The sequence below is a fragment of the Metopolophium dirhodum genome, unplaced genomic scaffold, assembly GCF_019925205.1.
Source record: "Metopolophium dirhodum isolate CAU unplaced genomic scaffold, ASM1992520v1 scaffold5, whole genome shotgun sequence".
In the NCBI taxonomy this organism is placed as follows: Eukaryota; Metazoa; Arthropoda; class Insecta; order Hemiptera; family Aphididae; genus Metopolophium; species Metopolophium dirhodum.
This window is the reverse complement of record NW_026869939.1, coordinates 1,701-73,789: the sequence shown is the minus strand read 5'-3', so window position 1 is coordinate 73,789 and position 72,089 is coordinate 1,701. Positions and strand designations below refer to the sequence as shown.

The 72,089-nt window shown below is 30.8% G+C and overlaps 1 protein-coding gene, 2 long non-coding RNA genes and 1 pseudogene across 3 annotated transcripts; all 4 read right to left on the bottom strand.

Moving 5' to 3' along the window:
• Positions 1 to 13,695: 13,695 nt before the first annotated feature.
• Positions 13,696 to 15,407, bottom strand: LOC132953494 (uncharacterized). The gene is made up of 2 exons (XM_061025893.1): positions 15,242 to 15,407; positions 13,696 to 15,139 (listed from the first exon to the last, which is right to left on the bottom strand). The coding sequence occupies exons 1-2, from the start codon at positions 15,323 to 15,325 to the stop codon at positions 13,820 to 13,822; spliced, it is 1,404 nt and encodes a 467-aa protein (XP_060881876.1). The 5' UTR covers positions 15,326 to 15,407; the 3' UTR covers positions 13,696 to 13,819.
• A 20,170-nt stretch (positions 15,408 to 35,577) lies between these two features.
• LOC132953490 (uncharacterized) lies at positions 35,578 to 36,846 on the bottom strand (annotated as a pseudogene).
• Positions 36,847 to 40,227: 3,381 nt separating this feature from the next.
• LOC132953491 (uncharacterized) lies at positions 40,228 to 41,706 on the bottom strand. Its single transcript, XR_009665665.1, has 3 exons — positions 41,634 to 41,706; positions 40,662 to 40,766; positions 40,228 to 40,587 (listed from the first exon to the last, which is right to left on the bottom strand). It is a non-coding gene; the product is annotated as an uncharacterized LOC132953491 (long non-coding RNA).
• Positions 41,707 to 67,524: 25,818 nt separating this feature from the next.
• Positions 67,525 to 70,968, bottom strand: LOC132953493 (uncharacterized). Its single transcript, XR_009665666.1, has 4 exons — positions 70,884 to 70,968; positions 69,349 to 70,539; positions 68,054 to 68,783; positions 67,525 to 67,976 (listed from the first exon to the last, which is right to left on the bottom strand). It is a non-coding gene; the product is annotated as an uncharacterized LOC132953493 (long non-coding RNA).
• Positions 70,969 to 72,089: the final 1,121 nt, after the last annotated feature.

Here is a 72,089-nt window from a genome sequence, read left to right as displayed (position 1 = left end):
CTCATTCAACACATATAATATTATTAATTATTCATTCAATAATATTTCATTAATAATATTACGGAAGCCGAAGATTGTTCGACAGTATCATAATATTATGTGACCGGCAGCTACAATATATCGACTCTAATATTATAGTTGTTGAACGGATCTAACTCGATCGATCGTGATACGTCCCGGGACCGAATTTTCTTTTACGTTTACACGCACAGTGACGCGTGGAATTGCTGTCCTCGGTGATCTGTGCGTCGGATACGTAGTTCCGAGTTCGTCTTGTTCTATGAGTGCAGTATGCACCGTTCTCAACATTGACAAAGGGTCGCCACCGGACAGAGGCTTCAACAGTACATCCGACTAGCTACTAGCCTATCCGGTAAATCGTGCATTGTTTCTTCGGATGGATTGAATGTTCGATTGCGTGTTCGAATGTGGTTGATGTTCAACACATTTACAATACGTGGCGGTAGAACAGTCGAGCTGTATAAATTAACACAATAAACACATTAATACTAACATACATAATATTGTAACAGATTATATCCGTTTACTCCTACGTATATCAAATAATGAACATAGATAGTTAACAGAGAGATATAATGAATAATAGAAATTGTAAGGAATAAGAAATAATGATATTATGTATTTGTATACCAAGAATGATATATCAATTCCCGAATACCTAAATACACGCCTAAGATGATGAAGGGGGTCAATTGCCTGCAATAGCGTTATTGTAAACCGACAATCACGTTATTTCGTGAGTAATATTTAAGAGGACCACATCATATTATATGCGAATCGTCAGTCACATATAAGTTAATGAAAAATGAGCATATTTATATATATAACGTACATACATATATCATATATGTATATACATGTATATAAATATATTTATGTACACAACACATAAATAGAAACAGGAACATAGTATCTAAATAAATGATTGACAACCATGGACACAGTAATAGGACTTTTGCCCAACTAAGTGTTCAGGATATAGATAACACTCTTTATGCAATACGGATAAGCCGATAAGCAAGGGGGAAGGTAGGAGAGTAGGAGACCCTTATAAAAGCAGACCTAAAACGGCCTGTATTCAGACGTGTTCACCCATTGTTATCACAAGTATCTTCACGTCTCTCAGCACCTAATTTGTATTATTTGAACTTATAATAATTACACCAGAGTAAATCTTAATAAATGTCTTATCAATTCAACGAGTTATATTTTATTCAATCCAACATATAGATAATAAAGATATGGATAGGCCACGGCTATGTTAAATATATTTGAGACCGCGTTCCCGGAGGGGAAGGCAATTCAGGCTCCTTTATCCATAGCTGGATACTTTATTTGTTCCCCTCGAAGACCGCTGATAAGACCATTATGTCCTATCCAAATCTTTATTATCTATGATCCAACAAGAAGAAATCCTCAACATAACGGTCTTGCTACCTGCAACCCGGTAAACCACACAATCAACCCGATTGTCAGTTTACCACAATATATAAATATGTATGTACATAGAACTGTATACACATAATAATAAATTGTGCAATATCAAATATCTTACACCAAAAAGACGTTGATTGTTATTAAATTGATTTACAAACATGTCTGTAATTGTTTTATTGTGCAGAATCATTTTTGGCCCAGACATGTGTAATAGAATGCCATTTTCTCGATACGATTATTAAAAAAAAAAACACTGTCGAAATTTATATTATAAATATACTAATTTTATTCGACTAAACATTTAAAAAGTATTTATCGTCGTCAAAAATAAACAATATAATCACCAGCTTCCTATTATAATAATAATAATATTTATAGCCAGCACAGTATTAATATGTTTATTTAGATAATAGCCAACACAGTATAATATTTACAATTTTATATACGACATAGAGCTCATACATCATAATAATAATAATAATAATAGTTACACATTATGTGTATACTTATTAACAATTTAAAAAACAAAATAGTATACCAATACATCTTTATATGAACATTAGGGTGGCCCTTATTTATGAACTTTCAAATTATTAATTTCTCACCCGCCCAATTTTTTCATTACCATACGAAAGGTATTTGGGTTAAATTTGGTGATGTTTTAAACCCCCTAGTGTAGTTTTAGGGTTATTCTGATTTAATTAATTATATATCGCATTTAGCATAACATTGTATAGAACCTAAATTGTAGATTCAGGTGTTTTCCATAAAAAACGTTTCGACAAAATTTCTCGTAAATCTATTATTTTCTGTGGAAATTAGAATAAAATAAAATTTTTTACCTTTTTCTGAAAAAAATCGAAAATTTCAATATATTTTCTATATGATTGCTTTTACGATAACATACTTACAAATCTTCAATGATGAAATAAAATAAAATAAATTAAAACTAATGTACTTAAGCTAGATTTACAACTATTGAACAGAATCTAGGGTTTGCCGATGCATCACAACGCGGCTACGCAGCAATAGTTTTTTTGCGGATAACTGACAACTTGGGTCACTCCCATGTTTATTTTATTACTTGCAAAACCAAGATAGCGCCATTGAAGACATTACAAACGGATACCACTCTGACAATTCCAAGGCTCGAGCTGTGTGCGGCTCTACTTTTGGCCAAACTTTTGTCTCACCATTATGGATCATTAAAAAACATAATTCCCATTGACAAAATTAGAGCGTGGATAGACTCTATAGTTGTTTTAGCATGGCTCACGCGAGAGCAGAAGCAATTTAAAATCTTCGTGACCAACCGCGTGGCCAAGATACACGCGCTGGTGCCCAATTGTGAGTGGGCTCACGTGAGCACGGTTGAAAATCTGGCCGACCCGGCCTCCAGAGGTATGTTTCCTAGGGAATTGTTGTCGTGTTTCAAACACCTATCAAGACCGGACTTTCTGCGTCAGGATGCCGCCCGATGGCCAGTGGTATCAGCTACACAGGTCACGGCTTCATTGAAAAACTTACCGGAACTCAAAAATTCGGAAAAATGTATAATGCACATTCACCAAGAAGAGGTTAACCCGCCGATATTGGATAATGTCTGGTCGAGCTGCTGTACGTCGAACAGTTTACTCATGCGTTCCATGTTCAAAATATCGGGCCAGCACTCCTAAACCTTTTATGGCAGACTTTCCTGCCTCCTGAGTCACCGCAAATTGGACATTTTATAACGTGGGTATGGACTATGGAGGTCTATTCATCGTGAAGGAGAGCCACCGGCGTGGATAATTGTGTGTAACGTCGTGAGTGCGAACGGGTGACTCGGTTATTATTATAAATTGTCAATATAACTGTTTGAAGTACGCGGGTACTTAAAGCAGTAACGGGCAAGGCGGTAGTAAGCCATATTGTATCCAGCAGTGATCGCGCGCGGGTGCGACCAGGATATTTCGCCTAGCGCCAACAGCCAGCAACGTGGATCGCGGGGTCAGAACGGGCAAGCAGGCGTCATGGAGGTTTGGTCATAAAGACAGTCGAGCCACAGAATATATGAAATTTCATTTAGATTGAAAAAAAAAATTAATTTGTAATACTTAAGCTCGGTAAACTTAAAGCGTTGTACGGGTGCGTAAAACACCGAAAATCGTGAACTTCGTAAGGCTATACCATAAAAACCAATGATTTGCAGATAGTGGAGTTTTGGACAAGTACCTACATAGGTAACTTTTAATAATTCATATTGTAAATTAATTAGGTACCAAAAAAATATAACTTCTCAAACACTAGTGTTTAAAAGCCACTATAATAGCCAGTAGGTACCTACTTAATAATAATATATTGATAAATTTGAATAAAACAAATGTAGTACAAATCGCTTTAAGTCTTAACCTAGTTAATTGTATATTATTTTAGTCACACACACACACCTTTGATACACTTTGACAAAATAATGTTTTAAGTTATACTTGTAGTCACTAGTCGGGTTATATAATGTAGCAATGCAGCTAGTATAATACCTATGTCCTATATACAATATTATGCACTAGTGTGTCTGAAATTCTGCAGAACACTATTCTGATGCCACTGGCCAGATACTGACGTAGGTACTGTTGTACTACTGTACTAAGTCGGAGCCATAAATATGCCTCTATCTATATTCTATGCATAAAAGACCAGCTACGACTTTCTAGGCGATCATGAACAAGTCGCACACTGTTGTACCGATTTAAATAACATAATGATAATAATATAATAAAATTAAGAATATTATTTCATTATTTCATTTATGATGTTTTATTATTAATATATTCAAAATATAATTTAAACAATTCATATTTATTATCATAATGATAATATATCCAGATTATTATTTCATTATTTTATTAATGATGACTTATTATTAATATATTCAAAATATTATTTAAACAATTCATATTCCATAACATAATGATAATATATCCAGAATATTATTTCATTATTTTATTAATGATGACTTATTATTAATATATTCAAAATATTATTTAAACAATTCATATTTAATAACATAATGATAATATATCCAGAATATTATTTCATTATTTCATTAATGATATCATATAATTAGTATTTTCATAATATTATTTTACCAAATAATTACTTGATTTTGTTTTAATATTTTTTCTAAAATATTATTTTTTTAACGAAGATATGATATTAATAAAATATTATCATTACGAAAATGCTATATGGGCTGTGTCTATTGGCACTGGCGGGAGAATGTATTAGAATGTCTATAAACTTGCGGACCAGTTTGTATAGTTAAATTTGGCATGCGAACTATAATTGAAATAGAAAACCAGAATAGGTGCATTGCAGATCACAAAGATTTCTGTAAAAGAACATACGGTTTATAAATATACCGTATAGGTATACTGAGCACTTATATAATAATATAATATAAGTTCTTTGGATTTATCATAGTAAATAATATATTTTATAATATCTATGGCATAATATATTTTATAATATCTATGGCAATCGTCAATTGTCGAAATTCGTAGGCGATGGTTAACAATTCTAATAGTTTCAGAAATACTATTGTATTATAAATATAATATATTGTATATTTTGATTTCAGTGAACAAAAAAATAATAGGCCACAAATATAAACGGACAGATCGTTAAACCGGAAAAGTTGTAACACAAACTCGCAAATTTCGTATGATCAGGTTAATTTCATAAAATATTTCGATACTTTCAAGTTTCAGCTCATCGGAGTGAGATGATTAGATAAAGATGGATGAAGATAGCTGTTTCTTCGGTGATGGCAGCACTCTAGCTACGTTTCACCGGAAGAGTAGATGTTTACGAGTAAGTTTGTTTTCATATTATTACCTACTATTTTACATTTACTTTTTAGACTTAAATTAAATATTTATTGCCACGGACAATCTGTTAACTAGGTGACGTAGAAGCATTTATAAGTTTAATCCCAATAGCGCAATGTATAAAATACGCGAGACCGTCTTCGTTTCACCACGCCAAGTTTAATACGCACCTTTTTGCATGTTATACTATACGCCGGGTATCACTTTAGGTTTGCGCGAAGTATTTAAAACAATATAATGTTATTAATCTTTATATTTTATATTTTTATATACATAAATACATTATACACCTCATATATTTTATTAGCATACTTACACCTTTTTTAGTGTAGTTTATACCCTAGATGGCTATAGATATAGGTATTAAATGTCTTGCAATTATATATTTTACTATAATTATTAATTTCATTATAATATAATATAACAATACACTCTAAATTAAATTAGTTGTTATCAAGACAGACAGTCTTAAAACAAACTCTTTTCTGGACGTTTTCAAAACGTATTATGCTTAAAAAAAATTGCACAGTTGTAGTAGCAGTCACTTGCTAGATCAACCCGTGTGACATCAAATAGGAATTATTCTTGTTTTTTTAAATAGTTTTTTCGAAAATTATATGTAACATGTACAGCTCATACAATTATGAATTTATAGTTAATGGAAATGCGGATGTTTATACTTCTTAGATATTTTTTTAGTTAATAATCCCGTAAATAATTTGATTAAACAATCATGTACCTACTCATCACTAGTATCAATTTTATAATATTACGTGTAAAATCACCAACACAAGGTGCAGACTGCATTTAAAAATTAAAAATATAAAATAAAATATAAAATAATGTTGTAGTAGAAGCTGGAAACTGTAGTTTATTTTAATTTATAATCCAATTAATCTAACCGAGAATGTAACTATTAAATTCATCATTGAATGATTATTCAGAGATCACTTTGGGATAAATGTAAATTAAATTAAAAATAATTAAAAAACATTTTGTGAAAGGAACAAGATTACTGCTAATATTTAAGTCTTAATTATTATTAACAAATAAATACAAATAATAGATTTTTTAATAGCTTTTTACTATTAACATTCAGTGTAAATATAGTTTCTGATCGACTTACCTATATGTAATAAACCTATATGTTATAAAAAAAATTATTCGTATCAAATAATCCTAACAATTTAATGCAAGGATTCTCATAAATTGATCTTACAGCAACCTTAAAACACCAAAAATACATTTGTACATCATTTACAAAATTTTAGTTTCCTATTATGGTGTAGGTATTAATACAAACAATAAATTGCTATTCGAAAACACAATTTCGTATACCTATTATTATTTACTAAATACCTACAATTAAATTAAACTAATAATAAACATATGATTACATACTGAGTGCCTATAATATAATATTATATATGAAAATTGAATCTTTACTACGAATACTTATCGTTTACACAGACCACAAGAAAAAATAATTAAAAATATTAAAAAAAAAACACACATCATTGTAAAATGAATACAGTCATCGATCCGCTCAGAATCTAAAATTATAGACTTGGAGTTTTAGAAATATAGTTGGTATTATAGTATTTGATGAATTTACTGTATACGTTTATGGCTTTATGTTAACTCTAAAATCCAGTGATCACATTTTTATTTAATAATTCATAAAATACAATATGCTCTTATAAAAATATTCTTGTGCTTCTGATATCTATTCACCACCTTAATCAATAATTAAATTGATGAACGAAAATAATAATTTAAATAATACCTATATCATTTTCCTATATCATCAAATTCAAAATTATAAACTATTTTGGTTTATTGTCATATCAAATTTCAATGAACAAATTGTTCCTTAACACGGAACTCTTTGATATAAAAAGTTGCATTATATTATATCCGTGGATTCATCATATTGACGTACCTAGTATAATATCTATCATTTATTTATTTAATCTATGGCAAATCTCAAAGTCGTCGCAGAAGACACAGTCGATTAAAAATTCTAAAATTTCAATAAGCAAAGAAGATATGAGCAAAAAACTTACTGCGTTTCGTATAATTTTATTTTTCATAAATCACAATATTCTAAGTTCTGGCTGTATTCTGAAGCGTTTTCTCATGGGCGTCGCAGTTCACACACGTCACGGATTCCGCCGAAGGAGTCGATAATTAAAGTAAGTTTGTTTTTATATTCTTTTGGGGCTTAAATTTACTTTTAAGACTTAAAACAAATATTTAATGTCACGAAAATCGTGCTATCCAAGTGTTGTAGGCGCAAATTTTAGTTCCGGGCTAGAAATGTATAAAATACGCAAGATATAAACGCCGTCGTCGTTTTTCCAGTCCCTGTTTGTAGAATAATTATAATTAATAGGTGCATACCTCTATACAGGGTACTTAATATGAATATATAAATATTTTAGTTTAATTTATAGAAATATATGTTATGACTTATAACTGATAATAGTCATAAGATACAATTTTAATTAATAAATGGTAATTTTTTTCCAAATACAACGTTATAAGGTATAGGTAACTATTAATTTAGTGTCAGAAACTTAACTTCCATTGTTCACCCAATATCTATATTCTATATCATAGGGATTAGGGATGTATAACGATGTACACATAAAAGTATATTCACGGAATGGTCAACTGCCTATCCTGACGTGTGCTCACTTATGAATAATATACCTACTCATATACTCGTGTAGGTATATAAATATACCTATATAAATAGTGTAATACTACATACATGAATGTGTTACCTATTATGTCCCTAAAAGTTCAACAGTTTTATTATATTTATTTATTTTTTAAATATAGGTAGGTGCATTACAAGACTCTAATTAAAATCACATTTTTTTTTTATTTTTTTGAACACAATGTTTTAAAAATTATTAATTAATATATAATTTATTGGTATAGTACTAAATAAATCAATGAAATAAAACAAACACAACTACTATAATTATTAGTAATAATAATATATCCACGTATAAATTATTAAAATACAAAACGAACAAACGAAAAACGATTCTGAGCAAAGATATCGTTGACTAATAAATAATATTGAGATTAAAGTAATTTATTTTTTCGGTAGAAAATCGGTATAAACATGAATTTTAAATATTTTTTTATTTTCATACCATGACGCGTGTGTAAAAAATTGTTTATATTAGTGTTTAGGATGTTAGATTTCGGTCCACCCCCTCACTCTTCCGCATCAATACATCAGAAATTATTATTTATAATATTTAAATATAAACTGCATTTTCTGAATTTTCTAAAACATTGCTTTCCAAGCAAAGAATTTGTTTCATATATTATCAACGAATTGAAAAATGAAATTAGAACATTTATATGGGATAAAGTCAATTTTATAAAAATGTATTAGAAAAAAATTAAATACAATTAAATAAAGGTAATTTGTATTTCTATTTTTTTACGTACCCATTATGTTTGAAAACAACACTTGCCAATATGGAATTACTGTCGAATTTTTTTATTTTAAAATATTAAATAGCATCTATTTGACTGATGTGCTATAATGAAACTCAAAATATAACGAATACACTACCTATACACGTCTTATCTAAATTCTATTTTATATTCGTTTAAATTGGACTTTTAATTTTTCTGGCTATTTTATTAAGCTTTGTAATATTAGTGCATTAAATCGTATTTTTAAGGCATTTTTCTTATTTTTAATGCATTTAAATCCACGTCCTATTTATAACTTAACGTTATTTTGTATATACCAATCGATTAGTGTACACAATAAAAAATATAATATTATTGATGGGTTAATAGGTTGATAACTATTATGTAGGTCGGTACAGTTTTGTACGTTCAATGTATCGTTCTTAATTCAAAAAGTAGCTAAATGAGTCAAATGATTTTGTCAAGGGGTGGGGGGGAGAATATAGCTGATTTTTTAACATGCACTATTTCAAGGGCTCTTAACCTTAGGGGCGCACCACTCTAGGGGGGGGGGGGGTGAAATGTTTAAAAAAAGACATGAATTTATTTAGTTATTTTGTTGTTTAGGTAATACATATTAATTAATAGGTATTTCTTAAATTTTTTTTTATTATTTTATTTGAAACATTATTTTTAAATATTGGGATCAATAAAACTATTTTTATATAATTACTATTTTATATCAATTAGAATTTGTTTATAAACCAAGTAATAAATAAATGGTTACCAAGTAAAAAAACCGTTATCTATATTATAATACAACATTTAATAATACAAACTCTGTGTAATAAAAATTAATATTAGGTATTTATTGGTAGGTTTATATAATATCTGTAGACTGTAACGCATAGGTCATTAGAATATTGTAGAACATTTTACTGCATAAGATGCGTGTTATTTCAGAAATGGTATTCGTCAGTGAACATTTTCAAACTGGGAATAATATATCATAAGCAGATTGAAATGTGTGAACGTTTCAGTGTTTCGAAGACTAAGTTTCGTAGCAGATTTTGATTCCGTCACGGGGTATGTATTTTCTTATTTCTCAGTAGGTTTTTTTTTATTATAGTTAATTGATCAGGGGATGTATTGCCCGAAAATTTTCAATATTTGTATTGTAACTATACTGGTATAACACTATTCGGGCTATCAATAAAGTCGTGTTCAAAATTAGAAAATTGGTGTGATATGATATTTTTTTAAGCAATTCTTTTGAGTAGGGAATTCGCTCAATGATATTTAAATATTTTCACCGATAATCAAGTACGATGACTTGTAGGTAACAAGAGACTGAGTGAATAGGAATTAGGAAGTGTGTGATATGGCGAAGATAAGGAAATGGGTCAATAGGATTTCAGAATGTTTGGTGTATGAAAGGGAAAGATGAAAATGAAATGTAAGTTTAGGGTAGGTAAGTGGAGTGAGAGTAGCAGATATGAGAATAATAAGTAAGCTGTTAAGATACAAAAGTGGATAGAATAAGAAATTAATTAATTAAGGGTAGTGTAGGGTAGTGTACATATTGTAGTGAAAACAAGAGAGAATAGGTTTAGGTGGTTCGGTCACTGTATGATAAGAGATAGTGAGAGTGGCTATAGAAGTTAATTTAACGGAGAAAATATGATGGGCGAGAAGACTGAAGAAGAGATGGATAGACAGAATACCGATCATATGGAGGTGTGGAATGAGAGTGGCTGAACCTGTATATAGCTTTGAGAGACGGGGGAAGAAAAAGTGTAAAGGTATAATAGTTATGTTAACAATGCCGAATACGTAGGAAAAGATCTTGAATTGCAAAGGCCCTATTGACTCTTTGGCTTCAACTAACCATAGGTTTACCTAACTAACCTTCGTATGACTCATTAGGACACTTTGAATAAAAAAATCCTGGGTTGCAGGTTGCCGAACTTAAGTGTTTGATTATCAAGTTGATCCTTTGATTGTTGACACCTTAATCCATGCTATGGATGAAGCCCATAGATAATAAAGATAACATGGATAGTCCACGCCTATGTTAAATACATTTGAGGCCGCGTTCCCGGACGGGAAGGCAATTGAGGCTCCTTTAATTTGATAGTCGATATAAAGAAGCCCCAATTTATTGTTCCCCTCGAAGACCGCAGATAAGACCATTATGTCTTATCCATATCTTTATTATCTATGATGGAGCCATACCCAGCTCACTCGTGTAAACTTGTCGCCGGTTGGGATGTCAGCGCACTATTTGTTTTCCATCTTTGACCCACGTGTAGCATACCAAATGTACGATTAAGAAAACACTAAAATGATTGGGTCAGAGAGAGAAATAAATAGTGCGCTAAAAATCTGACATCCTCTTAGTGTCATCAAGTTGAAGAAGCAGTTGATTGTTGACAATTTGACATTTAAAATTAACTGTGGTAGGTATTATGATTGGAAGTAAAAGTAATTAGCAGGGCTTTGAATTTAATGCAATGAAAAAGTGTTAAATATTTGCCTGCATGTATGCACTAAAAACATGCAAATATATGCACTGAAATATTCAAAAATATGCACTGAAATATTCAAAAATATGCACTTAAAATTCAAAATAATACTGAATGAAAACGTTTTTATTAAAATTTTTTTAAATATAATAAATTATAATTCAAATTGGTTTACAAAAAAAATTCTTTATTTACACACTTGGTAGGTAGGTATGTGGGTAGGTAACGGATGAACCGAAAAAATAAAAAATTTTAAGAAAATAAGCATAAATACGAAGAAATCATGAAAACATGCAATTATATTAACTAACCAAAAAAAAAAACGCATATTGGTAACAGTGTTGTAATAATAGGGATCTCCCAAAAAAAATACGAACTAATAGTTCAAACAAATCATAAAAGCCAACTGTAATAAATATTAATTCATGAAAAAGTATATTAAAAAGCATTATTATTGTGTGGAGGCAACCTGAATTAAAGCAGCCGTGCAGTTCGACGGCGTATGTGTGATTGTCAGGTATTGCCCGCTCACGAATTATGTTTGCGTATGGTAATTGTCGTGCGATTGTAGTGGACTGTAAAAGGAAAATGGAAAATGGGTGACGGAAAATGAAAGTGAGAAATAACAATGTCGTTGAATTTCTGTATAAAAATTATCAAATAAATATGACGTATATTAACCGTTGCTACAGGGGAAAAACGCTTAAATACTATGTTAGTAGTAATTGGGGGCCGACCACAAGCGATCGCCAATACAACGGGACAAAAATGACAAATAATAAACTTATAAAAAATAATAATTCAATGCTCGAGTGACAAAATAGTACGAGCGTAAACAATAATAATAATAAAAAAAAGTGGAATAATAAAATTTGATAGCGTAGACGGTACGACCTGACACGGAGTAACTACTCACTGGACAATCTGCGTCGGTGGTGAACAGCTGATCCGCGTTCGGTGGTCGACGCGTGCGTGCGTAGGCTGTCGTCGGACAACGACCAATAATGACTGCGCGTGCGGGTAACAACGGCGGTTACGACACTACGCGTGCGGGCGCCGGGGCGCGTGCGAATATTTTGACTTTAAACAAACTGAAGCGAGGACGAAATGGATACGACGTGGTTTGACAATATCCTATACCCAAAATGATACGCGGTCATGGCGAGGGCGCGACGCGGGAAAGTGCGAGGTGCTCGGACGACTTAGTAGGTACACGTACCAGTCGGAACGACCAACCGCGTGGCGCGAGGGGCTACGGGCGGCTGAGTAATGCTTAACGAAGCTTAATGGTTTAGCGAGGTGCTCAACGCTGTCGTAACGATTGACAACGAACGCGAGCACTATACTGGTGAGCAAAAATGGCTCGGACGGGCACGGAATCACAGAACGGATATTGACGGCGACGGCGCACCGGTTCGCACATATACCGGACACACAGACGACAAAATGAACGCTATATTTTGTCGAGACGGCTGAGGACCGGCGACTTTTCGACTCGCGACAGCGACTGCGACTCAAAGGTACTGCGTCGGACTAGCATGCGGCGGGGAAGAGACCGCTGGCGGTACACGGATAACGTTCCCTCTCCGGAGATATCGGAACGGTCGCGCGTTGGACATTATCCGCGACGATAACGTTAGGGTAAAGTCCAAACTGGCATACGCACCGAACAATTATTATAAATGAAACAAAACTATGAACTATGGACCACATTACTATATCGAGGGGCCATGGTGCAAGTGTCCATAAATATCATAACATATATTTTATTAGAAATACAAACTTAATATTTCACTAACAGTAAATATTATAAAAAAATATTACGAAAGGTACTATACTCATATTATAATATAATTGAATTAATTACAAACTCTTGAATTAAGAGTTATGTTTGAGGATTTAATTAATTTCCTAAAAGAAAATGCCTCAAGGTTGCCTCAGTAAGTTGAGGGACCGTAGTTAAAGTGCCGTCCACCAATAAAGTACCCGAAAAAAAAACGATTAATTCAAATATATACTCTATTTTTCGAGAGTTGACCCACTTCCGCGCATGCATACTGAGCCGCCGGAACGTTCAGACCCCCCAGGCAGCAGACCGGCGGTCTGTGATTGGTCGGCGGTGTTCGGCGACCGACGGCGCTTTTCGTAGTAGGCAGCTGCCGCCATGTATACAGAATGTTACAAAATCATTGTTACGAAAATTACGATTATACGTCTATTATATTATACGTTGTACGGTACGCATGGCAGCTGCAAATTCAATATGACCCTAACACTGTATTCAATGTATTACTTAACCAAAATACTTACTGTTTATAATATTATAAGTATAATATAAGGTATGTTGTACAGATACGTAAGAAGACAATTACGATTATAATGTACGTAATATAAAATGTTTAATTTTGATTTCATCAAATATACAAATAATAACAAAAAAATTTAAAAAATGCTCATATTAAAAAAAACATATAGGTATTAAAAACAAATTACAAATAATTACAAAAAAATTTAAAAAATGGGTCAATCAGAGTCAGACTCTGATTCAGAAGATGTATTTCCAACAGTTAATGTAACATTTTGTGTCTCCGCTTCAAACACCTCGTCAATAATGTTATCAATTTCCCAAAATTTATTTTCTTCCGTTGTTGTGTGTTTGATAAAGTTCTTCCACATATCAGCATCAACCCTTTGTATGCCCTCTATCAAAAGATTTTTTACATCAGGTAGTTTGAACGTTGTGTTGTTCATCCTGACATGATGCTTAACCGATGACCATGCTAGCTCAATCGGATTCAGTTCACAATGGTATGGTGGCAATCGTAAAATAGTTTTATTTTGTGCTTTGGCGATTTCGTCAATAACATATTTGTCATTTAGTGGCTTAATTTTTTTTACGACGTCTAAAAGCTCTCGTACTATCATAGTTCTGTCCACCACTTCCCCTTTATCCTCTAACCACTGTATAATATCGGCCTTCTTTGTAGACGATGTTGGTGCTTTGTCCAATTTAACCGAGTGATACGACGCATTGTCCATAACAATAACACAGTTGTCTTTTAACCGAGGTAGAATATTTTCCATCCACTCGCAAAATGTTTGGCCATTCATCTCGTCGTGGTAATCGCGGGTGTTCTTCTTGGATTCAAAACACAATAATCCATTGTCAACAAAACCGTCTTCGGACCCTATATGTAGTACAATAAGACGCTTACCTTTTCCAGACGGATTTACGGAACCGGTCGACATTCCCTTTAAAAATGCGTCACGGTGAGATGTGATTGTTGTATCACGCCATTCGTAGTTAGGGCAGTCACCAGCATTCACCCAGGTTTCGTCTAAGTAGTATATATGACGACCCTCCTCACGAAAACTACGTATCGATCTTAAATAGCGTCTTCGCCAGAGTATCAATTCGGTTTTTTCAGTTAGAGCACTATTACGACCTTTCTTAACGTAACGAAATTTTAATTCTTTCAACAACTTAAATATTGTACTACGCGATACTGTTGGCAAATGATTATCATCGGACACAACTTTGTATATTTTATCTAAAGTAGGGATTTCGCGTCGAAACCAAATGCTGTGTACGTGCCTACGTACTGCATTCCGTGCGAAATCGTCGAATGTATCTGTCATTTGTGCTCTTACTTTGATTCGTTTAGGAGATTTCACCGTATTACTTGTATTGTATTCCTTTATGGTTCTGTGTACTGTTGATTCACCAATGCCCATTTCTTTTGAAATAATCGTCCTCATTTGCCTCAATGACATATTCGGATCTTTCTGAATGTTTGCCTTGTACATATTGACAATGAGTAACCTCTCACGTGAACCAACAATCTAAAAGAAAAAAAAGAAAAATTTTAAATAAAAAAATGTATGTTATAACTTACTATAATAATTGTATTTCATATTATAATAGGATAATAATTATATACTCACTTTTCCGCGTTGATTCTTTTTTATTGGTGATACTAATGGTAATTCTGCTACGCCTTCAATTCCCTGATCATCACTACTGTCCATAGCGAATTATATTGATGAAAAAATAACGTAAAAAGAATGAAATCAAAATCGTTGGGAGGAGTGCGCGTTCGCGGAGGTAGCGTCGGAACGTTGTGAATGCAATCACTATGTAGTATGTTGGCACCAGCTGCCGCCGCGACAATCGCCACCAGCGCTCAAACGAGCGGTGGCATGCGCGGCCGCGACCGGTTTTCGTCGGACGAGTGGGTCAACTCTCGAAAAATAGAGTATAGAAGGTACTTATATCATATACCTTTATCAAAGTATGATTGGGTTAGCCACAGTCTTGTGTAAATTATATTGTCTTATGTTTTCCCAATCTAATAATACAAAATACTGAAAATTAATGAAATCCCAAATATTAGTAGGTACAATAGAGAGACTGTGCATTGATTTACAAATTTGTCTTAAATTTACTTATTGCATAGAGAATAATATGAAGGTGGGCTGGGCTTAGATGCTGATAAATCACTAATAGAGACGCGTTGATCGCTTTTATGTGCTTCAAATTGTTTACACGAGTGAGCTGGGTATGGCTCCATCATAGATAATAAAGATATAACATAATGGTCTTATCCGCGGTCTTCGAGGGGAACAATTGAGGCCAAATAAAGTATACCTATATCGAGTATCGACTATCAATATAAAGGAGTCTCAATTGCCTTCCGCGGGAACGCGGCCTCAAATGTATTTAACATAGGCGTGGACTATCAATATATTTATTATCTATGGGCTTCATCTATAGCATGGATTAAGGTGTCAACAATCTAAGGATAAACTTGATAATCAAACACTTAAGTTCAGCAACCTGCAAATCAGGATCTTTTTATTCAATGTGTCCTAATATGTCATAAGAAGGTTAGTTAGGTAAACCTAAGGTTAGTTGAAGCTATGGTACTGATAGACGACTACCATCACCGGTCGTGAGCTTTGTGATGATCTTTTCCTACTAACTATCAAGGCATTCGATATTGTAAACATAACAATGAAAGAAAATATTTAAATATTAATTTGGTTAGGTTAGGTTAGGTTAGGATAGGGCAGGGAATTAGATGTTAACTAATTATCATAGTTTTTAACACGGTCTTAAAGACTGTCAGCAAGAGTTGTACCAGTATAGTTATTAAAAACTTAAATACAGCCAACATTAAATAATGATTTTTTTACCACAACAAATTATAAAATGTATTTTAAAATATAACAAAATATTATTTTATCAGGGTTTTACAAGGTTTTCAATACTCATGAGTTTTTATAAATAGAAAATGTATAAAATTAATAGTTTTAATTTAATATATGGTTTTGTGTTTTTATATCCTATCGTCAAAGAATTCTCAGGGTTTCCTTTCCATATTTTTTACATTCATTTAATATTGACTGTAGACCCACCAAACACAATATTATTTTAAATTAAACATTTTATGTCCTTCATAAATTACAATCACATACATATATTACCGTGATACACCTCTGATCATAATAACTATTTGCATTATTATAATGTAAACAACACGTAGTTTTTGGTTTGTAGTTAATGTATGTTGCAGTCTTTAGCTTCCAGCGTATTCTTTTGTTTAGTGTTATTTCACCCAGATTTCTTAAACAATTTTTTTTTCACTTCATTGAACTACGTAATATATAATTTGAAAAGAGACTGGCTAGGTTCTCTCACGTTCTCCATTCAACTTATTTTTTTATATATTTAACTTTTTTTGATTCTTTTATATAATATATCTTTTTTTAAAACATTTACAACCTGGTGCCATATGATCTTTTTTAAATTTTTTATCGGCTTCTTAAAATGCGTTTGCCTGCGGTAGCCCACGTTCCCCTTTCAATTTTTTTTCATAAATTTAATTCAATTGATTTTTAATATGAATATTTTCAAATTTGTAAGTCTTCAGAGAATTTTTTTCTCTTATTTAATTCCTATCTGACATAACACTGACAAGCCGGCGCCAACACCCTCCTTCAATTTTTTTTTTATGATTTAACCTCTAGCCAAACTGTTTAAACATTGACAATCTGGTACCCTTTGAATAATCCTTGTTTAATGAAATTCATATTTTTAATATTTTTTTCTGTTTACGATTATGTGCATTTTAATTTGAGGTTTGTAGTGTGTATTTCCACAATATAATGTATTTAATTTTTTTTCTTTTTTAAAATGCATTTGCCTGCGGGCGCCAACACCCTCCTTCAATTTTTTTTTTTAGTAATGCAACTTTAGTTGAATATTTTGTATTGACTTGAAAATTGACAACTTAGTGCCCTGTGAATAATCATTCCTTAATGAACTAAATATTTTGAATAGTTTTTTCTGTTTAAGATTCTGGGTTTTTTAGTTTGTACTTTATAATGTGTATTCCTACTGTTAATTTTTTTCAAAATTTTTTTTTTGGTTTCCTAAAATGAATTTGCCTGCAGGCGCCAACACCCTCCTTCAATTTTTTCTTTTTAGTAATGTAACTCTAGTTGAATATTTTGTATTGACTTGAAAATTAATAACTTAGTGCCCTATGAATGATCATTCTTTAATGAAATAAATATTTTGAATAGTTTTTTCTGTTTAAGATTCTAAATATTTAAATTGTACTTTGTAATGTGTATTCCTACTGTTAAATTTTTTCAAAATTTTTTTTTGGTTTCCTAAAATGAATTTGCCTGCAGGCGCCAACACCCTCCTTCAATTTTTTCTTTTTAGTAATGTAACTCTAGTTGAATATTTTGTATTGACTTGAAAATTAATAACTTAGTGCCCTATGAATGATCATTCTTTAATGAAATAAATATTTTGAATAGTTTTTTCTGTTTAAGATTCTAAATATTTAAATTGTACTTTGTAATGTGTATTCCTACTGTTAAATCTTTTCAAAATTTTTTTTTTGGTTTCCTAAAATAAATTTGCCTGTGGGCGCCAACACCCTCCTTCAATTTTTTTTTCTATGATTTAACCTCTAGCCAAATTTTATGAGCATTGACAATCTGGTGCCCTATGAATAATCATTCTTAAATGAAATAAATATTTTAAATAGTTTTTTCTGTTTAAGATTCTGGGTATTTTAGTTTGTACTTTGTAATGTGTAATCTCATACAGTTAAATTTATTCAAATTTTTTTTTTGGTTTCCTAAAATGCATTTGCCTGCGGGCGCCAACACCCTCCTTCAATTTTTTTTTTAGTTATGTTACTAGTTGAATATTTTGTATTGACTTGAAAATTGATAACTTGGTGCCCTATGAATAATCATTCTTTAATGAAATAAATATTTTTAATAGTTTTTTCTGTTTAAGATTCTGGGCATTTTAGTTTGTACTTTGTAATGTGTATTCCTACAGTTAATTTTTTTCAAAATGCATTTGCCTGCAGGTGCCAACACCCTCCTTCAATATTTTTTTTATTATTTAACCTCTATCAAAATTTTTAAACATTGACTATCGGATACCCTTGAATAATCCTTATCTTTAATGAACTAAATATTTTAAATAGTTTTTTTGTTTATGAAACTGGGCATTTTAGTTTGTACTTTGTAATGTGTAATCATAAAGTTAAATTTATTCAAATTTTTTTTTTGGTTTCCTAAAATGCATTTGCCTGCGGGCGCCAACACCCTCCTTCAATTTTTTTTTTTAGGATTTAACCTCTAGCCTAATATTTTAAACATGGATAATCTGGTACCCTTGAATAATCCTTATCATTAATGAACTAAATATTTTAAATAGTTTTTTTGTTTATGAAACTGGGCATTTTAGTTTGGACTTTGTAATGTGTAATCATAAAGTTAAATGTATTCAAATTTTTTTTTTGGTTTCCTAAAATGCATTTGCCTGCGGGCGCCAACACCCTCCTTCCATTTTTTTTTTTATAATTTAACCTCCAGCCAAATTTTGTTAAACATTGACTATCGGGTACCCTTGAATAATCCTTATCTTTAATGAACTAAATATTTTAAATAGTTTTTTTGTTTATGAATCTGGGCATTTTAGTTTGTACTTTGTAATGTGTAATCATAAAGTTAATTTTTTTCAAAATATTTTTTTGGTTTCCTAAAATGCATTTGCCTGCGGGCGCCAACACCCTCCTTCAATTTTTTTTTTAGGATTTAACCTCTAGCCAAATATTTTAAACATGGATAATCTGGTACCCTTGAATAATCCTTATCATTAATGAACTAAATATTTTAAATAGTTTTTTTTTGTTTAAGAATCTGGGCATTTTAGTTTTACTTTTTAATGTGTAATCATAAAGTTAAATCTATTAAAAATTTTTTTTTGGTGTCCTAAAAGGCAGTTGCCTTTATAAATATTGATTTTGAAGTTTTTTTGAATTATTCAATTATATTTGAATATGGAAATAGATATTTTTCATAGAATACCTACATAAATTAATTTTTATATTGGTATCGCGATTCGTATAATTAGTAGGGAATGTTGGTACAGTTGGTTGGGTTTTTATTTTTTTAATACATGATAAATTCAAAAATGTGTTCAAAATTTAAATTATTCAAAAATTAATTTGGCGGGAAATTTTCTTTTGTCAATCTTAATGTCGATACTTTTTTGAGAATATAAATTTTAATTCAAGGCTTGGCTGCGTTGAATCTTGAAGACATCAAGATTGATGAAGTTAGGATTTCAAGTATTTAAAAAAAAACTATAAATCTAAAGTTCAATTTTTGAAACTCAGATCAGCTATGATAAATTCTCTTTAAGTACCCACTTGAGCAAAAGTATTCAAATACTCTTTAATCACTTGAATACGCGTATTTTACATACTTTTCATAACAGGTATCTGTATTTGAATACTCTTAAAAAGTATTTTTTCTAGTAAGTATTATATTAATTGTTAAACTCACATTCCAATAGATTATAGATTTAAATAATAATTTAACAACTGTGTTCCAGAATACAGAATATAATATATAGTGAATTATATAATATGGATACATTTACGACTTATTTTACACTTATAAGTTATAATATATTTACAAGACTTATATTTATTTATTTAATCTTTTGTTTATTATAGTCAACAAATAATACCTTTTGGATAAATTAGGTATTCACAGAGTTAATTTGAAATCATGTTAATAAATCATAACCATTGTTATTACTTATTTGTTAACTGTTTTCAAAATTTACATTAACAGTACATATTTAAAATAAAATTGTCAAAATTGTACTTCATTGTTAATGTAGTCGTTAAACGTCTGTGTTAAAATATTTCCTTATTTATATGAAAAAAACATTATATAGCCATATAGGTAGTATTATTTAAACACTGTTAATTAATCAAAAGTTCATATTATGTAATATCCATTTATAACTTAGAATATAAATTTAAAACCATATTACGTGCAGTGCTACTCTACCTATGTTGTGTTAAAATAAATTAAATTATTTATCTAAGTAATCACCGTAGATTATGAAAAAAACAGTCTGTTGTGGTATTCATGTTCAAAATGTATCTGAACCACTCAGAACACCCTGAAAAAAAGTTCTAATGATGTGCCTGATAGTTATTAATATAGTGTAGTGCAGTGTTCGGCAACCTTTTAAAGAAGGTAAAAAGAAAAAAATAACTGTTTAAAACTTTAAAATAATAGAGCATAAAAATTACAGTTTTTAATAATATAATAATTATAATATAAAAGTATGGAAATTACAACTGCTTTAGGCTTAATTTGATTTTTGTTGTTGGATATTGTTTATTATTTTTTAAATTTCCACATTAAAATTTCTTGTGCTGGCTCGAAGTACATGGTGGAGATGGTCATTAATTAAACGTGAACGGTATGGATTTTTAATTTTTTTCATATGAGAAAAGGCATGTTCACACACGTAAGTGGATCCAAACATACTGAAGTATTTTGCAGCTATATTTTTAATTTTTGAAAATGATGCCGGAAGTTCAACGAAAAAAAGTAAAGGAGATGCTTTGAATGAGTCTTTTAAGATATCCTGTCACTGCAAATCTATTATTTCCATTTGAAGCTAAACATCAACATCTTCATAATCAATATTAAATGGATTGGCGAGTAGTTGAAAAACGCAACGTTTTACTTTACTGAACAGAATAGAAAATTAATATTATAATCCAAATACACTCGTCGTATCTACTCTAGGTATCTTATCGGTAACTGCCAAGGTATATCTACCATTATAAAATATGACTGATAGAAACGTTCAATTATATATTTTATACAATATGATTTTTTTGATATAATATTCGATTAAATGTCGTTGTCGTAGAATTTAAAGCGGGCCGCCGGTGGCCGACCACTGGTATAGTGTGTACTGAAAGAATTCAGATTTGTTTGTTTAATTAATATAGTATTAAAACAATTTTGTTAATTTAACACAAGAAATCGATAATATTTTTAATATTTTTTAAAAAAATTAACTTAAATTATAAACTTGCTGTATATTTTATTATAATTGCTTCTAACAGTAATTCAAGAAAGATAATGTGTTTATTGGTGCGAATGTATGTTTTCTTGCCAATTATAAAAATATTGAGTGCTGAGTGGGTATAATATTACATATAAACAATAATGTTTATTTTAGTAACAGTGAAAAACTGTATGAGGGATACATTTTCAATTCAGAATTAAATTAAAAGTGTAAAATTAAATGTTATACCCAAAATACGTATTATAAGATGTAACAACTAATAGTTATTAGGTTAAGTTGCGTTCGGTTGTATACGACTTAAGCAATTATTATATTAATTTATAACTTTTTATTTTTAAGTTAGTATTGCTAACCTGTGGTTATAATTTATAAGCGGTAGTTATGTTTTTAGATATTTTAAATTAAGATAGCGCTGGGAGTTTTTGTGCAGAAACGTCGGGACCTGGTGCACATTTCTGCACAAACGATGCACAAACGTTTGGCACATTCAAAAATCCAAATATTCATTGTGGGGGGGCTACCGTTTCAATGGCCCCCTCATTTTGTTTTTGGAATAGAGCTTTCAGTTTTTGTGCACAAACGATTGGACTTGGTGCACATTTCTGCACAAACGATGCACAAACGTTTGGCGTGGTCAGAAGTTCAAATTTCGAAAGTGGGGGGGCCATTGAAATGGACCTCGCGAAGACGACCATGGCAGCGGGCAAAGTTTGGCCACGACGGCTGCGAGAGCGACGACGACAGTTGACGACGAGTGGCCAGTGCGCGATGTAGTGCGCTTGACGGTACTGCAGCAGGCGCTGAAGACGACTGTTGTGACGGTGACGACAGTGACCGATGCTCGGAGCGAGCGACGAAGACTATAATATCGGCTGGCGGGATCAGACTGGCCACTGGGCGAAAAAGGGAGAGAATCTGAGGACAGTTTCGCAACGCGCCGCTGTCCTGATGCTGTCCGTGGTTTTCACCCTGGCGTCGCGCACCGCCAAACTCTGAAACGTTTCGTTCCCTCGAGCCCGGAACTGCTGACTTCCGTGTTCTTGGCCATCCTGTAATCATAGTCATTCGTCACTCGCCCGCTGTGAGCTCTGCGATCTCCATCGCCGCCTTCACGAATCATCTTCGCGCAGCACTGCAGCAGTCGTCACTGGTACCGTCGGAGCGATGTCGATGTCCGTGCCGGTACCGCTAGCCTCCGTCGTCGTGTCGTCGTCACTTTCGGACCGAAGCAGCCACGCGCACGCCGCACTGCCAGAGGATCTAGCGTGTCCTCGGCGACCTCGAGCGCGCGACGTCCGCGATCCCGTCGCGCTACCGCCGGTGGCCGGAGAACGTGTATCGGTGACTTACCGCCGATCACCCTAAAAGTGCACTGTCACGTACCTATATACCTCGACCCCACGTCATCGCCTCACCCTGACCGCTGCCCTCAGGCAGGGGGGAACTCTCGGACGGTTTCACTTCGGGAAACAACAGCAGCATACGCGTATGGCCTTCTTGACACCTCTCCACGCAGCGGACGCGATCCTCGCCGCCGACCGTCTGCGCGGAGCTGCACGTGTTGCTAGCATTGCCCCCGGGTCCAGCCAGCCGATCAAGTCTCCAAAGCTGTTCTTGACCTCAGCTCCCCTGGCCGGTGTGACGAACTCCGCCTCGTCACTTGGCGCTTCCACTGCCACCGCCTGCATCATCGCTGGTACAGTGACTACGTCGTCTTAGATCCCGTCAACCGGTCCAGTACTGGAATCGTCGTCCAGTTGAAGAAGGGTTTCCGACGTGTCGCCGCCTGCAAACTGAGTCACATAAAACAGAAGACCCGCCAGATTATCGATGGTCGGTTCCTCATCAATGTCGTCGAATCGTCTTAGATTTTCTTCCATCAGCTAGTAATCGATGTTGTTTATGATTTTTTCTAAGACGTCCATGATGATTTCGTGGGTAGCTTCGTTTTTTTGTGATTCAGCCATTTTCTCAGGTAAATTATTGTCAGCGTGTAGGTATATAGTCAGAATTGCAAATGAGACGATTCCGAATTTCGTCATAGGCCGTCGCCGATAATTTAAAACAAACATCGTTTATTAGTAGCCAGCGAGTAAACCATATCTCATTATTATTAATCGACCTGCGGCGTCGGCTTGATTTCGGGCTCGTTTTTTTTGTTTCCAAACACCATTATTTGTATTATATTATTGATATACCAATACTGTACTTACGCTATAGCGCAGAAGTGTACTATAATTGTATTATAATATTTTAACGACAATTTATTTATCGATTAACGTGTATTGAGATTTTACAATTATGTGTGTTTTTGTGTACATGCGTATCAGTTACACGGCGTTTTATGGTAAAAAAAATGTTTTGTTCTTCAACATTGGTTTTGATTTCTGACTGCAAATTGGATCTATAGTTGGTAGGTATGGTAGGTACCTTTTGAAGGGTGACATTAAAAGTTATTTTGGATAGGAAAAACGACAAAAAATTTTGGAAAAACATTTTATTATCTTCTATATATTATATTATCGTAAACATTTCAATTCATTACATATTAGTCATTTTAAATTTTAAATTTATTTTTCCTTTAAATTAAGATAAATACACTTCAACTTTTTTTCAATTGAATAACGAGACGTGATATATATATATATACATATTATATTAACTTAATTATTTTTAAATTATTAATAATTTTATGTAATTCACCATGTCCCCGCGAATGCCATGATGCGTCCATGGCCTGTTTATTTATGTGACTTATTGAAAATATCATAAATTTAATCATTATATAGGTACATAATATATTTTAACTTCATTATTTTCTGTTCTATGCATCTAATGGAAAAATTCATTCATTAACTTATTATCTACTTTAGCAATGTCGTAGCGATTAAAATTTATACGTTTGTTGTTGTCTAATAATTTCTTATTCTTTCAATATTCAGGTTGTAACTAGTATTGATTGTAAGTATAGGTGTGTCATTTGTTATTGAACAAATGTCCAATTCCGGACATAATATAATATAATATATTATTATAATCTACTATGTAACATATTATATTATATTATAATTTATAAGGCTTGTAAAGTAAATGGTAAAATACTAAATTATAATTATGGACATTTTTTTTTTTGATAAAGGTAGAAAAACTTATGAGGAATTTCCAGGACCGGGCTGAGGGCCTGGCAAGGTGGGCGCCTGTCATGGGCGCAAAATATCGAGTAGAAATGAGGCGTAAAATTTTATATCATTAAATTTGAATTTGAAAAAAAAATATTTCAATATATTAATATTTGTTATTAGATGCGAGTTGATTAATACTGTGTTGTAAATTTAACATTTAAATGTATATACCAAGTTAAACATCAAATTTACTATTGATTATTGAAATTCATTTTCATTCACGACGATCGACGATAACTGGTACCTACCGAATTATATCATTATAAGTAATACATTTTATTTATAACAATGTATATATTTCTACACGTATACAAGCCGCAGGAAATATCAATGTGTTTCCTGTGGCCAATAATAATAAAAATAGAACGACTGTAATATGTGTATATGTGCACATGTGTATATGACTACACATCAATCACTTAAAATGTCATGTATATACGGTCATTTGTTTTAGAATTACACCAAAAACCAAAATCATTTAGGTATGTCAAAAAACGATTTTGCGTAAAAATTCCGGTTTTATTATTTTTTATGTTGTTTTTACCGGCGCATTTGAAAACCATTGGGTATTTTGACCCCATAAAGTACCAACTAGATTCACTCTCCTATCAGAAAAAATATTATTGAAAAAAATCTAAGTATTTTTACTTACCTAAAAAGTGATTTTATTTCATTTTTTAATATTTTTAAGTTTTTTTTCTATAATTATCAATACAATTTTATTTTTTAGGTAAAAAAAGCTTGAAAATTGAATACAAGGTTCCAAAAATATTGTTTCTATGACAGTTGAAAGATATTAAAAATTAATACATTTAATTTTTTTGTATAAGAATTTAAATTTCAAATTGAATATTTTTTAAAATTTAATAATTATTTTGTGGTCAAAATGTTTAAAATAATCCACTTTTATAGCTATGGATTGAAAATTTAAAACAAGATTCCATGTAAATAGGTATTCTGTAACCAAAACAGTTTTTTTATATAGTGGTTTTGGTTCTTGGTGTAAGTGGTGTAACTTAAGGAGTAAAATAAATTACTTATGTACCGTATTATTTTAGGTTTTCCTTAATTTATGTCGATAAAAATGTTTCACTCCGTCAAATAACTTAAAAATGTGAATACCTAAAATACGTTTCTAGCAAGTTTTTGTTAGTGGAAATTAAAAAAAAGTTGAGCTTAAATCCACAATAGTTTTTGTATGGGCGTCAGAAGTTAGAAAGTAAAATCACGAAAATGTGCTAACTATTTTGAGTTAGATATTTATAAGAATTTATATTTTTATTCAAAAATTTAATACATACGATTCGTATATCCAGTTGTTCTACCCTTGACCCAAATAAAACATATCAGAGCTGTAACTACTGTCGTGCATTTACTAGGAATCGTGTTTTTAATTTCTTATTAATTAAATTAAATTTTTTTTATTATTATTTCTCAATAAACATAATATTCAAAATTAAAATGCTACGACTGAAGTAATAGTAAAAAAGCAATAAAAAATTGATTTATTTAGAATCAGAATAAAATGAAACAAATGTGTGTATAAAAATTAGATTTGTTTATCCCATATAGAAAAAAGTAGCAAATGTTATTATAACTTATAAGAAAACTATACATGATCCCAAGTATGTTAATTTTTTCAATATCAAAATAGTTATTAATTCAAAAATGTCTAAAAAGAAAAAACTTAAAACATAAGTTAAAAGGTCGAAAGCAACATATTAATCAAAAGATTTAGTTGAAAGTTCTGTTATATCCATAGACATAAAAAACAAAATGTTTTAATTGTTTTATATGCCCTACAGTTATTAGCTACAACAGCTAATTAGCTACAGTTACTGCTGCAAGTATAATAATAAATTACAGCCCATATTAGTCATATATTTCTTAATTTTACATTACAATTAAACTATAAATACGACAAATATGAAAAGTATGATAGTATTATTTATTTAGATTTTAAATACATTACTTTTTTATTATAAAATTAAAAAATAAAGTTTTCTTATAATAATAAATAAGCCATGGACAAATTGTATCCACACACATGATTTAGAGTGCAACTGAAGGCATTTGGTGTTTGCTTAGTCTTCTTTCAAAGAAGTTTGTCTTTCCCTGTTGAGAAGTAAGTTCCACGAATGACGACCATCAAACCTTTAATTTACATATTTAATTAAATTTGACAATTTATATAACTATGGTCTATGATCAATAAATGTACGTACTGTGTTTGTAGAACACTCTGATTTTTTCAACAGCCTATCAGCAACATCTTCAATATATATCTTTTCACAGCTCATGCCAACCATTCTGAAAGAATTTGTCAAAACAATCTTATACAATATTTACGACTTCGCAAATGATATGTGTGATAACAGCTAGAGGTGGCTTTTGATCCGATGCACAGGCAAAATATGTGTGTAAACTCTAAAAACATTACAACAATAAAATATGTGATACAATGTTTTTAGTAGGTATTTGAAAAGTAAATATTTAAATTTTTAAGCAGAGTATTTTTTATTAAGATTTAACTTTACCATTAACATTGAAATCTAGCAATAACCGTTGCTACAAAACAACCATTAAGTGTAAGTCACATCTAATAAAAAACAACACACGAACCTGAAAGATATGAGTTATAAATAAATCTAATACTATATATTATAATTTATAAAATTCATATTAACCTATGTCAATAATTAAAGTGTACAACATATTAGTTTGTAGTTTGTACCTATATGAAATTTTAGATGTTCACAATGTTCACATATTTGCACACTTCAATAGAACTTTATTTCGTATCAAGTTGCCACTTACTCGCAATGTCCCAAAATACAGATCCAATTTCCATACCAATCAGATCAATAATGATGAGTTCTAAAATAACTTTTTGTTTCTAAAATCAAATGTAGTTGATAACCGTATATTATTATCATAATTTTATCAATTAGGTATGGGATTTGTTAAAATGGCAGTAAATAAAGAAAACTAATAATTTCAATGTAAGTCCGCAAGGTTCTTATATTCTATAAATTAAAATAATAATAATAGGTGGGTATCGCTTTGCTGAACATTACGTGTTGTGTAGTTAGTGGCTGGTGGGTCAATATTAAGGATGTCTTAAATTTAATTTAATGATATAAAATCATGTTATACGAATAAATGATTCTGGGCGAAGAGCCAAAGACTGACAGCCTATATTACAATATAAGTACCTATATTTTATGGTATTGTTGTTAAAGTAATTTATTCTACTTTTAGTAAAACAGTAAATTCAATTAAATTTTACCAAAAACATTTTATTCGATATACTTTAAAAGCTTCAAGTAGGAACAGTATGAAATACTTATGAAAAATCTAAAAAAATATTAACCCTTGACTATTGAACATTTTATACATTTTTAACTACAAAATAATTTACAAATTATTGATGAATTTTGTAAAAATTTGAACTTTAAATGCTTATAAAAAATAGTGGATATGTAACTTTAATATTTTTGAACAGATATTATAGTAACTATAAGGATTGTTGTATTACATTTTCAAGCTCTTTGACATAGCAAAGAACTTTTTTTGACACTAATTGTAAAAACATAACTATTTAAAATGTCTTATCCCTACAATTAGCTGAAAAAGAGTAAAATGGTGTATGGAAAATGCTAATTGGAACATTCGGTGAAAAAATCATGTATCTGTTGTTATTTTTTTTAGTTACACCAAAAAACAAAATCAAATTTTGTCAAAAATATTTTTTAAGGAACCTTATAGAGAAGCACTAAGCATTTATTTGTATTATAGTTTTAAACCAAGCTAAGGATATTTTAAGATTGTGACAAATAAATATTTGCTTATTCATTTATATTGATATTTATATTCGGTACAAATATGAGTCAACGCACACAATTACATATACAATGTGTCCCCTAAACAGGTGGGTGTGTTAATTAATGACACAGTAAAATGGCTAAATGAAAACCTACCAATAATATTCTCACCTTTAAGTTTCATAATTCATGCCAATATTGTAAGGCTTGATCTGAGCCAGCAGTATTATCCCTACGAAAGTCAGGGTCTGAAAAATTGTCAATATATTGGCTCGACTTCCTAGATCCTTGTATGTGGTACATCATATGTTTCAGTTTTGAAAACCATAATAGTATAGAATAACTATTAAGTGACTTTTGGTTTTGACAAACATTTAAATCGGAGACTTGTGTAATATACTTACATGAGTGTGTGTGTGAATTAGACATTATTAAGTTTCTAAGGCCTTTCTGCGTGAATTAAAATCATCAACTGTAACATCTCCAAATGCTTAATGTATCTGTTCATTTTCTTCTGAATCATCGTTGGATAAATATGATTTTCTGAAATTGTCAAGTTATAAAAAACATATAAATATTAAAATATCTAATTCATGAATTATGTTAAATGATTTCACTTCTTAGATGCGATTTACCAGTCATGTTCAGAGTAGTACCAATGTTGCCGTAAATTACTAACATTTATTTTAATTCTCTATCCCAGACAAGTGGTTTGGATTATGTTTTGAGACACCTCTGACCGTGTTTACTAATTTACTGAGCATTGTTTACAATCACTAATTGTTTAAAATTTACAAATTACACATTTTCAAAATACTGACGATATTATATTGTTAGGGGTGGCAAAATTCGCGATTTCGCCTATAGTTCACTATTTTTGCTTGAGCCGATCCTGCCATTAATGAGTATACTCCGCAGTAAACACGTCGATCGATTTTACTGTAATAGGTTGAAATCCCTATTCAATAAAACCGTATTTATACATAATAACTACCTCGATAATCCGACACACTCGGTTAGGTAATTGTTAAACTTCGTCTATTATTTTTAGCTCGACCATTTATTTAACGAAAATATTGATAAACTGCAAAAAAAAGTTACGTACTTTGACGAAAAGTATGCCAGTATCTCTGCCATTACATTAACTCTTTGAAGATAATATAAAGTTCGCCGGCTGTTTGAAAATATGTTACTAAAAAAATTAACCAAACAGTTATAACAATATATTATGCATATAATTTTTTTTTATTATTATTGAATTAAGGCTTCGACATCTGAGGTCATTAGCTTAAAGGGTATTTTTAGTCAGTCTTTTAGTATGAGGAAGGCCGAAGGGTACGGTTTGGAGCACGTGTATATGTATTGAGGATTTGTCGTTAAAAATCTGGGTGGTCTCACCCATCCGGGAACTAGCGACACCGGCTGATGCTTGACTTCAGAACACGTTAATGACAGAGGCCAACCACCGCACTACAGGAACAGTGGAACCTCGGTATCCCGAACTCCAGTATCTCGAAGTTTCTGTACATCAAACATAGTTTTCAGTCCCGATCATTCGTTTACATATTTCGATAGGTTCGAAAAAACCAGCAATGATAACAAAAACTATATTGACACCTTTTAAAAGTACCAATTAAATGCAAATGCTATTAGAAATTGACCAAAAAGTCCGAACTACTATAAAACGTGTACACACGTACTCAAAAAAACACGTCGTTGTAAAACAATTGATACATTCATCGTTCCGCCAAGTGAATGTAAAAGACTTCACCTAAAAGTATAAGACGAGCACCAATACAATTCGAAAGACGAATCCTCGTTAAAATAATATTATATTATAGGTACCTACCCGTAGGCATAAGTACGTATCGATAATAATGATGTTTGGGAAAATAAGCTGTTAAATAAACGACGCGGTCGTACTCACGCTGGCTAGCAATAAGCGACGTCGTAACCGTCGTCTGGGCAATGTTTGTATTTTTCGGTGACTGCTTAGACCGAAATTGTTTTTTATAATTCACTTAACATTTTGTCTCCAACAGTATTATATACTTGTTCCATACTATACCGGAAAAAAAAACACTGTAAATAAAATAACATGGCCACGACGGAGATCGATATAGACGCAATCCTGAGGGAAATGATTAACAGGCTTATTGACGAATTTTTCGTCAACGAAAATCAAGAGCATATCGATGAAGAGCAAGTCCCAGAGGACATCAACGACATGAAAGACCCAGCTTTAGATAACCTCGTGAACACCCTTTTGGGTGAGATTGTTGAAGCTGTCTGCGACGAAGACTCATCGGAGGCTATGGCCAGCGGAGACGCAGAGGCAGTTACAGTTCCGGAACAGATGATAGAGACACCGGCCGTGGGCAAAGAGAGGGACGGAAATGGACTGGTCAGGATAACTGAATTGGAAGCACCAAAACTAGCAGACCCCACACCTCCACGTGGACGCACAAGGCGAATAGTGGCCCCCACGTGGAAGGGTGTGAGGCGGGTCACACGACTGATGCTGTGCGGATGCTTCCGAGGAGAGTGAAGCCGCAGTCCACCCCTCCCTCCTCCTCGGACCGAAGAACACCAGACAAGACGGCAGCGACATGGGGGATTAATACGTGACAGAGCACTTAACGGTGTACGGCGGTAAGTCACCCTGTACGTTTTCCGGCCACCCGCGGAAAGACGAGGTCGTGGTCGATGGCGTCGCGAGCTCGCGGTTGCCGACACACGAGACCATCTGTGGCTGCTCGGTGATGGCCCAGCAGCGTAGGTCGTGAGAGGAGCGACGGACGGACGACGACGACGACATACGACGGCTAGCTAGACCAGCGTGGGCAACGATACCGCCCCGACGGTACTTCGACGACAGCTGCAGCTTGCACGAAGGCGACTCGTGACGGCGGCGGCGGAGATCCCAGAGCACGATGGGTGAGCGATAGAGCTAAGGTAAGCTATGGGAATACGGACGTCACTGCGTCGCCTGACCCGCAGAAACTGATCAAGTTTCAGGGTTCGGTGGTGCGCGACTCCACGGCGGAGGGGCCATCAACGCGGCAGACACTGTGCCGACGGGACCCCAGGACGAAAATCACGGAGAGGATCAGGACCGCGCTGCGTAGCGGTGTGGTCCGCGGATTCTCTCCCCTTTTCGGCCTGCGGTCATCCCGTCCGCCGAGTCTCGGGACTCCAGGACGAAAATCACGGAGTGGATCAGGACCACGGTGCGTTGAGGCGTGGTCTGACGATTCTCTCCCCTTTTCGTCCAGTGGTGGTCCCGCCGGCCGAGTCGGAAAGCCAGGACGAAAATCACGGAGGGTATCAGGACCGCGGTGCGTTGCGCTGTGGTTAGTATTTTAAACAAAATGCACAAAATATTAATCTCGGATAATTCTCCTCCTGTGGAAATGGACATGAATAACAAGTCTCCACTTCAAATTTTCCCAATTGTATTACACTCGGACATCGTACTGGAGTTTGAATTGAACTCTACAATGACAATTATAGAAATATAAGACGTCATGTTATATTAAAATAAAATAAATAATTTAAATTTTACATTCTTTTCTAGTGTTCTTTTCCGCTTACATATATTGATATCATCGTTTACAACTCCAGATTGAAAGGCCACAGGTTGGATCATATTTTCCAGAACTGAAAATCGTATTTAATATTTATTGCTAAGACTGGTTAGTAAGCCAAAAAAGTTAAGTACAGCATAAATAGACACCTACATAGTCGGATATAATCTGCTCTCTGAGAAATATAGGTACTTTGTATCTATTTATAGGTACTATGTTTGATTAATATACTCAAAAGAACATAAATATAAACATACAACATGCAATGGATCAAAATTAAACACACCAGATCATATCTTGTTCACACTTAGTGCATTATAAGTGCAGCACTTTGCTTAAATAATTTTGATTCAAATTCAATTCAAACTTTTATCATCATCATCCTAATATATTCGAAATAATAGAAGTTTTAAAAATAATTCACACAAATACATATATAACGATAAGAACATCAAAATTGAATAAATCTCAAAAAAAAAGTAAAAAAACAGAAGAAAAACAAAACTATATAAATACCTAATACAATTTCAGATTATACAAAAAATTACACAGTATGTGATGTGTCGTGTATTGTAACAATTACTCGCCTAGAGATATAGGTTATTAATAATAATAAATAATTAACAACTTCAGCGAGTTTTTCAATCTTAAAAAGTGGACCGTATTAAAATGATAGACACCACACAACATATAATAATAAATATAAATAATAATTAGCATCCGTGTAATACATAATATGTGAGGGATGTAGGCGCCCACCTACTATATAATTTAATATTGGATCGATAGTCGAGACAATAATATATAATAATAATACAAAACGCCGCGAAGGCAATATAAAAAATAAACAAACAAAATACAAAACAATGGTATGGTATCATAAACAATGATAATAAAAGCGCGTATCACTGTCGTGATACCGCGTTACCAGTTGTTGCCGCCGACCACTCGACTGTCCTTATGACCAAACCTCCATGACGCCTGCTTGCCCGTTCTGATCCCGCGATCCACGTTGCTGGTCGATGGCTGAACCACACTAATTATGCATGTGATACGACGTCTCCTCGCCCAGATGACACATCGTACACACAGACCCGAATGTCCGACGCACAATCGGCGTCCGGTTGGATTGCACCCTCGCGCGATCACTACCTACCGATTATTAATATTAAACTGCCATCTTGCCCGTTACTGTTTACGTCATTTAACAATAGCGACACACGGACAATAATTACAAAAGAAAATCCAGTCGCCCGCTCGCATTCGCGATCATATTATATTCATAGGCCACCGATGGCAGATGCACTCGCGTATTTATATTCCGTAACATCTTATTTCGGCGTAGGCACTACGGAACGGACTGCCGCACCCCGGCGGCCTATGCTGGACGATCGTGGCCTAATCTACATATTATATAATTATCTTAAAAATAATTAACAGCTATAATGACCGTGTGTATGAGTGTGTGGTGGTCGGTGATATGGCGATATCATAATAACTGCCGATGCGGCGGCGACAAAAGTATCAAACCCTCATTTAAGAATTAAGAATATCATGAATTATATTTACAATTATCACAGTCATATCTGAAACCCAATCACCATCATAATATGGTACATTACCCACTAATTATTTCACAACCAGGCCTATTGTCACTTTTCTGGTGCATGAGATTCGAGGCTAAATCATAAAGAGCTGAATGAAACTGCAAATTCTAATACTTCCAGAAAACATAGGAGGGAGAAGGTTGAGCCCATAGCCCACTCCCCTGGGTGTCCATTCAATCTGACTATAAATATTAATAGTTGAATATATATTATACCTAGTACCATTGATTATAAATACTTATAAGTTATAATCAATGCTAGTATCTATATTAATTAGTATGATCGTTTACTTACCAGATATTATAGAGAGATGACCTGACCGAGTGTTTCAATTCACCATGAAGTGTTCGGCGATCGGCGCTGCTCGTCGTAGTAGGCAACGGCCAGCGGCCTGCGGCACCTTGCAATTTGCATACAGCACACTAGCGCTCGGTGGACACGGCGGCGAACCACGATTTAAGATAGTTATATTCATTGACCCATTATAATAGTCAATGGTTATATTCACGGACTAAGATATAATGGACTGGAAACGACAGTGTCGGCGGGGATCGGGGGACGTCCACGAAAAGGCGTCATTTAGCTGATAAGAATACTGTTCTTGAAGTTTTCAGCGCTACCGGTGGTTTTATTTGGCTACACAATTTGTATCTTAGTCCGTGTTTTATACAGAGGGCGCAGGAATACATGGCGCACTTTTTTAACGGCCACAGCTACTAGCTCCCGGATGGGTGACCACCCGGGTTCATAGTAGTTAAAAACCTTGCCACACATACATGTGTTTGCTACCTACCGTAACAACCGTTAAAAAACAATCTTAAAATCAACCTACCGTACCAACCTTACCCCCACCACAGTTCATAACCCCTACAACAGCTAATGGCAATAATCGCCGGGCTTAAGTTCAATAAAAAAAAAAAAAAATAAGTAACTATAAATGCAATAAATACATATATTTGTACGAGTACAAAATTGTTTCATAAACAATATTTATTTGTGTATATGGTAATCGATAAATGTTTAAGCCAGTAATGTCAAATTGAACTTCATCTCCCTGTTGTAGAATATAAAATTGACTCGAAACCTATAAATACATATAATTGGTATCTGGATCAATTAGTGGTATCTATAGATGTACCAGAGATCGAAAACGATTCTATTATAATATAACTAACAAGAACAAAGTACAGGTACATTGAAACGTAATGAGTAATGACAATTAATAATAAAAATAAAAGTATTGACGTATTGAAAATTTTTACTATTTTATATAATTTGAAGCCATTCAAAAAAATAACAATTTATTTTTCCTAGGATCCTATTTTTTTTTGTTATCATTTTTTATGTTTTTTAATTTTTGAATAACTGTGTGCATTTTTGATCCATGGACATTGTACAATTGTAACATTATAGATGGATAGGTTAACTCACTTTTAAATAAAAGGCTATGATGCACTGATATCCTCTAAATAAAAAAGTAAGGTAGATAGGTATTTATAGTGAAGGGTAACAAAGAAGTAAAAAAAGGTTCAGTAAACATCCGAATATTAATTTAACAACGACTTTTTTAGTGGGTATGATCCGTATTATGATGCTTATTATTTAATTGACAAACAAACATTAATAATAAACTAATAAAATTATATTATACCTTCACCGAAGTAACTATTTGCATAATAATTAGCGTAGTCGGCGTCACTACTGAACGACACACCACGCCCGAACTTAGCGCTCAGTGCGCCTCCAGTGGAGTCCACTCTCCAATGACTCCAGGGCGTTGGACTCAGAGGTCACGTGGTACAGTAACTTTTCTTGGACACCTTGCGTTCTAAATTCTTCCTTGCACAGCAAATACATGCCATACATCTGGGGGGGGGGGGGGCGAGGACTTAGCGTATCTGTTTGATGTCGCATTGAAATATTAATCGACATCTTATAATACATATATGTTATGTAAATATAAATATTATTTACTAATCAATCAAATTGTGTCTGGTTTAATAACTAGACTTTAGAGGTAGTAAATGCTCAAAATATAGGCAGGTAATATATTACAAGATCGATAGTTATTCGTAATAAATATAAAATATGTTAGTGTTCAAAACCTCTATATTGTTATGAGAAGCACGAATTGGCTCATCCGCTCACGCACAAGCGTTGCTTTTTGGTTGAGATTATTTACCTGCATATAATATTATGATAAAATCTTGTATACTCTTTTAGATTCTGAACAAAGTTATGACAGAAAATATATTATACCTTTTTTTTAAGACATTACAATTCCAGCCCTAATAATGATTGTGATAATTGACCCAGAAAAATCTAAGGTGGTTAATTGCCAGTACTTGCCTCCCCTGCAGATGCCTTGGATACTTATAAAAGGAATTGTAACGGCCGTGGCTCAAATTAGGTTTTACGCCCTAGGTGGCTGCCTATTTTAGTGAACTTTATCTACAAAGTATTTTTATGGTATGATATCAGCGTGACAGTGTACCCATCACTGTCAAACTTTGTACAATTTTGGTAGCGGAAAAACGACGGTAAAACTAATGTGAGGCAAATGGGTGGGTCATGAGTAATATAGGTACGAGTATTATAAAGTAATAATTAGCGAGTAATGCTGTTTAACAATAATTAATACTAATTAATAATAATTACTAAAAACTACGTGGCCCAACGGTATTACCGTCACTGATCAATCGTCGCAGTATACTCACGGTGGGAAATTTATTTTTTATGAGTTGCTCAATTTTCTTGTAGCCTTTGCTGTCCACATTGTTAAGCAGCTGACGGTTAGAGTCATACATTTGGTGGCCCACAAACGGCGAGGCGCGTTGCAAAATATGGGCCACAGCGTGCTCGGTAAACTCCGACTTGTCTGCTGCCCTACTGCTGCTGCTTCCGCTCATCGTCGTTGTGTGAAATCGGTGCGAAAGAACAAAATATTATAATAATATTGAAACGTCTGTTGTTTGAGCGGTGAGCCTGCTGAAAAGAAAACACAGAAAATATTGATGGAAATGCAAATGTTTAGGTGTGTCAACACTCGACCAATATTCAAGTGGTGTTTAGAACCTTAGAGGGTTTGACAATTTCAAACTTTATAATTACTGTAACTGTCCAATTCCTCTTTAATTAATTTTAGTTAATTATTCGTATGTCATATTATTATCTTCCGTATCGAACGCTTCGTAGCTATATTAATTATAATTGTTTGCTTACCTGGTTGAGTGCTTCTAAAAAAAATATGTCACGCACGGCGATGTCGATGCCGGTACTCGTAGAATACAAGTAGTCGAAAATGCTAGCTTTACAATGGATAATTGGTTAGAGAATATACTATAATTCATCGGTTTTATTATCGTGTCAATATTCATAATTATTGTTATTATTATATTATCACTGACGAGGTAATTGGTGCTCACTGTTATAGCAGTTAATCAACGGACGCTAAGTAGGTATATCTAAAATAATTATTTAAATATTTATGATGTTTGTATTTTATTAGCTTTGCAGAGATTAAACACTTTGCGGTCCTCTCAAGCTCAACTGTGTTATATTTTTTTATTAACTGGGTACTGGGAACTGGCTACACACCTAATTCCAATCAAAGTCAGCCCAAACACAAAGTGTATGGGTAGTTAAAAAAATACTGCATATAGGCACCTATATGAAATTTATTTATTTATTTATTCATATAAACGGACTTCTGTCCTATAACATAGGTTATTATACACGAAAGCACAGTAAAAATTAAACATGGTACGTGAGCTCTGATATACAGCAAGATAATATGAATATAACAGAAGTATAAGCTAAGAAGCATATTACAATTGAAAAGTTACAGATAAAAAATGAAAAAAAAACTTATAGGTAAATAACAACAAAGAGAGATATAAAAATGAGACGTGCTAAATATAATCAAAAGTAATAGAATTAACCGCAGCCATTAATATATTAGAGGGACTGTTTATCATATAGTTCAATTTATAAGGGATGGGATAGAGTAAATCTCAATTTCTACTGTTATGGAAGTTTGTTTTAAAATTAATAAGGGAAAAGAACTCTTGAAAATCAATCTTCCCTATAAGTAAGTTATGTAAAAATGTAGGTATATAAATATATATTATATAATCCATAAGTTTATTAAAAATAAGCCGATTTATTCATTGAACATTTACTTTTCTGGGACTGATAACACTACACCTCTTTTGAAAACATAACTATCTATTTACTTTATTTTTTTTTATTAAATAAACTATATATTTATAATATAAAAAAAAAATTCTATAAACATTTTGGTTTATCTTCCTACCTTCAATAAGCAGTGCTTGAGTTGAAGATAGAGAGTTGTTTTCTTACAATTTATTTACCTACATACTATACACATTTACAATGATAGAAATATTAACAAAACACACAGTGATTTATTAAGATTTAAATTCAGATACAAAAAAACTTGATAACGATTTTTTAATATTAATATATTATTTAGTCTAAGATTATGTTTCTTAAAATTATTATTTTAATTATTATTTTAATGTACCCAACTAAATTGTTTTCCTTTAGTTTCAGAATATTATCTTTAACGTTTTATCAATTATAAAATATACAAACTTTACGAAGAAATCAAACTCAAATTATCTTATACATTTATTCACCAATAAGTAGGTATATTATATTAATTTCTCATTTTACATAAATACATAAATACACAAATACAAATTATGTTAGTATATTTTATTTCACTCACCTTGCTTGTACCTAGTATTATAGGTATTGTTCAATATAAAGCTGATGAATTCGTTTTATAATATGTCTCCACTGGGGAGTTTTTGTTACTCGAAGTCACTGCTGCTTAGGTAGGTATATAGATATGCGTGACGTATTTCAATAAGTAGTTATTTATGTATATAAGTTACTTTTCTCCTACGTTATTTGCTTTGAACTTAATAGTTATGTAATCTGCATTGTTAATTAGTTAGCTAAAATTATTTTTTTCGTAGCTATATTATTCACAGTATGATGTGCATAAATATCGCATTCATATTATTACTTAACTTATTTTTAGTACTTGAAATTGACAAGAAAAAACCATGAATTATTTTTCGCTTTGGATATTTCTACATTGGTAACTACCATATTATGTAAAGATCTTTTTACGGACACCGATTGCTATCCGAATGTTATTAAAGTTACACATAGTAGCACATAGTACAATAATATTATAATTAAGATTTAAATAATAATACAATTATTTTAATAAAATAATTTACCTAATAAGTAGCAACATTTATATCATGATCCATATAATATCTATACTTAGATGCGAATATTATGATAAGTAATAAACTAATAGGAGCTTTTAGAGATTGTTACATACAAATTTTTTTTTTTTTTATTTATTGGGTAACCCGCGGCAACATAGGCCATTGGGTGTGGGGAGGGCACTGTAGGTTTTATATTGGGTAGGTTTGGTAGGTTTTTATATTGGGTAGGTTGGTACACGTGTGTGTTGTGTTTGGCAGAATTTCTAATGGGGCACCCGTAGGTTTCTGCCGTGCCCCGGGGTGGGGGGATGGCGGCACTTGTTCTCCGGACACCGTGACTTGCACGGAGAAAAATGCCGCCCAGTGGTCGAGGATCGAACTCGGACCGGCTGTGCCGAATCCGTCGCGTTAGACCACTCGGCCACCTCGTCCCCCCTACATACAAATTATAAGTACTTTTAATTGCGTTGATTCATTTATAGGTAATAGTTTCCGACAAGATACGTCATAATATAAAACTTGTCCATCACTTCTAAATTGTGTATATAAAGGATAAATTACAATAATATACTTTAAAAGTTTCAAATGTCTATGAATAATATTTGTAAATTACAATAAAATAATTAGAATTGTTATTCTTTGTGTACATATATAATTTCGTCCACATTTAAACTTAAAATGTCTATAAAAAAAAAAAATGTGTTCATATATTTTTAGATTTTCTGGTTACAGTATACGGTAACTACGTATAAGTATACATATAGTTTCCTTATGAGAAACCTACAAAATAATTTATTCACCGCTCCTTCTAGAATCTGAAAATTATTTATGTTTTATATTTTTATTTTCCATGTTGTATATTGTTTTTTGTTAAAATTTTGCTCAATGTAAAACGTAGGTACATTATTAATAAATATTAGAAATAAAAATATAAAACAGTTTATATATATATAACTAAATATACTTTATTAATTCAAAGCAAACTGCATAAAATACCTAAGTTTCTATGTGGCACAGAAAACTAATCAATACGTATTACGTTCATATATAAAATTGTATAATGAAGGAAATACATTTAAAAATAGTAATAATAACAATAGTAATGAAAAAAGGGAAAGAGTTAAATTGTGTTAGAATATATAATTGTGCAGGTAGAAAATGTATGCAGTTTGTTTCAAGAAATGTGTCTTTTAGAATTAAAAACAAAAAAAATTAAAGAATTTTTTTTTCTCCCGCATTAAAGGTAAGTGCATTTTGTTTTTTGTAAATCATGTAAGGAAAATCCTTGATATAATGATAATAATATATTATTTAAATTAATAATGACTGGGCCTGCAAAATAGTGAATTCTTGGTAGCTGAAAATATGTTTCTATTAAACCTGAAAATATAATTAGAATCAATTTAATATATTGTACTAAATAATTTAATTTATACTTATCATAAAATATTTACCCAGCCAAAATATTGAAATGTTAATCTCCTAATATATAATGTTTTTCAAATAACTGCGGTTGTCATCGATTTTATTGCCACAGAATCTAGTTGCCGGATTAGCATCTGAAAAATAAATTGGTGTTTTTGATTTTAGATTTTTGACTATGTGAATTAGATTATAATATATTGATAGTACTTGATTGTGTACGAATATAATGATGAACAATTTTTACCGCAAATCCGGCTACATTTTATTCAACTCTAACCGATTATAGTTATTTTTACAGTGAAACATAATATTGTAATTTTCTATCATCATAAAATGAAAAATAATTTTTAAATTTCCCGATTTTGATAAATCTTACCAATACTTTTTACTGAGACATAAAAATATTGTTAAAAAGAATTAAATCCAAAAAATATTAATAATATATAATGCCCAACATGCAATGTGGCAACAATCAGACTCGTTAATATTCCCTGGACCCTGAGATGTCCTGTTCTATTATAGTTACGCTATTAACTTGAACTGGAAAATTAAGAGGTCATTCTAACATCTCACACAATGCAATTTTTTTAACATGTTTTTTACGTATACGAATATAACCCACTGATATACATAAACGCTACGGTCGATCCCGACTCAGCATTTATACTGGAGCGTTGCCTTAATAAGTCATTGACTTGAGTCGGGGGACAACACCATTTGCTCAAGTAATTTTTTTCTATTAAATATTATCATTACGTATTAAAACACCATATTCTTATTTTACGATCAGTCATGCTCCGGTTGACATTGATTAGGTCGTATAGACCCTATGTGGCTATGTCATATGTCTATATATATATATATATATTTAAACAATTTTATTAATATACATATAAATAATATTATATGTAATATAGACTATAGTTACTATTATAACAGTATTTATAGTCAATTTTAATTTTTAATAAATTGTAGTATCGTGTCATACTAGTCATACATACCTTTCATATAGTTACTGAATCTTATTCCTAATTCTGTAAAAATAAACTACATTGTTACAATTTCCAATTGTTTATGGTGTATAGGTATCTATATTCTACATCGTATATAACAGTAATCATTAGTTTAATTAATAATTAATAATTAATAATTAATATATTCATTTTATTAAATTCAGTAATAGCGTATAATTACAATTTGAATTAGTACAAATATATAAATTAGGCGTTTCTGTATTACATCAACAAACTGAACATTTTACGTTTTTTAACGTTGACAAGACTCGTTTAATCGAATTGAGTAAGGCTAATTTTTCTTAAACAATTCGTAAATTGTATTTAGCTACCTCTATATTAAACACATCATTAGCATGCAGCATTTAAACGGCATTATTTAATGTACAAAATCTGGTTATGTGTTTTTACTGTTGCACCAGTAGCGTATCTATGATTTTTTCATGGTTGGGGGGGATATAAAGATTTTAATAGACATATTTAGCTTAAACATATATTCATAATTAATAATATAAATAATATAATTAATATACATGTTGTATTGTATGCAAAATGTGTTTCTGGGGGAGGGTGTATATGCCATGAAAATGCAAATATAAATGCGCGAAAATTATTTTATGGTTAAAAGTTAAATGAAAATGTAAACAGAATGTAATACAAAATGGCAAATGCCACTTTTTGTTGAGTCCGTCTAGTCACAGAATAATTTTTTATATGTAGTGATTGGACCATTTACGTGTTATAAAAATTTAACACATCCATTACATTGAACTACTCAACGACGATGTAAGATCAAAATGTAAAAATACATAGCAGTCAAGTTTTAACCGATTTTTAGAATAAATAACTCAATAAATATATATATGTTTTATATATAGTTATTATAATAATAATAATATATGTATTATATAATATGTGTAGTGTTTACTATATGCATACGAAAAATGGAGCATTGTGTCATCCTAGCATAGATATATAATTTAAAAACAATTTACAATATTCGAAAAATGTCTCAAGGCAATAAATAGCTCATAATACTTCAAACATTTTTACCACATATGAAAAATGCTAATATAAATATTTTGGAAATATATCAAATTGGCTTTCCGTAAATATTACAATTTTTTTGTTGTTAGTGGTGATTTCTTAAACTAATGGAAATTTTAAATTTTGACCACGCAATTCCACTAATTACATTCAAATTTCTATCTATTTTCACTATTCTATGCTGACGTCAAAAACTCAAAAATGATACCCAAAATATCGATGACCGAAAAAAAAACAAAATACACATCATTGTAAATACAATAAATTCATTCGCTACGCTCTGAACCTAAAAGTTTTACATATTATATTATCAACCACAATATTTTATAATATGTAATACCTAAGTATTATGTATTATAATGTATCATGCTTTATAAGTTATTCAAAGCATGTTTTAAAAGTGTTCATGGTGAAAACTCAAATTAAATTGTTCAATACATTTTACATAAAATTAAATTGAATATATTATATAGTACGTACCATTCGCTATTTTAACTAAAAAGAAGAATAATTATAATAACTTATGTGTTATGAATGTGATATTATTTTGAATGGACCTACCGTTAAATCTTATACACATAATATTACAAATATACAAACGCTTTCAAAATATAATGTTGAAAGTTAAATAGTATAATTTGAATTAGACCGAAATATTGAAAATAATCGTTATTAAAATGTTGGTTTATATTTATAGTTTATAAACACAGAAGGTGAATATAGGTAATAAAAGGTCGACTAAGTTATATACTTATACCCAGTATTAGTTATCCATTTTTAATCGGATTCATATTCACAGTGAGTAAGCAAACATTTGAGGATGGTGATCCTTACAAAAGTTATGAGACTCATAGAATAACCACAAATAAAAATTAAAAATACAAAATGCACGTACTTGTCTTTCCTATAAATAAAATAATAAACATACCTACTGTTTAATAAATAATATTAAACCTTATGATTCACTATCTATGAAATACGGAGATGAACTAATATTTTGCCGTCAAAGGTCACTAACCCTTTGAGTGCTGAATTAATAATCCTACTGTCCTCCTGGACAGCATTAATTTGTAATAATGATTTTACCACCCACTGATAAAATGTCATTTTACGTTTTGTACGGTAATTTGTTTATAAAGCTTTTCGGTCATAAAGTCGATTCGCCCAAACGGACTATATTCCGTATTCCGGTTGATAAAAGCGAAAACGCATACTATATTATACGTCGCTATATAGAATTCGTGGATTGCCTTCGCAAGGAAACCACGGCTATAGATAGTATGGTTTCCCATCGACCCATCGACCCATGATTGCCATACTGGCAAAATGTCTGCCGAAATGAATCTTTATAATCAGTATTAAATTTAAATTAAACAGCTGGGGATTTAAGCACTAGCGCTTATATGTCATAGTGGCTATCACGCAACTTCACATTTGAAAGGTAACTACATTTATAGTGACCACAACAAATAAGCGCTAGTGTCGAAATCACCAGCTGTTTAATACTGACTACGGTAGACACTTTTCTAGATTTGTTGGTCAACCATACTATCTTTCGTGGCTAGAACGCACATAATATGCGTCGAAAGCACTCAAAGGTCTAAGCAGTAACTCCAAGAACGTAGTTTTTTAAAAAAAAAACAAAACAGTAAAATATTAAAAATTATCGTTGGAAAATCCATGAATTCCTTCATGTTCCTTCACATCTCATAATCAAAGACTTTGTATGAATCATAATAAAGAAAAGAGGTACGTCAGCAACTTTGTGATACGCATATCCGCCATATTGCTTTTCTCCACAAGGTTTAAAACATAGGCACGGATAATACAATTGACGGAGAACAGTTATATAAGGATGCCTGCGTCATACCAAACACATAGGAAAAAGTGGAGATGCGCAAACAAGATTCAAATTTGGAATGTTGTTGAGATATTATCTCTTTTATTTATCATGGTATTATTCAATGACCAGTGTTCGGACTTATCTAGATAAATTTATCTAGATAATTATTTGTTCATATTTTATCTCATCTAGATAAATAGTTACAAGGCATCAAAACGTTTATCTTGGATATTTTTTTTACTAATCTAAATAAATTCATCTAGATACATTTTTTATTTATAAAAATCGCGAAATTGTACAAAAGCATTTTTAAATATTTATACAGATTCTCAAACAAAGTTTATGGTTTATAAATATTGTAATTATTATTATTCATGTCATTATTATTATTATGTTCCTAGTGCCCAACTAAAATATACCTACATTTAAAACCATTTAAAAATAATTGTATCTTTTTTTTATCTAGATAAAAAAGTACTTATCTAATTCGAACACTGTCAATGACCATAAGACATATTTTACAAAATAAAACTGATTACGTAATACGTACCATTATCGACTGGAATAAAATGAAAATTGTAGTTATTAATTATAAAATAATAATAATATTGTTCTGTTATAAGATCACATGTATTGAACTATAAATTACAAACACAGTTCGTGTTTATACTGCGTACAGACAACACGTTTATTATCGCGAGTCCCGTATTTATTAGCTTCGATAGCATACAGTCAACGCAGTCAATATACGCAGGTAAATATGGTAATTATTTAATACCGTAGGCGCGCGCTCAAAAAAAAAAAAAACAACCAGGGCACAAGCCCAAAACACTAAATCATGTTCACAAAAAAACCCGCGATGAAGAGCCCATCAATCCGTCAAAACCCACCAACCAACACAAAGTCAACTGTTACAAAGTCACCCAGTAAAATCAATCAAATTAAAACCTCACAGGTATTAACAACCAAATCAACGCCACTAGTAACCAAAATAACCCAGCAAATCCTCACACCACAGAAGACCTCCTCATCAACAAACAATCTCGAAGCACAAATATCCGCAGATGCACACAAAAAATCTTTTGCCTCAACTGTAGCAAACAGCCTAATCCCGAAAAAAGAACAAGCAATATTAATAGACATAAACGAAACATTCCCGCACAAAGATTATATTATCGCTATCGGCAATATTGTAAAACCGGCCAACATCATCTTCGCCTCCCGTATATCGAATAAACGATTGTGCATTTTCCTAACTAATAAAGCATTAGTAGACAATCTCACTATCAACCACCCAATAATAACAATTAATGAACAACAATTCAAAATCCGTAAATTGCATAACCCAAACAAACGAATAATTATATCTAACGTCTATCCCAACATTCCGCACGAAGCCATAGAACATGAATTTAACAAACTTAATATAGTTTTGCTTAGCAACATCTCATTTTTAAGAGCAGGTATACAAGATGCCGACTTCTCCCACATTTTAAGCTTTCGTCGTCAATTATTCATAAGTCAAGAAGACGTAGAAAAACTCCCTAGTTCAATCCTAATCAACTACGATGACACAAACTACAGAATATTTATATTGGACGACTCGCTAACATGCTTCTTATGTAAAACGCAAGGCCACATTGCCTCAAATTGTCCGAATAAACCTGAAGAAAACACAATCATAACACAGACGGCAACAAATGAAAATGGCCCTGACAATACGTATAAAAACAAATCAAATGTACCAAATTTAATAATCACCACAAATGAAGAAGTCTTAACGGCTAATATGGATATAGACCCGACCTCTGGCGCAAAAAGATCTCTTCCTGACTCTTTCAATTTCCCCTCCCCCTCATTACCAAAATCACCTACAGTTATCGACAACCCCTCACAAAGCAACATATTAGAAAACAAAACCATGAAAGTACAGGAAACAAAAAAAACCCAAAATAACTTCTAATTCTCTCAAACAATTCCTAGAAAACATTGATACTAATTTAAGCCCTGCAGAAGAAATCTTCAATGACAATGAAGACTTCAAAATCGACTTCACTACATTCAAACATATTTTTGAAAACAACCAAGGTGATTTTAACCCATATGACATATATACAGAATACAAGATTACTAAAGACGAACTACTTGATATTTTATTAAAAATAAAACCTACTTTAAAAAACAAAAGCATAAAAAATAGACTTACTCGTTTTACTAAAAAGTTAGTAGATGATAATTATGACTCAGCTAGTTCAGAAGCATAAACAAATCAACAAAAAAAAAAAAAAAACAAAACAAAAAAAAACACACCACAAAAAAAAAACAAACAATGAATTCACATAAAAATGATAATATAAAAATCCTACAATGGAATATGAATGGGTTCAATAAAAAGTACGAAGAAATCACCATTTTAATACAAGAACATAATCCAGATATCATATGCATTCAAGAAACTAACTTCAAAAACGACAACATAACAAACCTAGCTAATTATGATGGTTATAATAAAAACAGATTAGATAGTGCAAGGGCAAGTGGTGGAGTGGCCATATACATTAATACTAATTACCCGAGCAGTCAATTAAACATATCTACAGACATAGAAGCCATAGCGGTCACAGTCAAATTATCGAATAATGATATTAACATATGCAATATATATCTACCTAACCACAAATCATTCACTGACGCGGACATTAACAATATTATAAAACAATTACCACAACCATTTATAATTGTAGGAGATTTTAATAGTCACAACGTAATATGGGGTTCCAAAAACACTGATCAGAGAGGTAAAGTCATAGAAAAAATCCTGGAAAATAACAACATAATATTATTAAATAACACCGAACCCACAAGATTAAATCCAATAAATGGCAACTTATCAAACATTGATTTATCTTTCGCTAGCACATCATTAGCACAACGGATCGAATGGAACGTAACGCCAAACCTAACTAGCAGTGACCATTTTCCCATAATACTTCAAATTTTATCTAGGACATACAACGCAAAAAACAATGAAGCAATAGAGAGGTGGAACTTAAAAGACCCAAATTGGGCCAGATACACAGAGACACTAGAACTGGAAGTGGACAACATACAATATATGGACTCATTAAACATAGACAGTCTAACAAAATTATTCACGGACGCAATAATAAAAACAGCTGAACTTACGATAGAAAAAAATAAGAAATGGGGGAAAAAACCAAAGGTACCCCGGTGGAATGAGACCATCAAAAACACAATAAAAACTAAAAATAAAGCCCTTAATAAATTAAAAAAAACAAAAAACCAAAGTGATTATATTAATTTAAAAAAACATAGGGCAGCAACTAAATATATAATTAAATCAAGTAAAAAAAAGTCATGGGAATTCTTCATCAATAATATAAACGAAAAGGCAGATACCAAACTCATATGGAATAAAATACACTCTCTTAAAGGAATTAAACGTAACTATAAAATAAACCTAATCGATGAAATCAACAATAAACTAATAACAAATCCAAATGAAATTTCTAACAAATTAGGACAGTACTTCCATTTAAACAGTAATAACACATCATACAGTCCAAACTTTATCAATCTCAAACACATAAAAGAAAATACACCCATCATTAATATAGTTGACCACAACAATGAAAATCAACTTCAAATTAATTCAAAGATAACAAGGGAAGAAATAGCATACACACTAAAAAAATGTAAAAGTCTAAGCCCAGGTCCTGATGGGATTCCATTTATTTTTATACAATATTTTGGTCCAAAAAGTCAACTCTTACTCGAAAAAATATACAACACCATTTGGTGTAATGGTATCTTCCCCTCAACATGGAAAAAGGGCATAGTCATCCCTATTAACAAACCAGGAAAATGTAGATTCAACACAGAAAGTTATCGGCCAATCACATTATTAAACACCATGTGTAAGGTCATAGAAAAAATTGTAAATTTTAGACTTATTTGGTATCTAGAAAAAATTAATTACCTAACGCCGTTCCAAAGTGGCTTTAGAAAAAATCGCTCCACATACGACAACCTCATCGCAATAAAGGAAGAAGCTCAGCAAGCTCTTCAAAATAAACAAATCTTAGGCTTACTTAGTATAGACATTTCAAAAGCATATGACGTCACCTGGAGACACTACATTCTTTCTAAGCTAAATAAAGTCATATGCCAAGGTAATATGCTAAATTTTATAACGAACTTCCTAAAAAATAGAACATTCCAAGTCAAAACATCAAACCATATCTCTGATACCTTTACACAGGAAAATGGAGTACCACAAGGATCCGCACTTTCAGTTACACTATTTTTAGTGGCAATTAACAAAATTGATAAACATTGTAAATTTCCGATAAAAGCCAACATATTTGCAGATGATGCTAATTTCTCATGTAGAAGTAAAAATATCAAAACAGTTAAATACCACCTGCAAGCAACAGCAAATCAACTAGAAAAATGGTCAGCAAAAACGGGATTCGGTTTTTCAATAGAAAAATCAAAGAGCATAACCTTTACCAGGAAATCAAATGTAGGAGAACTAAATATTAAAATGAATAATAAAAATATACCCAACAAAACATGTATAAAAATATTGGGTATAACATTCGATTCTAGGCTCACGTGGTCGCAGCACATAAAATCATTGAAAGTATCTACAAATAAAGCGCTTAATTTAATAAAACTATTATCGCACACAAATTGGGGATGTGAAACAGAAACATTGATCAAAATATTTAAATCAACAATTCAAGCAAAATTATATTACGGTTCATTTCTTTATAACACGACCAAAAACACATTAATAAAATATATAGACTCAAACCACAACATGGGGATGCGAATGGCTATAGGGGCCTTTAAAAGCAGCCCAATTAAAAGTATTTATAATATAGCGGGTGAACCAACACCAGACCTAAAAAGAACAGAGTTGACACTCCTATACGCTGCGAGACTAACCAGATTAACAAATAACCCAGCTTCAACTAGCAACATAACCCTTGATCTACAAAATAATAAAAACTACACCAAGATTCCACAAATAATAAAAAAGAAAAAATAATTTGTCCTCCATGGACAAGCATATATAAAATAAACACAGAATTGAATACTCTACGTAAAGAAAACACGCCTCCACTTATATACAAAAACCTTCTGAAAAATACTCTAGAGAACCAAAATGAATTTCAAGAACTATATACAGATGCCTCCAAAAATGACGAAGGGGTAGGAATAGCCATAATAAAAAACAATTCACAGACATCATTCAAACTACCATCGACATGTTCCATATATACAGCCGAAGCACTTGCTATATTGCTAGCCATAAAATATATAAACAAAAAGGAAAACCAAAAACATATCATTCTAAGCGACTCGTTAAGTACACTAATTAGTGTAAAAAATAAATTCAATCCGAGCGATATAGCAATTCAAATTCAGAATAGACTAGAGGAAGCAAACCAAAAGAACAACAATATAAAATTAATCTGGATACCTGGACACATTGGAATAATCGGCAACGAAAGGGCAGATAAACAAGCTAAATTAGCAATCAATTCACCGAATTCACAATATATTAACATTTCATCATACTCTGACATAAGAAAACAAATTCAAAGAGACACCACTATAATATGGCAAAATATATGGAACATCCAAAACACCAAATTAAACCAAGTTAAACAAACGGTCCAAAGATGGAGAAGAAATCCCAATATTAGTACCACAAATGAAAAAAAACTAAATAGGGCCAGAATTGGCCACACAAGACTAACTCATGAGTACATAATGAGCAAAGGAGATCCACCAATATGCCAATCATGTGGCACAACAATTACAATAAAACACATATTCGAAGAATGTAGAATTTACATACAACAAAGAGAGGAGCTCAATATAAGCCACCAAATTGGAGCAAGTCTAGGCCCAAATCCTGAAAATGAGATCAACACCATCGAATTCTTTAAGACAACCAAATTACTCAAGCTACTCTAGTCAACCCCTTTTCAATGTACAAATTACTAAACGAACTAATCTAAAACTGTTTCTATTGTATCTTTTTGTATTTAATTCTTAGATCTGTTACCCACTATAAATATTATGTATCTATTATTTATAGTAACATGCTAATGACCAAGTTGTCGAAGCAGAAATTTTATAGATTTCAAGACCAATAAAAAAAAAAAAAAAAAAAAAATTACAAACACTTGGTTTAAAACCAATATTGAAATTTAATTTACTTAGAAACATTTAAACACAAATTAATTATAAAGATAAATGAAATAAAAACACAAACGTTGTTACATACATGCTTCTGAAAAATAAGAAAAGAATGTTAATAATAAATTATCATACGTATTATTTAATAAAAAATGTTAAATTAAAAGCATAGAAGATAAAAGTACTGTGAAATACGTATTGACAAAGTTTAATTAGAATAAGAAAACTCAATAATTAAGTATTTACCCTAAAATTAAGTTCAAATTATTGAAGAATTGTCTATACTTATGCGGAACGTAACTCATTAGTCAAAAGTAGAGAAATTAACCATTTTCAGAAAAATAAGCATTATCAATAATATACGTATACCTACCACTACATTTAAAAAGACCCATCTATAGTGCATTTATATGACGTGTCATATTATACTCATATAAGTTATTGTGATGGATGTGTTAAATTTAAATTCAATGATATAAAATCATTGTATGCGAAAAACAATTCTGAGGAAGACAAACCGCCAGCCTATATTACTAAGTAGGGATATTTCACTGTATTATTATTTGTTATTGCCATTAAAATAGTTTACAAATAATAAATTTTAATCAAAACAAAATAGCGGAAATTTGTTATTCTACGTTTTTAACTTAAAATGTTTGTAAATAGTGAAAATTCTAATTTATAATAATAGCTTTAATATACTAAGTTACGTAGTACCTAGTGTGTCCCGCTGTGGCAAAATAGCACTCACACAAAAAATAATAGACGCTCAACTAAATTATCTATGTTCTACTAGATGTCTAAATGTAACACACCATACGAATAAAATAATAAATAACTCATCATTTATAGCTTGTATAACGTCTAACGAGTGTTCCAGATATGAAAATTGTATTTTATGTGATTTCCAGTTGATTAAAAGACAATTAAAAATATTGCTTATGTAAATTAACTAAGAAACATTCAAACAAAAATGAATTATAAAGATCTATAAAATAAAAACTCAATAAATGTTACATACTTTCTTCTGTAAAACAAAAAAAAATATTAATAATTACCATAGTCTCAAAAGCCTAAAGCCTCGTCTAAAAATGTGAAATCAAAAGCCTAGAAGAAAGCCTAGTACTGTGAAATATTAACACAATTATTGTAAAAGACTTATTTTAAAGTTAATCATTTATAATAATATATAATTATCATAGCATGATAATAAACTAATAAAAAAACAATAATATCAACCCATTATATACTATAAAAATGTATAATAATAAATTTATAGATATCAAACCTATGGAATTTTTAAGTCATCCGACTAGTTAGCATTTTGTCAGCTTGGAACCAAAATATGCTATTAAAAAATATTAAATTCTTTAGGAGAGCCATTCACTAATTTATTTTACCACATAAATAGTAAGTACAGTTGTAACTCTATTGTTAACAGCCAAAAATATTCCTAACCTGGCGTGGTGACTGAAAAAATTTTTTTGTTACAAAAAAGCGTGATCGTAAGATGTTGTTATTATATTTGTTATTTATAGTTTAACCAGTTGCTAAGCAAAAAAGTCTCAAATAAAATATTTTCTACTATTATCAAAAAAAAAAACTCATTTTGTCATTTTCTTTTCGATCATCGTGCTCAAAAAGTGTAACTTGAATTAATATCATACAAAAATAAATATTTATAATTACATGATACATGGCTACAAAATTGCTATGCAATAGCTTTACCGCGGCAGTCCCCGAGTTCATCAGACTTTTTTTTTATATCACTTTTAAAATAGATAAAATATCACTACGGAAATGCAATTTAAATGCAATCTTTTATCGCTCATTATTTTAATTTGGCTTTGACTCAGTAAAATAGTATCACATTGTGGCAGAAGGAGATTGGAAATTAATATCTACTCGTCTCCAGTCAAAACTCACTAAGTTCCACTATAGTGAGTCAAATACAAACATACTCGATATGAATGCAGGCACAATTTTACATGCAGTCATTGAATTATTCATAGTCGGTTGATCTCCCGATATCTTTTGCTTTTTTTTGATATTGGATATTAGTCTAGTGTTCATCGTTGTCAGTGACCTTAACCCTAACCTAACCTTTAGATTAAAGTTTAGAAGAACCGTATTAGTAAGTGTGCTATGTACCATTACAATATAATATATAAACAGCGGATTTTATTAAATAAATTGACTTATTTTTATTTAGCACATTTTAGTTTCAAGCACATGAATTGTGTTGGTACTAATTAGAAATTTCATATAAATAGAATTATTAAACTACTAATTCAATAAAAATACATAATCATTACGTACCCATATCGACTAGATAAAAAATAATTTTAATGTTAACGTTACTTATTAGTTATAAAATATGATAATTGATAACTTATGGTTTATTATGAGTTAGCATGATTTACAATTTACAATTTAGAACCCTACCAATATTATATTGATACTTTCCTCGTTCCAATCAGAATAAAAAAATTAAAAAAATGGGTTTCATGCAAAATAATATTATTATGTAGGTACCTGATAAATATATATATGTTACGGGTAAAGTACAAAATAAGGTAAATGTTCACATTATCCGGGTAATGTAAACACTATCTGTACCTACTGGATAAAGTAAAAATACTATTTATAAGGTTCACATTAGCCGGATAGTATGTACAATAACTGTTTTTGGACCTTACCCGTAACATAAATATATAAAAATAAAATAATACGTACGCAAGTCAACTGTAAACGATAATGTTTAAATTATACTATGTACAAAATATTTTCCATAAATTAATTATAGAGTAATATAGTATTTTTATATCATGATTAAATAAGTAAGCGTTCCAGATTTTTTTTTTTTTTTTGGGGGGGGGGGGGGAAGTCTTCTAGATTGTTATAAAATGTTATTCAAAACTTAAATATAAAAATAATGAAAATATATTTTATATTTTCTTTAGAAAGATACTCACATACTACATTGTTACAAAGTTATACATTTATAAAATGTGAAACTGTGAGAGTCACATTTCATTCGATTCTTCGTTTGTCAAGACTCGAGGTGATGACAGCTCTAGTGAATTTTAATTTTATGAATTTTAAAAATTATTAATTTATTTTAGTAGTTAATCATTTTGTTAACAATCCAATCAAATGTATAGAGTAGGTAATACCAGCTATGGCTTTAAAACCAATTTGGAATTTTGTATCAGGTGTATCACATTTTCTGAACTAACTCGACCAAGATGGTCAATTTGACTAAGGCAGATTGGAACAGCTGACAGCGTGTGGCCAGGAATTTTTAACAAGTGAAATTTAATACAACTTGGGGGCCTGTTCATGCATCTAATATATTTTTAGATTATACGGTCGAGCTCATAGAATTTGCGGAGGACGGGGCCGTAGTATCCTTGTCAGCCATCCCCTCCACACTGGAGGAGCGTTTTGTGGTAGGCGGTAGCATTCAGTTTCATCAGTAACTGGATGTCGGACCACGGTCTTGAACTCGTGGTGGTTTAAGCTGAGTGTATAGTTTCCAAGAAGACGAGGGTTCCGTGCTCTGCGGCGGTCATGTCATAAGGTCCTAACAGAGTCTTCGCTATCTTGGTGTCTAACTTGACAAAACATTGTGGACAAGCATGTGGACCTTACGTCTGAAAGAGTGGCAGTCGCTATAAGGCAGTTGGGGGACCTCATGCCTAATCTCAGTGGACCCAGGCAAAAGTCCCGCCGACTTCTGTCTAGTGTAGTTTCGCAAGGCTGTTATACGCGGCTCCCATCGGGATCAATCCCATGCTGGCAGAAGGGTGGAGAAAGATGACAGCTGTACATAGGCACTTCCAGGTGCTAAGGATGGTGTGCTGCTACAATCAGTGTTCGGATTAGATAAGTATTTTTTATCTAAATAAAGATAAAGATAATGGAACTCAAATGTATCTAGATAGGTATTAAAGATAACTTAACTCATATTTATCTAGATAAAAAAAAGATACAATTTTTTTTAAATGGGTTTTAAATTTAGGTATATTTTAGTTGGGCACTAGGAACATAATAACAATAATGATATAAATAAAAATAATTACATTATTTATAAACAATATACTTGGTTTAAAAATCTATAAAAATATTTAAAATGCGTTTGTACAATTTCTCAATTTTTGTTAATAAAAAATGTATCTAGATGAATTTATTTAGATTAGTCAAAAAATTATCTAAGATGAACGTTTAGATACCTTGTAACTATTTATCTAGATAAGATAAAAGATAAACAAATAATTATCTAGATATTCATCTAGATAAATTTATCTAGATAAGTCCGAATACTGGCTACAATACAGTGTCATACGGGGCGGTGGCGGTAATTTCAGGAATCCCGCCCATCCAACTACTTGTGAGATTACGATCGGAGATACACAACGGACTAAGCAAAGACGACGCTAGGAAGGACCTCGTTTCCTGTCGGCAAAGAGAGTGCGCCAGTTGCCCCAACGGCAGATGGACGCATAAGCTGGTAGGTGACATTAGTAGATAGCTGTCCTGTAGTTTTGGCGAGGCCACGTTTCACTTTTCACAAGTGCTTTCGGATCATGGCTGTTTCGCACACTGATTTCACGTTTAAGAATCAGGTAAGTGCGATCAATGCGACTTTGCAATGGACACTGGACGTCTTCGCCACGCAACTATGGTCCCTCAGTTCATAACCAGATTTTTTTGGACCAGAGAATTCGAGGAGAGTCAGGCAAGGGCAACCGGGGAACATGTCAAGCCCGGTCGCGAAGAAGTGCAAGTATTCCAACACCGCCGACTTACTGTCTCCACGATCTGATTAATTATATTAATTCGTTAGTTAATTTTCCTAAAGTGTAGGCTGAAAGCCAAAACAAGGGGGATAGTGGCCTCTGTTGTTAGATAGTATATTAGTTATTTTGTGTTAGTGACTGTAATGTATGCAGATGACAATTATACGATGGTGGCACTCTTCTACCACTAAAGTATTTCCAGTGGATAGTCCCGGAGGCAGGTGTATGGATGTGTATTGCAGATACTGTATAAAATAAAAGATTATACGGGCAAGTTTATTCGAAAAATCCCACTCCCTGGCTACACGACTGAATTGGATATGGCACTTGGTATGAATCAAAAGTTGACACTGAACACATACAATATTTAGAAATACAATTATAGGCAATCAAAGATAACTAATTAAATGCCAGTAAGGTTAATAATAGCATTTGAAAACATTTAAGTATTATACGATATTTTAGTCCATAATGAGATTAATCACATGATTGAATTTTTATTGCATAATATTCGACGTTTTATTTAACTAAATTATGTTTTAAATAAATAAGAACCTGAACCAATTATAAACATTGTGTATTCCAACTGATTTTAGATTTGTCATCTGGTTGGAATTAAATAGAAGAGGGAAAATTAAGAATATTATAATAATCATTAACTATACTCACTAATTTTTACTGAAAAAAAAATGTAACATAGAATAGTTATTAATAATACAATCATAATATGCGATATGATATTGATGGTAGTGATGAACCATAAACTCTTTTGGTTTTCTCTAGGTACCGTCGTACCGCTACTAAAAATTAATAACATGTGCTTCTCATACCCTTCGTATGTACATTTAGTTTTTGATTTATGGAATCCACCTTATTATTTATTCTAATATAGATACAATACAAATAAGAACAATTGAAATTTTCATTTTGGACGTGAAATTTCTGGAAAAGAACTTTACATACCTAAAGAAAGACTTAACGAACAACACAATTTACTCTAATGTTTCTGATATCTGATCTTCAGTGTCTATTTATAATTTATTAATAAATTGACGTTGAAGCTAATGGAAGAAGTAAATAATACGATAGTACAATTTTGAAATCTCATACCGATTAAAATATTAAAATGTATTATTTTAATAACATAAAAAAAACAAAACAAAAATATACGTACCATAAATGTCTAGAAAAAATAAATTATAAACGAATTAGGTACTATAGAAAACTGTATTCAAAACATATCAATAGTAGAATTTTATTTTAAAACTAAATAATTAACAACTTTTTAAAAAAAATATGGTAATGAAAAAAAGTTTCATAGCATTAACATAATATATTCAATCTACAATGTTAGTCACTATAAGTAATTTGTATTAAGTGGTTTAAAAAAATTACCGTTTAATTTTTCTGAATAAAAAAAAACAAATACGTTTTTAATAATTAAAAATTAATTGTATTTAATTTATTGGAATAAACTTAACTAAACATAATAGGTATTATAAACAAATTATAAACATTTAACTTACTATAATCAGCTATAAAAAGTTAGAAATAATATTTAGTTGACCACGTATAATTACCAATTATAATATAGGTACAACTACAAATATAATATTCACATAATTTAATTCTGAGTACAATATTGCAGTAAACCCCGGTAAGGAAAGCTTGTGCTGGGGGAGCAGTTCTTAAAAATATAAATAATAGAGCAATCTAATAGAATATAATAATATGATATAGAATAAAATATAAATAGTATTTAGATACAAATATAGGAAATAGTAAGGATTATTCCGTTTTAAAAGTACCCATAGTCTTAAAGAAGAATATTTGATATTTTGACTATCATTTCATTGAGGGAGTATTATTATCGTGTACCTATCTACTCACTCAATATAGAGTATTGTGAACCTAAACATCAATTATTTTAATACGATACATAGGTATAGGTAGAGATTTGAAGAGATTTGTAGAGACCGAAAACAAAACTATAATATATTAGCCATTCCGCATCATAAAACTTAGTTCAGAATTTTTGAACGAGACTTTCTTAACGTTTTGTAACAGTTTTGTAACGAAATGTAACTAAGGTATTTGATAATATTGTATGTAACATATAGTTCAGGGTTTAAATTTTCCACATACTTCAAAAAATATTTTTTATCTACTTCAATAAGTCAAATGTATTATAAAAATCATAACTACTTACCTTCGTTGTCTATAAAAACAAATATACAGTTTATAGACTTTTTTTTTTAGTTGATATTTTAATATTTTGTTTTGCAATCGAGCTTAGTTTAAATAATAGTAAGTTACCGATTATGCTCAATCAATAGTACAGACTCTTATCAGTAGGTTATTACTGATGCGTTTTAAAACTCCTACTGGGGAGTGGGGATACTAACTTTTGACCTATCTAGGTACTATAAAAGGATGTTAACAGTGTTAGATTGCAACGTAATCTGCAGTAAATTGTTACATAACTATTGCAAACTGCATTCTATAAATTAATTAATACAACTTAATTTACAAAAAAAAAAAAAAATTCAATGAAATACCTACATTCCTTTTCTGAAAAATAAATAGAACCAATTAATTACAATTATAAAAACGTACTATTGTTTGCATAAAAATAACCACTATATGTTATAATATTTAAAATTGCATTAATAATTTAGTTTCTAATACATACTTTTATACTGTAGTACATTGATGTAGTCGTCTCGAGAATCTGAAATTATATCATACTAGTATTATACCTTTCAGTAACAATACCTATTACACAGCATTATGCAATGCAACTTTTGTAACATAACTGCCTCTTAACTCCTAAGGAAATTTAAGGTCATTAACCTCTAAACTTAGTACATACATATCAATCCACTTTATTGACTGAGGTACATAATATATTATTGTAACATTACTTTTTTACGTTCTAACTTTGTAACTTGCTTTTTTTTTAGTTATGACAATGGTACGTTAGGAATTTTGTATGGGAAAGGAGAGAGTTTTTGGGATGCGAGGATTCATAAAATAAGGTTGTATTTGTATCCAATATAATAATATAATCATAAATGCATTTCCGAAAAGTAAGTAATTAGTTTTCCGTTTAAATAAAAATTAAGACAACATGATGACTTTATATTATATATTTAAATACACCAAGAAATATAAATATATTATTTCGTGTGTGAAAAGGTCTTGCGTGGTAGAAACAAATACTCAATATACCGATTAAATAATAACCACAATTCAAGAAAACTTATAACGACTAGTAAAGTAAACACAATTCTAAAATTATAGCTTATATTTACCTTTAAGATCATAAAAAGCATAATTATAATTTTGTCTAATATACTTCGATAAAAGGAGATAATAAACATAAAATTTCTTGTCTGTTAATTACCTTTATATCCAACAATAGCGAGAATACCTACATTTTAAATTTTAAAATCATTCATATAAAATTATTATATAAAACTATGCTTGAGTAGTATGATTAATAATCGATTAATTTAATGGTTCACTAATCAGTAATGAACGAATCGCGGAGCATTAAACTTGGCCAATTAGGTATAGTTTACAATTTAATTATTTATTAAATATTTAGTGGTTGTAATTTGCACTCAACCCGGTATTGGTCTAACAAACTGGTACTGTCACCGTTTCTATATATAAAAAAAACTATTATTTTATCATGAACCACTCATTATTTCCAAAATAACCTATTGGCTATTAATAATAAAAAAAAATTTACACGGTTTCTAATCGGAAAAAAACAACATTAAAAAGGTAACTTAGGTAATGTAAACATTATAGGCACACTTTTGAAGATACTTTCCTAAAGCTACAATAATTTATGAATATAACAAATTGACTATGAAACGGAAATCAACGTAAATAAAAAATTTGTGAAAAAAATAATGATCATTTTAATCTTGACCATAATTATTTAAGAATACACAATATACTTTTTTCAACCTTTTAATATTTTTAATTATGTGGCATATCATAAATATTTTAAGTTACTATATTAATTATTATTAATTAAAAATATTACTTTCACAAGACTCTAAAAATAAAACAATGAATTTTTATTAGTCAATCATGTTTATTTACTAATTACTACAAATAATTACGATATAATAATTTTTACATGATGATAGACGCCAAAAAAATTTAACGATGACGTGTCCGATGATTTTGACGATTTTGTACCCGTCAGTGCGCTCGGATATAAAAATCGAAAATATCCCTCGACTTGCTATGCAACACCACCTCAAGTTGGTCACAGGGTAACCGCCATATATCCACTCTTAATACGTGTTATACGTATACCACTATTTAAATTGAATAGTCGTTATAAAACTAATGTCGTTATTAAGAGTGGATGTACTGCGGTTACCCTGTGATTGTAACTTGAGGTGGTGTTGCATACCAAATCGACGAGGGACATTTCGATTTTTTTTGTCCGATCGCAGCGCAGCGAGTAAGTGGCAACTTGGGCATCACTGACGTGGTACACGTAAACCGGAAAAGATCACATCAAAAAATATCCATTTTTTAATAACCCTTCAGGTATAACATTTTTATTAAATACATCAAAATTATAGGTAGGTATTGTATACATTTAAATTCAAATAAACGGCATACATTTTGTTTATAAAAAGGTTATAATAACATATTATTAATAATTGGTTTTCGTTTTTAAATTAATTCCAAACATGTATAAAGCATTGCAGATGAATATCATCATAATAAAAAACTATAATAGGTACAATTAATATAATCATTCTATATCAATAAATTAATCCATACTTATTAGTTTTTCTTCTGTATCAGCTGAAGCTGGCATAACCCAAATTGCAATCGTTAGAACTGTTAACGTTATTAAACTATGCTTAAAAAAATTCATTTTGAATTAATATAAGAAAACTATAAAATTAATGTCAACGTTGAAGAATGAATAAAAGAAAATAGTATTTTTCGATTTCTTTTATAGGCTATCTGATCCTGATCCGTACACCTCAGTAATGTGAACGCTGGGAAATGAATAAAAGAAAACAGTATTTCTCGATTTCTTTTATAAGCTATCTGCTTCTGATTCGTACACCTCAGCACACATAAAACAATGTTCACAATAAGTAATTATTTATTTATCGTACACGAGAATAATATTATTCTCAATTTCTCAGAGTACGCCATGTTTTTTTTTTTTAACGCCTGAGTAAATAATCCGTACTATTTACTATTAAATCCAATGCATTTGATGCCACGTAAGCATGATACTGGCAGAAAAATTGTGAAGCTTTGATAATATTAATGCATATTGAACACTATATATGATGTACCTATATTTATTAAGTACGATTTGCTGTGGCGATCAACTTGAGGATATACTATTTATTAGTCGTACACAGTTGTCTAAAATATAATAATATATTACATATTAATATCATCATCATCATCATTGTCGTTCTGGTTCCATGTGTTGTCGCCCTTATGGTCGAATTATTGCTTGTTTGGGTAAAACTTGTCTGACTTTTGTTGGTTTTCCCGTTTGGTATCTTAAATATATGTTATCCATTCAAGGCCGTAACTGGAACAAATTTTCAGGAGGGGTTTAAAACCATAATCATATATTTGTATAATACATAAAACCAACTAAAATAAAAATGTATACTTATATTATAATTGTAATTATCTGGTTTTTTTTAACTTTTTTATGCATCATATATTTATATGTGTGAGAAATGTATCCAATTTTAAACTAGCTGGGCGCTGATGACGGCCATCGGTTTAACAACTTCGCTGTCTCGCAACCGTACTGCATAATTACACTAAATTTGTACCCTTTTTGGAGCATCATTGAATGATTTTTTTATTAAAACATTGAAAATGTGCAAATTATTTGTGAGTTGAACAACCTAAGCACGGCAATTTTTTTCAAATCTATGCCATTATTTTGCATGTTATTACTTATTTGCAAGTATTTGAAAGTCTATTTTTAGAAAAGGCTCTCGCCGAGAAAATCAATAAATTAAAAGTTGGACCAACTTCACCTATACCCTACTTATTTAGACCCAGAACTTCGAAATCGGTATCAAACGAATGCTAACGATTTGCAAGTATTTGCAAGACCCTTTTTGAAATTTGCAAGTCCCTCAGGTGGCTGCTATAAACTTTTTAAATTGTGAAGTGGGCTCACACATTTTGGCCTAGAACTTCAGACTTGGCACCAAAAAAAAGCTAATGATTAGCAAGTCTAAAAATATTAATTCTTCAGTAGAAGGTACCATACTGGTATTGTGCACAGTGCCTAATTTCCCATTTTGCTCGTACCATATTTTATATTGTTATACATTTATTATATTGAGTGGTTAAAATCGCCACTTTTATTAGGTATATAAAAGATAGGTAAACATTAAAACTATAATAACTTTTATTACCTATATAACATGTGTATCGCCACATTTTATTTGTAAGTTGAAGTGTCTGCTAAACGTAACTTATCGTTTTGTAGTATGTATTGTTTATTTATATTCGTGTTTGTGTGTGTGTGTAAAATTGGTACCATCTTTATTACCTACCATATTTTTCATAAAAATTCGTACTACACATTTTATTTAGGTATGTAGGTACAATGATATGACCTCATCTGCAGAACTCCAATATCATTATATTTTTTTTTCAATCAAATAACACATAATTATTTTTTGGGAACTACCAACCTACTTTTATTTTACAAATTAAAAAAATATACTTATAAAATATTAATCCGAAAAAAAATTCCACTATTAACAAATACTTTATTTTATAAATGATATTATTTCTTTTTATTTTTATTTATTCTTCAAAAATATAATGGGCCCCACTGATATATAATTTAAAATTTAACTGATATATTTTATTACTCATAAGCTGTAATGCTTAGACGTGCTTCCTGGAATACCACTGTTGTTGTAACACTGTAAGACAAGAGGATGAACTTTATTATGCCTTTTTTTGCCAGAAAGCCATTTAATAACAGCAGGATAAGAAACAAATTGGAAAGATTATATCTATATATATATTTATTTATTTATTTATTTTATAAAAAAAAAAAGGGGGCAAACATTTTTAGGTAGATACTCTTAAAAATAACCAATAATCTCTATACATAAAATGGATCCCTGTTTCCCTTGGTCATTGCATTACGCGTGAATGGCTCGACCGATTTCGCTAATTCTTTTTTTGTTGTATTCGTAATTGTCAGGAGAAGGTTCTTATGTTAAACAATTTTAGGAAAATCTACCGGAAAAGTAGAAAATTCGGATGTCAAATCAACAGTGGCGTCATCTGTCCAGAAAAAAAAACTAAATAATAAAAAATTTAGTTGCAGATTAAAATAATAATAGTGTATTGTATATTGCTTGTTATTGGTTACGGGCATGTTTGTTGATTTGTATTATTATTTTTTGTCAATATATATACATATTTCAACTATATAAATGTGAAATGAAAACCTTTGTACAGGGTAAACTCTGGAACTACTTATCAGATCTTCTTGATTTTTTTTTTAAACGAAAGAGTATATCACAAAGAAGATTTTTATGAAAGAACATTTTAGGAAAATCTACCGGAAAAGTAGAAAATCTGGATGTCAAAAAGACAACAGTGACACAACAGGTTAGGTTAGGATCATGTATTAATTGATTATATAAATCCACTATAGGTAGAATACGACAAACTTGGTATAACTTTGATACTTTAGAGTTAAATCATACACTCACGTACAAACAGCACGGGGTCTGTGATCTACCGCAGGTAGATTGCCTAACTGATAATATACTGCTGTGAATCAGAATTTTTATTTCGGCCTCTGGAAAAGTTGAGATTGATTTTGAACACCATACACCGAATATTAAATAATGAATTGAACAAAGTTTGAGTCATATAGAGTTGGTACATTTAACGGGCAACTAATTGTATGGGTTCAGCTAGTTTTTTTAATAAATTTTATATTTTACAATTTAAATTATGTTGAATAAGATTAATATTTTAATAAAACACGTCTTGTTTGAATTAATTTTTGTTGTGAACTTAAAAAAATTGGTCAAAGAATTCTTACTTTTTTTGGAGTAAGAAGTTTCATCATTTTCTATATTATAATCTTTTATTCGTATTTTTCTGATGAACTGAGTGCTTTTAATAGTTTTGGTTCATTTAACAAAAAAACATAAAAATCACTATAGGAATATTTTTTTAAATTTATTTTGAGAATTATAATTATGGCTTTGATAGGTACAAAAAATATTCCCTCTGTTGCTGCATTAGTTCCTGGCATTGCTAGAGAACATTCTACAATCTTCCAAAAATTACAAAATCCCTGTTTGAGCACCTCGTTACTTTTTGATTGTACATTAAATAACTCTAATTTGAGACGTGATAATGTAATTCAAGATCTTGGCGTTTTCTTGGACACAAAACTTTCCTTAAATTTTCATATTGACTATATAAGAAATAAATAATTTATGAAACTAGACATAATAAAACGCATGTGTTATGTGTAAACGTTTTTGCGACGAGTCAGTCCTTAAAATTTTGTATTTCGCACTAGTTCGATCTCACTTTGACTATGCTTCTTTAATTGGGCACATCAAAAAGATAATCCTACATCATAGTTGTCTACAGTAGTACAGTTCAGAATAACTTTCTTTAAAATTATATTATTACTTATAGGTAACTATACTTATACGAATTACAGTTAAAAATAGTAATAACTGCCTTAATACATATTTATTCTATTGGGCCAGGCGAGCCATTTATATTATCATTCTACTTTGTTCGACCATAAGGGCCGTGCATTATTATTGTATTTAAATTTTAAACCATTGTAATATTGTATTCCTGTGGTATGTTTATATATTTACACCATTAATTATTTTCATAATGTGTATTATACAGCAAAAAAGAGTTACCAAAAAACAATTTACCCGTTGACTCCTAAAAGCGCACACTTGCGATAAAAAAACAGGTTAAAACCACACAATTTTTAAAATTGTTGTATCAAAAAACCGCACACTTATGATTTTAATCCCAAAAAAGTATTAACTATTATAATACTTTATAATGTATATGTATGTATAATATGTATAGTTTAGAATTTATTATTTGTTCAAACAAAGAAAAATGTAGGTACGTATAATATATTCAAGATAAAAAAGCGGGTAAGTGGATGTCGCTCTTCTGTACAGTAGGTTCAAGTGAGTCAATGTATAATGGATTGTATTAAACCTCAATTTATATACTTAATTCAATGATATAATATCATTATATAAGAAAAACGATTCTAAACGGAGACAATTTATCAGTCTGGATTTTTTAAATTTTTATTATTTATTATAGCCTTTAAGTTGAATTAATATTATAATATTATAATTTTTTATTCATTGCTACGGTTCAACTTTCAATCCTTAGCTATAAAAGTTGAACATTTTATACATTTTTAACTACAAAATAATTATTAAATTTTAAATTTGATAAATGTTGTCAAAATTTGAACTTTAAATGCTTATAAAAAAAATTGTGCATATATATTTTTAATATTTTTTAACTGCTATTGTAACAATATATCAGGAGCCTTGCATTACATTTTTACGCTTTTTTACCCAACAAATAAAATTGTATTGATATTTATAGAAAAAAAACTAAAAAAATTGAAAACTGAAAATGTCCGTAAACAGCTCAAAAAGAGTCAAAATATTTTCAAAATTGTATGGTATATAGAAAATGAAAATATAAGCATTCAGTGAAATTTTCAAGTATCTACAGTCATTCGTTTTTTAATTACAACAAAATAAGAAAATCGTTACACGAGAAATCGAGTGAATATCAAATGTTGTAACAATATGAATTTCAGACGCTCATAAAAATTTAATTTAAGTTTCTTGTAGACAATTTTTTGTTTGATAAAAGTAGACAAACTTATGGATAATCCTGTATTACATTTTCAAATCTTAGATTTAAAAAGAAACATTTTTATGAATTCTCAACTCAAAATAATTTGCTAATTTTCGTGATTTTTCTGTATTTTGTCAAGATTTGAACTTTAAATGCTTATAAATAAAAACTGTGACTAAGGATTTTTAATTTTTTTCATCTGCCTTTGAAACAATAACCTAGAAGCCTTCTATTAAAATTTCAAGCTTTTTAACCAATAAATAAAATTTAATTGATATTTATAGAAAAAAAAAAAAAAATGGAAACTGAAAATGTCTGTAAACAGCTCAAAATTAAGTCAAAATATTTGGAAAATGTTATGGTGTATAGAAAATGCTAATATAAACATTCAGTCAAAATTGCATGTACCTACGGTCATTTGTTTCAGAGTTGCAACAAAAACCAAAATCGATTTTCTCGAAAATTTTGTGTAAAACATCCCGTTTTTCCTGAATTTTTCTTTTGTTTTTCACGTCACTTTTGAAAACAACGGGGAAATTTTTACTTTTGACCCCATCCAAAGTACCAACTAGATTGACTTTCCTATCAGAAAAGTTACTGTTGAAGAAAATCCAAGCACTTTTACTGTCCTAAAAGGTGATGACAGACACAAAAAAAAAACACAAAAAAAAAAAAACACACATCATTGTAAAATCAATACATTCATCGCTTTGCTCAGAATCTAAAATAAACACCATTGTAAAACCACTATCTTTCTCGCTCCACTCAGAATCTAAAAACGTTTTAAATTTTAAAAAGAAAGATTTAATCATGTTAATGACTTAAACGAATGATTATTTTTTAGTAACATAATCTTATTATCTTATATTCTTATCCGTTATTTAGCACTAAAAAAAGTGTGCAGTTTGTTAAGAACCCCTGGCTATATTAGTTGGTATATATATATAATAGTGTATAATATAATATTGTATGACGGCGACTGTCTGGAATTGCTGCGACAGCAATTCCAGGCAAGCGCTGGGTACAGGCACGGCTCGTATAGCAAGCCGTGACAGTGGCATTTCAGAGCAGTAGACGGAACATTGTGATTCGCACCAGAACATTATATTTGTCAGACCATTTTTATAAAACATTAAATAATTCATTAAGTGCATTGTAAGTTTTTCTTTTCAAGTTAAATATAGAGAGTAGTAATTAGTTCGAAAGTGTTCGTTGTTTTTATTTGTGCACGGACCTCCAGGGAGATCCGTAACAAGTTTAAACTTTTAACCCACAATAAGTTTAGTGATACAAATGATACAATGACCGATCAAGTGTGGAGTTTTTGTGTATTGACCTTTTTTTTTAGGTCAAAATCAAAAGTGTGCAGTTTTCGGATGGAACCGAGTTACCATATTTTTTAAGTTACCTACCCTTTGTCAATTAGTTTAAGTCTACACACACACACACACACACACACATACACACACACACACATACACACCTCACACATAACTACACCACATAGCTCACTGACATTTGCTCATCGAACTCGACCAATTCTAGCTGAGCTATAACACCACTACACCTAAGTTACACAGGTCAGTCGGTGGGTGACAAGGTGCGTGTAAGCGATTCTGTGGCCGAACACACGAGCTATTATCGCTCCATTACCGGCCACAACATCTGATATAGATTTTTTTATTCGTTTTAGATTTTTTATTCAACTTGGTTGATTTTTAAACCCATTTTAGAATTTTTATTCAACAAAGGACCATTAATAGAAGTTCAACATCAAAAAAAAAAAATAATAATAATAATAATACACATAAAACATTGCTGTAAACCCTATTACCCATTACGTTCATCGCTCCTCCTACAATCTGAGGGTTATTAAAGTTTTTATACTTTTTCAAACATTTTTCCGTGTTGTATATTGTTGACTGTTGTTATATTTTTATTTCGCTTAATGTAAAACATACATTATTTATAAATATTATAAAAAATAACATGCAATAGTTTATATAGGTATAACTATTTTATTAATTTAAAGCGAACTGCACACATTACATAGGTTTCTGTATGACACAGCATACTAATTAATACGTACCTATATATTATATAAATTTGTATAATGGAGGAAAAATAGCAATAATATTAGCAATTGTAATGATTAAAGGGAAAGAGGTAAATTGTGTTACAATATATATGAAAAGATAGAAAATGTATGCAGTTTATTATAATAAATGTGTCTTTTATTGGACTGGAAGCAAAAAAAATAAAGCATTTTTATTCTTCCAAATCATAAGTGAATTTTGTTTTTTGTAAATCATGTAAGGGAAATTCCATAGTAATATCTATAGTATATAATTAAAATTAAAAATGACTGGGCTTGTAAAATGGAGAATTCTTGGTAGCTGAAATGGTTCAATAGGTAGGTACAATGTACATCGTACATCCATGTTGGTAGTTAGCAAAAACCTAAAAATATAATTAGAATAAATTTAATATATTGTACTAGACAAATTTAATTATATTTATCATAAATTAATAATTACATAGACAAAATATTGAAACGTTAAATTAGATTTAAAATGTTTTTGAAAAATTTGAAGTTTTCTTTCATTCTATAAATACAGAAACTACGAATCGGATTAGTATCTGTAAAATAAATTGGTCATTTAGATTTTAGACTTTTAGATTATGTGCATTAGATTATAAATTCATAGTAGGTACTTGATAATTGATTATATACGCAATACTTATTTAACTCAGAGCAATTTTTACCGCAAACCCGGCAACATTTTTTTTTCAGCACAAAGCGATTGTAGTTATTTTTACAATAAAAATATTGCAAGTTTCTATTATCATAAGCTAAAAAATAATTATTACATTTTCTGATTTTGAAAAATCTTACAAATGCTTTTTACTGAGACATAAAAATGTCAAAAGAATTAAAAACCAAAAAATAAAATATATTATAATACCCAACATGGCATATTGTGTCAACTATCAGACTCAGATCCCGACTCAGAATTTACTGGATCGTTGCCGTAATTAGTCTCTAACTTAAGCCAACACCATTTACTCAAATCATTTTTTTGTATTTAATATTATCATGTATTCAATATAAAAAATAATTATAACAGCATTTAAACGCAATATTATTATCGTAACTATTACAGTTGTATTTATAAACAATTGTAATGTATAATACTATAGTAGTATGTCATATTAATCATATAAGGTACATACATATCAAATGGTTTTTGTATCTGACTGCCAAGTCTGTAAAAATACGCTGCATTGTGACAATTTCTAATTGTTTTTGGTATACATTCTACATCGTATATTATGTCAGAAACTCCAATTGAAGACTTGGGGGCAACAATGAGACATCTCCATATTTTGGTTGAAATTAGCTTTTGATTGCACATTATCAAAAAAAAACTGCGTCGTTTGGTGCAACAACCAGACAAATTCGACGGTTAAATACAGAGATATCACATAAATGGAGATGTCTGGTTTTGTTTTAAGTCAACAAGACATCTCGAAATATTCAATTACGGTGCAACAACAAGATATGTCCAAACAAGTTTTTATTGCTTCTATTATTTTTATTAAAATTTAAGCATTATCTATAAGCGCATAATATGTTGTAAGTATGTAACATAAAACTAAAATCTACCATTTTTCAAAAATTTTTTTTTTTGGAATTTACAATGTTCTTTTTGTCTGTTGAACAATTTCTATAGAAATGTATATGTCTGGTTGTTGTCCCCGGGTCTTCAATTAAACTGTTAAATACATTTTACATAAAATCAAATTGAATATAATACTGTATAGTACGTACCATCCGCTATTGCCTCTAAAAAAAAAAAAATTATAATAACTTATGTGTTAAATAACTTATTAATATGATATTATTTTGAAAGGACCTGCTGTTAAATGTTTAACACATAATTATAAAAGTATACAAACGCTTTTAAAATAGTATGTTAAAAGTAACTTGAAATGGACCAACATATTGATAAATAATAATTTTTTAATATTGGTTTATATTTATAGTTTATGAACACAGAGTCAACATGTTATAAAATGTGTATAGGTAATAATAGTTTTACACTCATACTATGTATTAGGTGACAAGACATAACTGAACGGATTCATATTCAACAAAGTACTCACAGTGAGTAAGTAAACATTTGAGGACGGGATCATAGTGAAGGTAGGCGATGAAATACATAAAATAAACACAAATAAAAATTAAAAATACAAAATGCACGTACGTATATATGCTATAAATAAAATAATAAACATACCATTTAATAAATAATTATAAACCTTTGATTCGCTATCTATGAAATACATAAATTAACTAATGTTCTGCCGTCAAAAGCCACTATGTAGTTACTCCAATAACGAAGTTTTTCAGGAAAAAATAAAACAGTTTTCAACACTAAATTAGTCCGTAGAGTAAACATAATAATTTTTAAACATTAAAAAATTTGTTCTGTTACTATATGTTTGACGGGAAACTATTGAACACAAAAAAAATGTTCATAACATTTTTATGGATTTTAATGGAAATTTCCCCTTATTGGCCTATATGGCTATATGCATCAAAAGATGAAAAGCACTATAGTGCTATTACTATACCTATAGGTAAGAACACGTTTATTTTATTTGGAGTTATTACTTAATGACTTTTGATATCATTGGCAAAATATTATGTAATTATATCGTGATGTATTATAATATGTATCATGCATGTGTACTAAAAAGGTAATTAATATTAATCTATACATATATTAATTTATGAATACGATATTGATAAATAAGTAATTTTGGCAGATAATTAAGTTATATAGATATTAAATACCGTTTTACCTAACTATATTATGAAATCAATGGAACTCATACATTTTACGATTTCCATAGATAATTTCCATGCATTTCTTACATCTCATAATCGAAAACTTTGTAAGATTAAAGACCATAAGACATATTTTATAAAATAAAACTGATTACGTACTATCATTTACTGGAATAAAATAAATATTGTAGATATTAATTATAAAATATAATAATATTATTCTGCTATAATTCTATGGATTGAACTAAAAATTACAAACATGTGGTTTAAGAGCAATATTGACATTTATTAAGTAATGCCTAACACTTCTTTTAAAAATCCCAAAAACTGAATGCAGGCATTGAAAAAAATCCCATCCACTATCTAAACCACAATTTAAATTTTATTATCCTTAATACAACATAAATATTGGATGAGTCTTAAACTCTTATATACGTGAATAATACAATATGTAAGATGCATCTAATATATCGTATGAAATAAAACTATTACATAAAATAAAATCAACTTACATTCTATGTTATCTAGAAAGAAAAAAACCCAGCAATAATTTATAAGTATAAATATAAATTATTCATAAAATGTTATGACAAAAAATGATAATCTAGTGAATTATTTGAAAAGTTCTCAATACATTTACAAAATGTTCAGTAGGAGACTCTTAAATGTAATAGTTTTTGGGAGAAATAAAAAAAAAAATTAATTTGGTCTTAATTTGTAAAGTAATTTCTTTGCTTATTAATTAATTATTTATTTATTAATTATTATAATTATATATTTTAAAATTTTGGTGATATACAACTTGGGATTACAGATCACAATCACTCCACAATAAATATAAAAATAACATTTGAAAACACTGAAACACTGAAAATGATTCAAGAACTAAAATAATTTTTTTTTTTTAAATATTAATAATAATTATCATATTGGTCTAAAAATCTTAAATCAAAGGACTAGAAGAAAAAAAAAACTGTGAAATATTAACACAATTGTTGTAGTAGACTTATTTTAAAGTTAATCATCAAAAATATTATAAAATTATCATACCATGATAATAAACTAATAAGACAACAATAATATCTACCAATAATAGGTGTATAAGTACTAAAATATGTATGGATATAATATAATATGGACTTTTAAATCATACAAGTATTTAGCATTTTATCGGCTTAGAACCAAAATATACGCTATTAAAAAATATCAAATTCTTTAGTATCCTATCGTAAACCATGATTTTTAATGACTGTAAAATCAGTAATTTATTTTACCACTTAGATAGAAAGTAATAGGTATGGGTGTAACACTATCCAATTGTTAACAGCCACAACCTTATATTTAAATCACTATTAATATAGAAAAATAGCACTATTGATTTGGAACCCCAATGAAGTGGTATATCGCTTATTATTTTAATTTAGTTTTTGACTCAGTTGGCATTCAGGAAGAGATGGGATATAACTAAGTATCTTATCGTCTTCAGTCACCATTCACCAAGTTCCACTATAGTGAGACAAGTCCAAAGTAATACTTCGCAGTGGTCTAAATCGCATCTCGGCGGCCCTTCATAATCTTCTCTCCCGTCTCCACCATACACCACTCAGCCAATTAGGCCAAAATTGTAGAATTATTATAATATAACTATTAACTATGTATATTTATTACCTTTGGACCGTATTTTGCACAGTCAATTATTATTAGGTCTTTGTCTCGTC

What these genes read in the sequence shown, in the direction of transcription:
- LOC132953494 (XM_061025893.1), bottom strand. Translation starts at nt 15,325, where the DNA reads ATGGACAGTAGTGATGATCAGGGAATTGAAGGCGTAGCAGAATTACCA. An exon ending in AAAAGAATCAACGCGGAAAA is followed by an intron (nt 15,140 to 15,241) that starts GTGAGTATATAA and finishes TTTTTCTTTTAG; the next exon opens with ATTGTTGGTTCACGTGAGAG.